This window comes from Manis javanica, chromosome 3 (genome assembly GCF_040802235.1).
Source record: "Manis javanica isolate MJ-LG chromosome 3, MJ_LKY, whole genome shotgun sequence".
NCBI classification, from domain to species: domain Eukaryota; kingdom Metazoa; phylum Chordata; class Mammalia; order Pholidota; family Manidae; genus Manis; species Manis javanica.
Window position 1 is genome coordinate 192111137 of NC_133158.1, and position 60948 is coordinate 192172084.

At 36.7% G+C, this 60948-nt stretch overlaps 1 protein-coding gene across 3 annotated transcripts; it reads right to left on the reverse strand.

Moving 5' to 3' along the window:
• Positions 1-9124: 9124 nt before the first annotated feature.
• On the reverse strand, positions 9125-54435 carry GUCY1B1 (guanylate cyclase 1 soluble subunit beta 1). 3 transcript variants are annotated; one of them, XM_036999153.2, is made up of 14 exons: positions 52759-54435; positions 52104-52177; positions 35577-35677; positions 34028-34146; positions 23308-23350; positions 21651-21881; positions 20370-20486; positions 19272-19405; positions 16594-16791; positions 13785-14022; positions 12620-12760; positions 11942-12096; positions 11489-11615; positions 9125-10401 (listed from the first exon to the last, which is right to left on the reverse strand). In XM_036999153.2, the coding sequence occupies exons 3-14, from the start codon at positions 35625-35627 to the stop codon at positions 10378-10380; spliced, it is 1578 nt and encodes a 525-aa protein (XP_036855048.1). In that variant the 5' UTR covers positions 35628-35677; positions 52104-52177; positions 52759-54435; the 3' UTR covers positions 9125-10377. The 3 variants fall into 3 exon arrangements, with proteins under 3 accessions (XP_036855048.1, XP_017534047.1, XP_017534048.1); XM_017678558.3 differs by having other exon boundaries at positions 23153-23350; positions 52759-54433; XM_017678559.3 differs by lacking the exon at positions 52759-54435 and adding an exon at positions 52375-52514.
• Between the last annotated feature and the right edge of the window lie 6513 nt (positions 54436-60948).

Below are 60948 nucleotides of genomic sequence, written 5' to 3' on the forward strand. Positions count from 1 at the left end.
TTTATGCTTAAAAATGAGGATATGAAATCATTAAACAGATATGTGCTGAAACAAAATGGCACTCTGCAAAAAGCTTTGGACTGTAGACACACTTAACTCTCAAATCTTTCCTGCCACCAATTGTGTCTGAGCTACTAGCTTCTTTTCACAGGCCACTAGGCTTTCTTGTCAGATACTAAGTTTGAGGTCTGCATACTTCCTGAGACTGATATTTTCCTTTTTCAGGCCCTGCCTTCACCTCGCCTTAGATGCCAGGATACAAACCCCTTCCTCCTCCTGGTGGACCTCCCTGACCACTCCTTTTCAGAGTCCCAATCATCTAGGAGCAGAGGAATCTGCAGCTGTCTCAGCCTGTGCCTTACATTGTATGATTTTTACACAAATAATTTAAATACCTTGGGTTAGGTTCTCTGCACTAATACATTTGAAACTCTGTGTAATCACAATGTTAGGTTTTGTGCTGGGGTTGCCCTGAATTTTATGACTATATTATATGCATGGGTTTAAATAAATCATATGGAAATTTATCGACGCAATGCAGAAAGCACAGAAGGGCAAGTATTTACGGACTTTTTAAATTTAATTTTTAGTTGATAAAAAGCATTTTCCCCAGCTTTATTGAGATATGAATGACAAATAAAAACCACATCTATTTGAGGTGTGCAATGTGATGTTTTGATATATGTATATGTTGTGACATCATTACCATAATCAAGCTATTAACATATGTATCACTTCACATATTTACCTTTTGTGTGTGTGTGGTAAGGACACATGAGGTTTATCATCTTAGCAAATTTTAGGTATATGATACATCATTGTTATTAACTATAGTCACCATGCTATGCTATACTTGAGGTCTCCAGAACTTATTCTTATAAAACTGAAAGTTTATGCCTGTTAACCAACATTTCCGCATTTCCTCCAGCTCCTGTCCCCTGGTAACCACCTTTCTACTGGTTCTGTTAGGTCAGCTACATGTAAGTGGGAGATCATGCTTATTTGGGGGGCTTATTTTACTCAATACCCTCAAAGTCCATCCACATTGTTACCAATGGCAGATTTCCTTTTTTTAAAGGTTGAATAATATTCCACTTGATAGTTACATCACATTTCCCTATTTATTCTTAAGGGACACTTAGGTTGCTTCCATGTCTTTGTTATGGATTTCTTTTTTTAAAGGGAAATGTTTTTAAGTTAATACAAATTGGCAATAAATTTCATTAGTAGTAATAATATTAAAAAACCTGTATGCATCCCTGTATGGCCCCGGAAGATGGCTGGTTAGCCAGAGACGGGTAAGATTCCTCAAGGGAGGAACAACCTAAGACAGGCACAGTCACAGGGGGGCCATCAGGTGAGAAATTGGGGGTCAACAGAGGTGAGGCTTAGAACCCCAACCCCCTTTTTTGAGAGAAATCTTCTGCATCCGTGGGTGTTTTATTGCCCTTGTCTAGCTTGGATTAACACATACTCTACAGGCACACACCTGATCATCTACATTTGCTCTCTTACAACACTAAACTATGCTTTCTATCTTTATCTTGCATCTACCTACCACTTCAGCATTTTATTTTAAAAAAATAAGGTAGAAATGTGGGATTCACATATAAATCAAGTATAAAAATCAAATGAATAATCATATCTGACTTGATTGTTTATAGTTCATGATGTGTGATCAAAACCGAAAGTTTCTGTGACATGACTGCCCTTGCCCTGTTCACCATGTCAGATCTTATTCACTATGTAAGAACTTGTTCACCATGTAAGAACTTATTCATTATGCTTCAGAAGATTGGAGACTGTTTAGAGTTAGGCTTAGGGTTGATTAATGATTGTGCATTGAGTCCCCTATACAGAATTTTATTGTTGTAAACAACCATTTGATCAATAAATATGAGAGGTGCCCTCTCAAAAATTTAAAAAAAAAAACCTATATGCAACATTCCCTGACACTGCCTGTCTTCAATTTTTAAAAGGTTATTTTCTATTCAACAGGACTGCTTGAAACAGAGGTATGTGTTTTCCATTTTTTGAGAGAATCAAAAATGCAACTCTTTATTAAGGAATTTTAACTTAGGTAACATAGGCAAATATTGAACCAATTTTTAATACTATAAACATTACTACTTAATAACACATAAACACTAATATTCTTGTTCACTAATCTGTATCTAGTCATTCTGATTTCAGCTTGGAGACAAGGTTCTTCACCAGGTGTTTGCTTTGGGCTTGTTTATTCCATAAAAATTAGGTTTTTTTAAATCCCTCAGTTGATCTAATTAACATTCCTTGACTCTGAAAAAGTTAAGACTTTAGATTTTCTAAGTATTCCTGAGAGGGCCAGGCTAAAGTCATAGCATCACCAAAGTGGAATTTTTACCAAAGAAATGATGGAATTTAGGAGCAAGAATTAGCTTTTGGTATCATATTGTCCAGCTCCTCTTTTGCAGATTAGGAAACTGAATCCAAAAATGTTAAATGATTTGTCAAGTCCATAGGGCTGGTCTTGAGGGAACCAAATTTAGGTTCTTGACCCTTTGTTCAATATTTTCTGTTTTGGTTTGACTTTTTAATCTACCCTATACTATTTCCTCTCTCCAGTGTGGTAGGAGTAAGTAGCAAGGAAGAATCATTTAAATGTTTTTGTCTTAATGCAAAATAAGGGGTTTTCTAATTTCTTCCTTGTAAATAAACAGCACTTTTATTTGTATTTGATACCTTTAAACATGAGCTAAATGAAACTTAAGTTTGCCGAGAGTAATTCTGTATAAAACCATAGCTTCTATTACAAATTGCCTGTTTTAGCAAATTTACTTAATTCCTACAGAATTAGCAGGGAATATGTCTAATACCTCTGAAATGTCAGAACAAGAAAAATGTGACATTTCATGCTACACAAATGGCCACAATAGGATAAAAATAATTATTTTTATGACATTCCTTTGGACTTAGTGGAGGGTGAAAGGAATGAATTCAAGGTTGCACACAGGAAGTGACAGTTTTGAGCCAAGATGGTGAACTGCACTTGAGAAAAAACCTAATGTCCTTTCCCATTCTGTTCCAGACAGATTCTAAACAGGATTCTTTGCTGCCCTCTAGAGGTTTTAAGAGCCATTTAGTGAGGACGGCAAAAAGAGAAACATAATTAGGCATAAGCAGACTAGTTATTTTTTCCCCTTTAAGAATTCTGCACCCATTTACAATGTGGGGTTCTTTTTCCCACACCAAAAATCAATTATCAGTACACCAGTTGGGTGTCTTACGATTCAACTACATCTGACACTATGCACCTGGAGATAGAATCAGGGTCCACAGGACTCAGTCCTGCAAGACTGCAGCCCACCTCATTGGCTGATTTCAAGTCCAGGATGTCACCTGTGCTTCTGACTTAAGATTCCCACACTGCCGATTTGGGGTCTATTAATTTGCTAGAATGTCATATAAACTCAGAGAAACATTTTACTTACTAGATCACCAGTTTATTATAAAAGGATATAGGAATAGCCAGATGTAAGAGATGAATAGGACAAGGTGTGGGGGGAGGTGAGATTTCCACATTCTCTCCCAGTGCACCACTCTCCCTCTGTCTCCGCACGTGCACCAGTCCAGAAGCTCCCCAAACCCTGTCATTTGGGATTCTTCGGTGGCTCCGTTACAAAGCTGTAATTGATTAAGGGCCATTGGTGATTGGTCCCAACTCCATCTCCAGAAGTCTGAGGTCAGGAGTGGGTCTCAAAGTCCCAGTCCTTCAGTCATAGGGTTTGCTCATCAGGCAAGCAGCCCCCATCCTTGGGTATTTCCCAAAGATACTTCATTAACCTAACAAAAGACACCTTTGTCACTCAGGGAATTCCAAGGGTTTTAGGAGCTCTGTGCCAGAAGTGGGGATAAAGATCGAATATATATTATTATAAATCACAACGTCACACCTTTCAATGACAAAGAAAACAGAACATGTCATTTGGTGAGCCATCACACATTTAAAGCAAATTAAATGATGTATTAATTCTGAAATGTATTTGTATGTGTGTGTATGAGTGTGTGCGTGTAGAAACAGTATTCTACTGCAAAAGTTTAAAAACATGTATATGTATCTTCAAACTGACAAACTGTTATCCTTTCATAACATTTGGTTCTAATTTGTTCAGTAGTCTGCAAAGTTAAAATGCATTCAGTGGTTTTCCTTGTTGACCCACTAGTCTTCTCAAGACTTGTGCTGTCCATGAATTAGCTTTAACAGTATGTTTCTGAGGATTCACATATCTGCATTTCTTAGATTATCTTTCTAATATTTCTGAAAGGGCAAGCCTATATTTCTGCTTAAAGCCAGTAACACAATGTTTGGAAACTCAAAACTAGGCTGGCCCAACTTGAAACAAAATAATGGTCTATTCTCTTTACACACATATTGTCACCTGGAGAGAATAATTATATCTTTTAGATACATTCACAAGAATTTCAAGCTCATTTATACATCTAGTACTATTCTTACTATCTTTTCTCCTAAACGCAGTTACTCTTCTCTGTCCTCCATCCAATGTAACAGTACCATCATTACCCACCAATCAGAGCAGAGCCCCAGGCTCCTACCTTCTCATCTCCTCGAGCTCTGATGCACTTTGAACTTTGATCTCTCCTCAGTCTTCTGTCCTTTCATCACTTTAAAGCAGGCTCATACACAAACCATGTGTGGCCCTAAATTCCCTTCTCAGTCCAGGTTCTTCTCACTTTCAATCAGCCCCTACACCAATGACACCACGATTTCCTCCAAGCACATATTGACTGTCACTTTATAAAGTATTTTTGTCTCATCTCTTTTTTCAATCTCATTTCTTACTCCCTTCATATCTGGTTTCTAGCCCCATCACTTGAAAAGACTGCTTTCTTGATTCTTTAGTCAACAAATCATTAATGCCCATTTTGTGGCAGGTTCAAGGGATAAATCTAGAGAAAATGGAACCCTTCAGCCTTAAGAAACCCAAAGCCTAGTAAGGAAGCTGATATATAAGCAGATAATGTGCTCACCGGCGTAAGTATGTGGAACAGTGAGGTAAGGAAGAACTACATTTGCCTGGGAAATGTGCAATGAGACGATACTGAACTGAGTCCCAGAGAGAATAGGAAGAGTCTGCCAGCAGAGTAAGGAAGGGTACAGGGCATTTCAGAGCAGAGTAAAATTCCACGGGTAGGAATTAACAGATGAGGTTCGTAAAGGTGACAGTTTTGTACGCCTTACTGAGATGTGGAGACAATGAATGCCAGGTTAAGTGATTTTAGGCAGGAAAATAATTTGGATTTGTGAAACATCACTCAGTCAGGAATCAAGGAGCGTGGAATGGAGAGGGGAAACATGGGAAGTAGAAAAATTTATAAGGAGTAATCTTATAATTGTTCAGGTTAGAGATGGTGAGTGCCTGAAGTAGAATAGATTTTTTAAAATAGTCAAGATGTAAAAACCAGAAGTAAGCTCTTCACATGTAGGGGTGCTTTGTTCTTTGATGCATCTCAAACACCGAGAACAGTGCCTGCCACAAGTAGATGTTTGATAAATATATGATGGATTCTGGAACTCTACAGTGCCACAGTAGTTTTTTAATCTTCATGAATCTCCTGTAAAACAGGCATGACAAATAAAATTGCAAGCTGAAAACCCACAGATGAGATGCCTAAACCAAAACTAAAATCATTTAATTGTTATTTTATACATACCTCAAATCTATAGATTGGGAACTGCTGAGAGCTAAAATCATCGGGTGGTACAGCTATCTATGTAGGAAGAAATAGTGCTGAGAACTAATGGTGCTGATAACAGGAGAATCCAGACACCACAAACACATACCAGAAAGCTCAGTGGACCAATGTGAGTCTGTGGCAACCAAAACCGGGACATCATTCTATAGAAAAAGCAGTACAGAAAGCAGTTGAGTCTGTGTAAGGAGACTAGAGTGAAGTCTGAAGACGATAGGTCTATGATATCTGGAAATAACCAACAAGTTCTCCTTTCCAGGATAAATACCTAACCATAAAATAAGTTGCTAGGAATAGAATCTATACTGATCAGGACACAACAACTAGAAAAAAAAAAGAAATTAAAAACACATGATTAAACAAATCTTGGAATAAAAGAATACCTAGTAAAATCAGAGTATTCCTAAAAAAGTGGTAGCTAAAATATGATATATCAAAATGTTTTCAAATGCTTTTATCAGAGGGAATTTTGTAATATTCAATTCTTAAAATAAGCATATAACTCAAAAAGATGGACAAAGAAAAACTAAATTAGAAAAGAAGAAAGGAAAAATAATAATTAAAACAGAAATGAAAAAGTTGGAAAATAGAAAATAGTTAAACTAATTAACCAACCCAGGAACCAGTTCTATTGAAACATGAAATGACGAATCAGCAGGTTTAAGCTAAAAACGGGAAAACACTGGGGGGAAATCTTCAAAAGTGAGAAAAATTTTTGTATGTTATACAGGTTTGTATTGTGTGTCTATTAAATACATTTAAAAATCTGAATGAAATGGATAATTTTCTTTTTAAAAAAGCTTACTAATGTTAACTCTAATAAAGTTAAAAAGTCTAAAGAGATAATTACCAAGAAATTATATAGAAGAAACATAGAAAGAAGAAATATAGAAAATAATTAAAGAGCTTTTACACACACACACACACACACACAAATCTAATCCAGACAATTTCATAGGGACTTTTTTTCCAAACTTTTAAAGATCAGATAATGAAAATGTTAACCTATTCCAGAAAAATTTTAGGCAAATGTTAGACATCAAAATATATAAAACTACAGACTAGTCTTTCTCATAAAAAAGAATGCAAAAATCTTACGTGAGATGTTAACAGACAAAATACAATAGCTTATTAAAAAATAAAACATACTCTTAGGTTAGGATGTTGATGAAATAAATCATACAAAGTGGAGAAATTAAATTTTGCACAAAGCTGCAACAGCTATTACCATGATTATTAATAGTAATAGATTCAACAACTGAGAACATTAAAGGAAATGAGGGAGGAATCTTGAGGAACATCAACACTTAAGAAGCTGGTAGAGAACAAAGTTGGGGGACTCCTATTTCTCAATTTCAAAACTTCCTACAAAGCTACATAAACCAGACTATGCAGTAGTATCAAAAGACTGGATTTAAATCAATGGAAGATAATTGAAAGCAGAATTTATGGTTAACTGATTTTCAAGAAGGGTGCTAAGACAATTCAATGAGTGATGAATAGTCTCTTCACAAACAATGCTAGGACAACTGGACATCTGCAAGCAGAAGAATGAATTTGGACCCGTAGGGCCACCATATATAAAGACTAACTCAAAACACATCAAATACCTAAATGTAAGAGCCTAAAAACTATAAAACATTAAGTGTAAATATTTGTCACATTGGATTAGGCAATGGTTTCTTAGATATGATATCTGAAACATAAGCAGCAAAAGAAAAAATAGAGAAATTGGGACTTCATCAAAATTAAAAACCTTTGAGTTTCAAAGTAAACTACCAAGAAAGTCAAACAAAAAAACACATAGATGAGGTGAAAGTATTTGCAAATTGTTTATCTGATGAGTCTAGTATCCAGAATTTAAGAACTCTTACAACTGCACAATTAAAAATTAAATAAACAAATTGAAAATGGGTGAAATATGACTAGGCATTTCTCCAAAGAAGACATATAACTGCCCAGTCATTGCATGAAAAGATGTTTAATGTAATTAGTCATTAGGGAAATACAAATCAAAACCACAATGAGGTGCTACTTCATACCCACCAGGATGGCTACTTTCAGGAAAGATGGACATATAATATCAAGTACTGGCAAGGATGTTGAAAAATCACCACCTTCACACATTGCTGGTAAAAAAGGAAAATGGTGCAACCACTTGGGAAAACAGTTCAGCAGTGCCTCCCAAAGTGAAACAAAGAGTTCCATAGGACGCAGAAGTTGAACTTTAAGCTATACATGCAAGAGAAGTGAAAACATATATGCATACAAAATCTTGCCAGGGATGCCCATAGCAGCATTATTCATACAGCCAAAAAGTAGAAACAACCCAAATTCTATCAATTTATAAATGGATAAACAAAACATGGTAAATGTACATAAAAAGTATTATTTAGCCATAACAAGTAATGAAATACTGACTAAATGCTACCACATGGATGAACTCTGAAAACATTATGCTAAGTGAAAGAAGCCGGATAGAAAGACCACATATTGTATGATTTCATTTATATGAAATGCCTAAAATAGGCAAACCCTCAGACAGAAACTAGGTTAGTGGTTTCCAGGGCCTGAGGGAAGCAGTTAATTGGGAGTGACTGTTAATGGTTACAGGGTGTCTTTTTGGGGTAATGAAAATATTCTGGGATTAGTAGTAGCAGTGGGTGTATGTCTGTTCCCTGTACAATTCCTTTAAATTTTCTTTATGTTTTAAAATTCTTACAAAAAGTGTTGAGAAATAATTTCACAGAAACAATTACAAGAGAATAAAAACAAACCCACAAAGTAGTCATCAGCACCAATGTAACAGAGAGACTGATTAGTGCTCACTGCATTTAGAAATTAGCAAAATAACTTTAGGCAAAGCAAATGCCATGAACAAAACATATCCTGCATGTGAGGATTAAATAAACTAGAGACAAGAAGCATAGGCCACTAGAAGAGACGCCAATCTTTACTTCCATTGCAGTAATTCATCTTTGAACTAGACCATCAAAAAACCCAACTGCCTCCTCCTATTTCCACCCCATCCAGTCCTCTTGTCTCTCTTTTTCTAAGTATTTATTCTGTATCTTGAGAATGGTTTATCACTACAAATACCACATATTTTGACTTTTTTATACATGTTTTTCACCCCGAAAAGACAGTCAGTTGACTGATGTCATTTCATATTGACCTGAGCATCCACCCCCTCCAGGTCTAGTCTTGCTTCTGGCACTTTGTTGATACTAAAGAAAAACAGCATTTGAGAATATGCCCATCTAACATGGGCCATTCAACTTTGTAACACCTGTGACTCAAAGTCAGTTTAACGCTTCTGACAGGTAAGACTATAAAATGTATTCACAAAAATAACATTAATAACAATGACCAATAAAAACATTAATAACATTTTTATTGAAATAAAAATTTGTCTAGAGACAAGTGGAAACAATAATTTATTGCAGATTCTCTTCTACATTAACATGGATCATTTATACATATATATCAATGTGCTGATATGAAATACTAAATTTAAAGACAAACATTTTTACACAAAAGTAGTTGCACTGTATTTTATAAAGATAAGATATTAATAAATTATCAGAGATATTTAAGAACAACAGGACAATCATTCCTATAGAAATGCATTCTACGTAAAATTAAAGTAACTTTTCTGAACATGATACCCTGGATATAATCACATTCTCCTAAGCTAAGAAAAAGCAGCTAATTTCTGGAAATAAAAGGCCAGGAATGGCTCTGACTAATGGGAGCATTCCAGCAGGGTTTCCAGCTTTATTCTTGGATGTGGTCAGAGCCTCCAACATTTATCCCAAGCTAATGTGACAGCTCATAGTGAACCAACACAGCTCTCTGTAACAGCTGTGTGTGGTTAATGATATTTGGCACAAGGAATACAATACAAATGATAGCATTTTAGAGGAACTGTAGTTGTCCCATGATTTGAATAAGCAACCAAATGTTTCAATAACAGAAAAGTATATTGCATATTTCTGAAAGGAAATGAGCATAATCCGAAATAGTCCCTATCTTCTTAGCATGGTCTATTAATACTTACTTTGGGAGTCGGAAAATAAATTGCATTTTTTCCCTAAAACTCAGAGTTCATTCCTTTAGAAAATGATACACACCAACATGGTATAAACTTTGTTATATGTTATAATCATTAAAATACTCATATATATATATATATATATATATATATATATATATATATATATATTATATATATACCTATGGAGCAATAAACAGATTTGGTAAACCATGGCATACCTATGCATGGCCAAATACTGTTCAGTTTCATTTAATTAAATTCAACAAATATTGATTGGGTGCCTACTACTTGCAAATTACCACGTTAGGTAATGCTTGTAGCAGATTTTAAGACAAATGAAGCGCATATCATCCACATCTAAAACCAAACTTCAGATAATACATCACACTTTGAAACTAATTGGAAGCAGAGCCAAAGTTGAATAATGAATCAAGAAAGGTACACCCAGAGAAAGGCTTGGGCTAACCGAAAAGGACAAAGCAAAACCTATATCCATAGGGAGTAACTGCTCCCTGGTGTGACCTGTGTCAGGGGCGCCCTGCTGTCCTCCTCATCCCACAGGCCGAGATTCAGCTCTCGTCCTGCTTGGTTTCCTTCAGAAAGTGGGATAAACAGGGGATTAATTGTCACTAATATTAAAGCTTGCAGTACCCCTTAAAACATCTTTATTTTTATGAAAGTATGAGCTGCATTTACTTCTACAGTTTTTCTAAGTCATTTTGTGACCATAATCCGGGAAAAAACAGGGCCACCCAACTAAGATGTGCAACATTGGAGCTATAGTTTAATTTATCAGTAAGTATGCCAACACCACGAGTAAATTTTTTAAAGTAAGAACAGCAGAAAGAAGATTAAGATACATTTTCTGAAACGTCATCCCATTCCTTTTAGGACTTACGCACTAAAAGCATTTTTTAGAGAATGTATATAAACAGAAAAAGAAATATGATCACATAGTCTCACCACTGCAACAAACCAGTACATCAACAGGGGAACAAAGGATGAGACCTGCTTCTGACACAGCACAGCATGAGCAGGGAAAGGCTGGTTCTGACCCCGGTGTGCCCCAGGGCCGAGGTCCAACTCTGGCACATGGCTTCGGGCTGAGAACAAGCCTATGCTGGTATGAGCCTAAAGCTTCCCTATAAAATCACTGAAATTCTGGAAAATTATGAATTCCTCTTCTCTCTAGGAAAATACGGGAGGGACTAGGATGTCAAAAGGTCTCCAAATACTCCACAGGGAGCTGGCTTGGCCCTTAGAAGGATCTGAAGCTTCGTGGTGAAGCCTCTGTGAACTGCACGCCTGACTTGGCCATGACGGTGATCTCACAACAGCTTAGGGAGCTGAGGGAAGAGACGAGGGGCTCCCGCACAGCCCACTCACCTCAGTCGTTTCTGAACCAGATCACAGAGGAACAGAAACATGTCTTCTTCATCTAGTGTTTTTGGTTTTCATTTCATTAGAGGACAAAAGCTGGTAACCATTAAATATCCCCTAAGTGTTTATTGTTCTAACCGGCTCATTAGTGTTTCAGTATTTCCGCTGCTTTACTTAAGAGTTCATTTCTATAAGCAGGAATTCTTTTCAAATGAAACATACTTTCAGCAATTATGATGTCACTCCCTATATTTATACTCTGTCTTAAAAAAAAGGGAATTATGCTCTGATGCGTCATACCTCGGTTCCTGTGTTCCTCCTGGACAGAAACCAAACTTGCATCGGCTCTTTTTTGCCCTTCATGGACACTGGGCCTCTGTGTTCCAGATGGAATTGTGGATCTGAATTTTCTGGTGTCATAAGACATCTAAAAGGCAGGGGACAGGGAACAGGAAGAGGGGTATGGAGTATGGTTGCACGGAGAAAGGGACATGTACCAAAGGTATAAATCAAGACAGTGAGTATTTAAAGGTAACTCAAGGTTTTAGTAGCAATAATTATCTCTGGAATTCCTAAGAAGGTATGGAATCACTAAAAGTGGAAATAATGACATGACATTCTCAAAAAAAACCCAACAATCCTTAAAGTAGAGGCGATACTGCTTAAAGGTAACATCATCACTAGGAGAGTAATACCACACGCAAAGGGACATTTTTCTTGCAAATCAGTAAATACCAAGACGTGTTCTCTTACCTGTACGTATATTCAGACACATTTATTTTTCCCTTTTCTCCTGTGGTTTCTGTTCTGCTTGTGAGGTTGACAGTATTTCCAAAAAGACAATATCGAGGCATCCTCTGTCCTATGACACCAGTAACTACCTCTCCAGTGTGTATCCCTATTGTGATCTGCAGAAATCAAAGCTTTGTTTCAATAACTTCAATCACTAACACGCTAATTTGTGCTTACTTTATTTTGTATAAAAATGTAGTTATCATATAAAACATCATAAGAATTCTCTAGAAGAACTCCAAGTATATTACAGAAAAAATAAAAAACCTTGGAAAATCTGTCCTCCAAGAGAAACATTCTTTTTCTAAAGTCTGAAGACTTCGAAGATGTGAATCTGGCAACTTAGATGAGATTGGAGAGACAGGAAAGAGACTGTAAAAAATAAATCAAAAGGGATAGGAGGTTTTATCTCATCTTCACAGCTTCAGTACAGAGAACAGACTAGGTAATTTCAAACAGGTGGACCGATTTCCCATCCTTATGAAAAAAACAATACAGTGAGTCAATAAAATATTACAGCCTGTGTTGTCAAGATGTCCTTCTTTGTACATAATTAATGATTTCCTGGTCAAGAAAATGAATCAGTTTTGTCCACAAAGGTCTACAACTGCTATTACAATATCTATTTTATTTACTAACCTGAACAGATTCACCATCTACTTGAACCTGGCCAGCAATTTCCATCATGTCCAAGGCCAGGTGGCAAATGGATCGTGCATGGTGGACACACGGCTCTGGTAAGCCACTCACCGTCATGTACTTATCACCAACAGTCTCCACCTAACAGAGCACAGACATTTAGATGTTTGTTAGTTGGCATAAACATGATTGTTTCATTGGACACCCTTATATGAAAAGTGCTTTTCCAAGGCTATTAGTAACTTTAAGCTTTTTTCCCCTTTGATTCTCTTTAAATCCGAATACGTTCAACTCCAACAGAGGCAACCTTCTAATTATTTGATATGTACATGGCACTTTAGGGCTTTGATCAGATGCAGGCGCAGACACGGCATTATTTTTCTTACAGCAGTTCCTGGTGTCTCACCTGGACACCCATATAACTCAGTAAAACAATTCACTACCTTGTTTCCCCCTAAAACAGTGATGGTCTGATGGCATGTTCAATGATTTATTATGCAGTTCAATGATTTATTATGATCACTAACATTTATTGTATGATATGCTCACCAAGTGTTACATTGTACCTTAGAAAATGAATATAAAATGGTCCTTGTGGCACTTATACTGCTCCAGTTACCTAAGAGATGGTGTAGATTAACATTCTTGCCTTTATGAAGCAATATTCCACTGACTGCATTTTTTCCAGTACTACATGCATTTCTAATTGAAACAAGTGGCAGAAATGCCTTATAAATGTTTCTCTTCTAGTTGATATTATCTAAAGCAAATCTGAGTCTGCAGTAACCTTCTCATGGCCTAGGACTTCCTTACCGTGCAGTGCATTTATATTCGTAAAGATGTCTCCTGCAAAGCACTAAAATGAATGTTATGTTTATGTTACATGCAGCTAACAACCTGTTCAGACTTACTGATGTAAATGCAAATATGCTGCTGAACATTTCATTTTAGCTAGAGAATGATCTGCTCCATTTGTTTCAGTTACAAGGAATAGTAAGGTTTAAAACCAGATTATTGAAGAAAATGGTAAATAGTGGATACATGAGGCTGAGTGTCCCAAGGCTGCAGGACTATAGCCAGGGAGCTGGGATCGCAATGCCTCTGGAAGTCAGGATCTGAAAATTCAGACTGAATAGAACTGCGTGAGGATAAGATCTGAACTTGCCTTGTAAACAAACGGATTTTTCCGGGAATCAGTCAGTGTGTCAAATCTGGTGTAGAGGTCATTGAGAAGGTTGACGATCTTCATGGCCCCCTCTCCGGATGCGTGCTTGCTGCAGAAAGCGTTGAAGCCTACAATACCACTGAAGAGGATGGTCACGTTGTCGTATCTCTTGGCAGGCACTGGACGCTTGTGTCTCAGCTCATTGGCCACAGATGGAGGAAGAACAGAATATAACAACCTGTTCAGCGGGATCAGGAAAAAAAAACCGTAGTAAGAAGTGCTGGGAAAAGCTTTTGTGCTTCCCCTGCCCCCTTCAGAGAGCTTCAATGTCGCTGGCACTGTAAAGACGTGGATTCTAATAAGACACCCCTTATTAACCATGTTTGTAAGTATAGACAATGTAAATAATTTGTTTTAATCATATACAACATCCCCAAATCCAAACCAATTCAAACCAAGTCAAAATATGCCAAACAGACAAAACAAGACCGGCAACGGCAAGTCGGAGCTGTCCTTTGTAGTCCTGCATTCTGACACTGCCATGGTGAGTGGCAGCAGAAAGCTGTCATCACCAGCACTTAAAACACTGTATGTGTAGCACAATACCAGGAGCACATATCTCTCGGGAATAAGACCTTAATCTTGACTTTGTAAAGAAATATTAAAAGAAGCTGATTTCTCTCCAGTCTCAGCATGCCTTACTCTTCTGTGGAAGGAATCCAATAAAATGGGTGGAAATTGGTCTAGACAAGAAAGGTTTTATTTCTGTAGGCTACACTGAGACAGTGGCCATAGGGATGGTTCTGAGGGGACGGGTGTGGCAAGCACAACAGAGGAGGGGTGACAGGCTCATGGGGGGAGAATCAGAAACGTGGCAGACTTTTCTCCCCACTGTCCAAAGACGCCGCCAGTCTTCCTTGCTGTGTTCACCAGATCACAGAGGCTGCCGGCCACTCCCCTCGTCCTAGCCAGATCTCTACAAAAGACTTAACGATGCCATTTGGGATGGATGTCCTCAAAGCTTTGTGTAGGCATCTTTCGCATTACTGCACAGACACTGCTGGGAACATCCGTTACTGTCAGGCAACGACTTCCAGGCCATCTTCCAAGTTGCCTGGCTGGGGACATCTCTTTCCCATTACAGGCAGCACTGGAGCTCAGCCCAGATTCCAGCCCACCTGAAGAATCTCCTCCCTCCACGGGCTCTTGGCATGAGGACTCAGAATAGCCAATGATGCCACCTTCCCTTTTTCTTTTGTAGAGCGAGAGCGCATGCTGGCTAAGTTAAATGTGCAAAATGGAGCTAAGGGCTCATTATTTTTCCTAGTTTTAGTAGAATTTCTCCAGTCTTTTATTTGTAACTTTTGAACACAGACCATTTTATAAAATATTTTTAAGCTATATTTGCATATTAAACATGAACAGCAGAACTCACTTTCAAAGAAAATGAATACTAAATGGTTTATAATTAAATCACCTTGTAAACCAAATAATCTACAAAATATGAAACCTAGGTTTCCTTATATAACAGCCAAAGCAAGGTACTGAGTAACTCAAACTTATAAACCCCTATCACTTTGAACTTTAGTCCTAAGTACTATCCTACAAGCTCTGTTAAAATGAATTATTTTTCATGGATTAAGATATACCACATACTATTAAAAACATAGTTTGAGTTGTTATGAATTTGAGCTGCCTGCTCCATATACTTTCTGAAATGTGAAAAATATCTGGATAGCTTAGAATCACGAGGAAAGTGGAGTGTTCTTAAAGAAACTAAACACAGCTTTCAGCTTCGTTATATGTTATATGAAGGCCAAGAATCTCCTCCTTCACTTGTCTTAAGAAGCTATGGATAAACACAGACATTTAAATGGCATTGTTGATTTTATCCATGCTATTAATAAATAATTCAAGATGTGTTTCTGTGTGGACACAGCATCCACCTGGGCAACTACACATGTATCAGTGCAAGAAAAGTATAGAAAGTGATGCTATTACGAGTGTCCTGAGCGTTCAAGTAGTGAAATAATTCTTAGGGGAGTAAGGAAATTCAATTCAATTCTCCAACAAGATAGTTTGTATAAACGTTACAAATGAACACAAAAGACCTGGGGTAAAATCTTTTATGAATGTTACTTATTTAGTGCTTTTCATTAATATATGCAAGCCAGGCCAAGTGGTATACAGGATGTGAATTTGTTTAAACAAATTTAACAAGTATGAAAACAAAGTATTATCTTTAATGTTACTTCCTCAATATTTCATAATTTAATCCACTATCCATAGAAAAACAATAGTTTTACATTTTGATGTTTGTTAACACATATCATTACAGATGACATTACAATCTGTCAGATTCCTATTTGCCAAACCCTAAATAATTCAGAGTCCAAAACAAAGAAATCTTTTAAAATGCAATGGCCAATTCTAAGCTGAGTGTGATCCTCAGCCCCTGGCCAGCCCCCATCACATAGAGGATGCTCAGTGCATCTCTCCTAGGAAGGAAGGAATAAACGGATGGTTGGAGTTTAAATACACACTTGAATTATTCTAACAGTTGTCAGAGAAATGTCTTGGCATATTTTCTTTCAAGCTGGTTTGTAAAAATTGAAACCCTATTCCCAACTACCATTAAGACTGATTTATTTCTGTGTGCAGAACTTCTTTTTAAATGATGTGGAAGATTTTATTTACTGCTTCAGGGCTGCAATAGGTTTGCTGCCTTTTTAGCCTGGTTCCCAATCCTAACTACAGTAGAGTCACAGTATCCCTTGCCTTTCCTTAACCACAGAGTTAGCATTCTTACGTATCCGTCTTTTTCTTTTCATCTTCCAGAGCTCTTAAGGTGAGCTGCAGCCTGTCTGTGAGGATTTCCAGTTCTTGGGTCAGTTTGTACTCCTCTCTGAATTGTTCTCCCAAAAGAACGAGATCCCGCGTGGCATCGTGCAGAGGGATGTCACTCAGATACAGCCCTCTCCTTGTCAGGTCATCCAGGTTCATCACACTGTTAGGCAGAGAAATGAGTGACATCAGGCTCTCCTTGTCCACGTGACAACACCGGCACTGGTGTCCTCGAGGAGGATCACCTGCCCTCTCCTAAAAACGCTCAGGCTACAGACAAAAACTTGAGTATTGCATGAAGAACAGGATTTCTTACTTTTAGATACCTAAAAATCTGTCAAAGAACAGTGAACTGGAAATGCATTTTTGCAAATGGCACAATTTAGGCCATCAGCCTAAATTGAAGGATACTGCAGAAATTGCCCTTTGAAATCTGCTCCAGTATTTAGTGCAAGGTTGTTATTTATTGTTATTACATTTTCCCTCATTAGCAAGAGATGAAGAAAAATTTGTCTTCACTCTCTTGACTAGGGATAATAGTGCTTCTTTTGAGAAACTAGCTCATTTTTGCCTTATGGATTTTTTTGCTTTTATAACTGGTTGCTTTTCCCTTTTAGATACAATGATTGAAAGTTTACAAACAGATTTATGAACCATCTTCAACATGTATTTTACGTATTTATGACTTTCTGACATGCATTTTATGTGCTATTCTTAATTCTGGTTCTAATTTCTTCCATCACTCTTATTTCTTGGACTAACTTTTCTCATTTACTTGAAACATTGTTTAATTGGTCCAGTGAAGATCTGGTATGTGACAAGTTGGCTGCTTTCTAAAAATTTATTCTTTGGTTAAAACGTCTTCATGTTATATTATTGGTTTGAATTCTCTAAATGAAAAGTAATTACTGCTGGGCATGCACAATAATAACTTCTCTAAGATGACATAATTGAGTTTTGATTTTACTGAAAAATTCTGGATTAATAAAACAATCTCTCTGTAATACATTCTCAGCAGAAATGTCCATAAATCAAAGCAAAAAATTAGCATGCCAATATAGAAAAATAAAGTGATCAGAGAGTTTACTGATGAAGCACATGGTCTCTTTACATTTTGTTAAGATAGATCTGTAAGTTAAAGCTCACTTGAGGAACAGACCTATCTGAACGAGGCCCTCCTCTGTTATACAAGACATGCCAATGAGCCAGAGGAAAAAAAGATTATAAGCTCTCAATAAAAATGGTTAAAAATGCTCATAAGAGTTAAAAAAAACTTAAATTATAAGTCTCATTTTCCTAAAAATTTATGATTTTCATGAACTATAAATTTTTTTCTATATTTAAACCTAATCATCCTGGAATTATTTATTTTACAAGTAAAACTTCTTTTAATTTTAATCTCCCCTTTCATTTAATGTTTGCAAAAATCTTTCTACACTCATGGGACAGGTACCACATGACAATCTGTGAATGTGTCACCACATGACCAATTTTTGTATATGATTATTAACAACAGATTTCAAATCTTCTGTTTCTGTTTCCAAAGAAACCTTTATTTCCAAAGGCAGAAATGTGAGAAGCTGTCATTCTATTGAAGCTCAACTTGGAAAGAGAAAGAAAAAAAGGAGAACTTATGGGCAGCAAATGATGAAGATACAGTTAGAATGATATAGGTTATTAATAAAAAAAACATAGAGTTTATATGCCCAAGATTTTGTCTCTTATTTTCATGATATATATTCTCAGGAAAAATATGATCACTAGTGTTATATAGTCTTTAACACTGTATTATTATTAAAAGAAGTTGTTACAAAGTTCATTAGATTTTTCAGATATTTTAAAGCAGTATCTTTAAAGTAAAAGTAATCATGGCAGACTTCAAATTTTTAGACAATAAGCTCACCAAACGATGCTTTCTTGAGAGTGTTACTGAGTAATATGCATAAATTTTGGTTATAGAAAGTTGTAAATACACAAACTATCACATAAAACAAGTTCCACAATTATCTTTTTTCTCCTGCTCTAGAGTAAACTTAGATGTATTTTTCTTATTCTCCATTGTCATCCATCTTTTAGTTAAATACTTTGTCAAATTAGGAAAACACCAAACTACAGTTTTACTTCCCTCTGATGTTTATTACAGATAGAATGATTTACATAAATTTCAATTTAATAGTATATTTTGAACAGTGTATCCCAATTAAAGTAGCTAAGTATTTTCAATATAAAACAGTTCAAATCCAGAAAGAACTGGAAAAGTAATTTCTTAGTGCCGAATATGCCCATGTATTTACTCCACCATATTAAATGCTTTACAGAATTTCTTTTCTACATGACACCTCTTTGGAAGACACAAAGCTATAGAATTAGCTCTTAGGAGATTACGTGTCCCGGGTTCAAACAGCATAAACATTTAGCAAATTGATTAAGACATGGCAACTAAAACAGAATACATGATTTCTTTTGAGTTTATTATAAATGGTAGATTAAATGATCCTTGTTACAGAGAAGTGTATACCAAGGGTTATAAAATCTAATTACACTTCAGAATAGGTAGGCATAATTGAACAAAGTGTTATTAAATTCCTTTGTTAGCTAAAGATGGGTACTTATAGCCATTATAATTAATCTAAAAATCATTACCTTGGTGAACACAGAAAAAGTATGCTATCTGCTTCAGGTAAGTAGATCATCTGACCCTTGAGACGTAAGCAGCTGATCTCAGTCCCAGTCAGTTCATCTTCACATTCCAATTTCTCTACATCCAACAATCCTTCCTTGAAAAGGCAAGACATAACCATTAACAGTGCCTCTCTCCCTGCCTAAGAATTAAGCAAAAAGAAGAACACACACACCTCATTTCCCACCACCATAAGGGAGAACAGGGCATCAGTTAGAAGAGGAGGGCATCTCACCAGAGTTCTGCCAGGTAATAACAAAAGTGGCTACCTTAAATACTGCAGTAAAGTGAACTGACTATTTCCTTTGAACCCAAAAAGACAGTAGCTGTGCCACTGTTCACATATTTATTCAAAGCTTCTGTGAACCTTATTTCTGGATGTCCCAGTAAGACCACAGCATATTAACACCAGGCTCTTGCAGTGAATAAGTCAAGCCTCTCCACTGCCCACGCCTCTCCATTCACTGCCCACGCCTGCACATACAGAGACACTGGAAGTGGTTATCTCCAAATATGTCAAGTGTGGGTAGGTGAGACCGTTGGGAGGGCAGGAGGAAGGATGAAAGGTATACTCTAGGATCCTTCTGCTTGATCAATCCCAGGAACAGAAACCAGAAGATCTGGGTACTACCTAAATTATCAACTGAATGAATGTTTTATCACTTTTATTTTCCCATAAAAATGGCACCAAGAATAACAGACAATTTAAGGAAGAATAAATCAGTGGCTTGGGGTAAAATTTTAATAAAGTCCTTATCAGTTCTTCTGATTTCTAAAATGGAACATTATAGATGTATGGGGAGTAAAACATGTGGGTTTTATTATGTGAAACTAGGCTGTCCCACAAAGTGTTCTCAAAATTTACTTCTGATTGGCTGGTAAGAGGGCTGAAAATCAGTAATATTGTCTTTGAAATAGGACTCCCTTTGAGGTTTCATTCAGACCTCTCTACACCTTCTTCATATCATAGGTGTTATAATAGCTGTTTTTTTCCTCCAGAACACTTCTCATTTATAACATGCCTTACTTGCTCACACTTAATGAAATAATATCTTGATTACCTTGCTTCTCAATACAAAAACCGTATTGATGTGTGAAAGGATCCCATGGAAACTAATGTCAATATGAGGACGAACCAGAGAGAAGACAGACAAAAGGCTGCAATTCCCAGGCTGGAGCTAACGTGCAGATGAAAAGAATGCTTCATTAGTCAAAATAATTTTTATGAATCAATATTAGGTAAAACAACTCAATAATATTTAAAAATAGAAAATCGTAATTATTTTGTAAGAAAGTTGCCTCAACTATATACTCTGTCTTAACCAAGTCAACTGAATGGTTAAATGGGCATCAAGCAAATTGCATAAACATAAGACCTAATATGGATTCTGATATATGCTCATATAAATAAGAGAAGCATTTTTAAAGAATGCAAATTTATCGAATGCCTATAGCTTATAATGACATTTGAATATCACAACCACCAGCAAACACAGTTTATGAAGAGATGGCCAGTAATAAAAATAAGCAAGTATTGATTGCTTACAATGGACCAAGCATTGGACTAAATGTTCTTCATTAGATCTCTGTCTTCTATAATGATGGGAAGAGGCACGGAGAGGCAAGCAACACACTTAAGGTCTTATGAGGGAGAGCAGAGCTAGCAAGAGAGCCTGGGCTGTACATTTTCCTACTTCCATATTTCCAGGTTTATGAAAGATCCCATTTGGGCTAATCCTAGATTTTTAAATCTCTTTAACTATAAGGAAAAAATACCTCTAGACACATGCCATGTCCAACTCCAAAGTTACTAGATGAGAGATAAGAGTAAGTAGAAAGGATTTAACAACTGGTTCTGAATAATGCAAGTCAAATGTAGGTTCTCAGCATCACCCCTCTGATGCCTTTCCTATGAAACCCATGATAATCTCTATCATTTTTTCTTTTAATGTTTCTTTAAAATTCCCTTCTTCTCCCTGAAAATATCAATGACTGATTTTGAAAGCTGTTTTCAGATAGTAGATATACAGTGAATATTAATTCAATGAATGAATAAATGAAAGATGATTTTTATTAGAAAGATACCCATTTTCTCATTAAAACAAGTTTATAATTTCCCCATAAATTTCCCACTGCCCTGTGATTAAAATAGAAAACAATGAATAGCTGTCCTAGGGACAGTGTGCCTAAATTTAGCTCCTATTTAAACGACTCATGTGATATATGTGCTGCACATTACCTGAAATATAGTCAAAGGATTGAGTGAATGAGTGGCCACAGGTAACAACAGCATCTATATGGCTCTTTGTCTCAGGCCCCCAAAAAGTGTGATGTCATTTTACCTGGGGAAGCACTCGGTATATGGCATTGCCACACTGTGTGACCACCAGGTGCCGGTCAAATATTATGTGAAAAGGAAAAGCTTTGCAGAAAGTATATGGACTGATGCGTGACTCCTGGGTACCATTTTCTTCAAATCTGTCAAGATCTTCATAAAAATCCTCTTCTTTTGACTCTTTTTCTTCAATTAAAAATTGAGTATGATCACATTCTTCGTTTCTTTGTTGAATAACCTGGATAGGAAAGGCGGGAAATGGTGTTAACTGTCTGCATTTCAATTTAGTTAAAATACTTAAATACCTAAGAAACTGGTTATGGGAAACTGCATTTAGAGAGTTAATTTAAAAAAAATGAATTTATGTAAATATTCTACATGTCTAAAATAGAAAACTATTTCTAGACACTGATTTATGAAATTGGAAGGCTGAATAATTATTCACAGTAAAATTGAAAATCTGGTATCTGTCCTCTATTAGCCAATTCAGGCTCTTTGGTGGAAATGGGAGAAAAGCACCCTCCTGTCTTGGTGGCCTCAGCCCCTCACCAGGTACAGTGAATGACCTACAAATTAGACAAAGTGGCACTATTTAATATGATTTAAAAAATGACATTTACAAACAGAGGGAAATGAAATGATAGACATACACATTTAAAATGACATACATGCATTGCCATTTTATTTCCATAAATTGGCAAGTATATAAAACAACACCATACTTAAAGTTTGGGCTGCTCACACGTGTTAGAATGGAACTCTGATATCTAAGATGCACCCATAAAGAAAGAACACTGAAACAGAGAATTTCTTCCTACTTTTCTCAAATTTTGGGCCACTGAAAAACAGATCTTGAGGCTAAACATGCCAAGCTCACAGAAAGCGGCTGGCTGGGAGACGATATGGGTCAGAAATACAGAAAAACACTGGTTCTCTTTATTTTACAGCTACTGTATCAGTACCCTGATATTATCACTCAAAACTAAGAGCGTGTATCATCAATAGCAACACAATTTTCCAATTATAAGACCTGGCTTCTTTTATCAAGTAATCTATTTTTTAAAAAAAGAATAAAACTTTAAGTTCACAAAGTGAGACATTCCAACTGTATTTCAAGAAAAGACAAAAAAGTCTACAAGGAAAAAAATGATCAGTGAAGCAATATCTAATTTCATGTTACCATAGGTTTTTTCTAAGGCCACAGCTTAGCCAGTCACACATCCTCCTGCTTCCCAGCTGGTGCATGTTCACAGGGAATGCAAACTAAATTTCATGTTGCCTTAAGCAACGTATAATTAGAAAAATCTGCTGCCACAAGGAAAAAATACCCTTCATAATGCATTCCAAGGCCAAATATAGAAGACTGCTAGTGTTGTCACTGTTATGGCTTATATATGCTTCTCATGAGGTCCACTATCAGAGATAAAACTAAAGGCAAATGCACAGAGTATCTTCTTCGTGTTCAACATGTCATCTGAATTCAGAAGTGTGTCCATCACTGATCATTACCTTCATATCTATTTCAGTGCCATGTATTTGTTGAGCTACCGTTTTGATGATTCCAATGACAATATCCTGAAGTCCTTCTCTCTCCGAATAGTAGTGCAGAATGAGGCCTTTGCCCTTTTCTGCATCAGTGCATCTAAAGGAAGGTGCGCGCATACCTGGGTAGATAGTAGCAAGGTGGTCGTGCAGGGCATCGAGGTTCTGCAACAAAGAGGAAGTGGGATGAAAAAATAATGCTTCCATATTGGCAACTGACTTCAAAAAAGCAAGGCTCAAATCTGAGCTTACTGGACAAATTGGCTGAGCAAACATTCACCCAGCACGTCCTTCCGTTGGTGCACGATGATATCTTTAAGGCAAGAACCACAGAGAACTTGAAACTGAAGTAGTATAATTAAGAAAAACATCTGTGACTATTAATAGTTAATATATATTAAGAAACGATAAACAAGTGGGATGTAAAAAGAATCCTGATGCAGATAAAAGAAACACAGTTGTGGGCTAAAGCAAATATATGCATATTTACAGGTGTCTGGGCAGCTGTAAATGAATAGTATGATAAACAATACGGAATGTCCCAAGTGATCACATATTATCCTCTGTTTAGACTACAACCCAGAAAGTGAATTGTTAATCTAAAAATTATATCAGAGTTATAAGCATAGTAAAATATAAACATATTACTTTGTGAGATAATATTTTAGAAATTAAAGTAGTATAATTCCTTTATACCCATCAGTGGCCTCCAATCAAGGCAGAGCTTTATGGCTGACCTGTGAAATAATTACCTTTGGAACTGAAGTCATAGAAAACTAATAAATTTCCACAAAAATACTTTCCACTCCTGCAGCCTTGTCATTAATGTAGAATATGCCAAATTTCCCACTATCCTGTATTACTCACTAAGATACGAAGCTGACTTGTCCAAAGATCAGCAGAAGGAATGGTGCGAAGTATACTTTTTACTTTGTCCCACATGGCTTTTCAAGTTACAGTTTATAATATGTTCAGTGAGTGTGAGTGTGTGTGTGTGTGTGTGTGTGTGTGTGTGTGTGTTGCACATATTAGGATATACACATAGCACGTGGCGGTGTAGGCATTAATAGTAAGGTGGCTGCAGAATCAAGCCGACTTGGATTTAAATCCTGACACTGTCATTTTGTAGCAATGTAGCCAGTTTTCCCAACTTTTCTAAGATTTGATTTCTTCTAGCAAAATGAGGATAACTTCAGTAATGTATACAAAGCACTTAACATATTCCAGGTGTAGGAGGCAAAAATAATGTGCCCCAAAGACTTCCACACCATAATCCTTTCAGACATGGTACCTCCCATGGCAAAAGAGATTTTGCAGATGTGATTCAGGTTATCCATGTTGAGTTCAATTGCCAACTCCAAGATTATGCTGGATTTCCCAAAGAGCCCCACAAATCGTATGAGTGACTGCGCCCTTCAAACCCAAGAACCTTGCCTGGCTATAGTGAGAGAGAGGTGCAATAATGACAGTCAGAAAGATGGTAACATGAGAAGGAAATGCTGCCTGGTCCTGAGATGTAGGAGACAATGTGCAAGGTCCGGAGAGAGGTCTCTAGGACCTTAGGGCAGCCCCACTTGACAAACAGCAAGGAAACTGGGCCCTCAGTCCTGTAACAGCATGGAATTAAACTGTCAACACCCAATGAACAAAAGAAACAATATCCCTGAGTGACTACAAAAGGAACAGAGCCCTGCTGGCACCCTGATTATAGTCCAATGGGACCTGTAATGGATGTGACCTACAATACTATAGAATCATACGTTTGTATTGTCTTAAGCACTTAAGTTTGTGGTAATTTGTTATGATAGCAATAAAAACTTATACATCAAGCAAACAATTATCAATAACTAGTGATTATTGCTAAACATATTAAGGAGACAAAGCAGTCTCAGAATTCCATGGCATAAAAGAAGGCATTAAAAAAGAAGTTGCTAAGGATAAGCCAGAATTGAACTATGGTCCTAAATATCTCAAAGAAGACAATTTAAGGAAGCAAAAATACCCACTAAGGAAGAAACTGGAGTGAGTATGAGGTGACTCCATGGGGGTTCATATTCAAGATTTACTCCACCAGGGTACATATGGCGCTATGGTTTAGTTTTCTGCCCCCTCCTTTCATTCATTCATTCATCCTATAATTTCATATGCATTGTATGTGGAGCAGGCTGGGAGCAGGGTAGGGGGTTGGATACAAATCTGCATGTCATAGACCCTGAATTTAAGCAGCTCATGGTTCATACCACAAATGAATGTGCACAGTGGTGTGTGATGCAAAATTAGGGAGTAAAGAGTGGGGTCTTAAGACTCCAAAGTGAAGATGAGCATTAGGGCATGAAGGCTGACATTCTGCTTCAGATGATGTTTCCATAGGCACCTCAATTAGGTGAATCTGGATTGCTTTTTAATTGCCTTCATGCACAGTGCTTTTGTTTTCTTCCCCAAAATTACACCTGTCATATTCACATCCGTCTAGTTCTTGATGAAAACATCTGTTCACCCTGATTGCCTCTAGATGCTGCTATTGCCATGTAAAAGGAATCCAATATGGCAGGCACTAAGTTTTGGGCAGTTTATACAAATTGCAAGCTACTGAAGGCCTAAAACTATTCTACTTGGCTGAGTGGAACAAAGGGTTCTTCCTATGAAAGGCTCTCCTCATGGAAATCCTGACCTGAGAAGGGAAGATATGAAGACTGCTCTTAACCCTCCCAGATTTTTTACACAGCTACTGATGTTGCAAAAAATGTTGTGAGAGAAAATCTGGTAAGAAAAAAAATCACCAAAAAAGTTTTATACTTATATCCATTTTCCCACAAAGTCAAAATTGAGCTTGTTCTGAGGAAATTTCCTAATGTAATCAGGCCCAGATACTGTTGTGACTCATTTCACGGAAAAAAAGTTGAGTCAAACAATAACTTGAAATATGTATTGTAATAATTTAAAACGTTTTCCTTTATAAAATACTTAAATATATCATGTCAGTGTTCCTACACTCACTTTCATATTCATCTATTCTCACCTTGTGTCATATTGTATTATCAACATATTGCTGTAGTGGCTAAACAGATGGCATGAGGCAATAATAATTGGCACCACTTACATTAGCAACCCCATTGATATTACCAAAGGCCAGGGACAGCCAGGATGATCCAAGAACACTATGCCATAAGTTACACAAAGATAGGCACTACACCCTAAAAGTAGAGCCATGTTATTTTAAATAAAAGTATTGATAATACTAAGGTATTAAAATTGATAAAGTATTACTTCAATGTATCACTGCAAAGCAAATGGAACGCCAAAACACACTGTTAGAACATTCATCTTTTCAATCTTTGTGGTAACCAACTCTCCAGAGATTTTGTTTTATTGAATTTATAGTTAATTAAATAGACAAGTAAAGTATTTTCCAGAAGCTTAAAAGATTTAACACCACTTAACGTAACATTGATTTTCTTTAGATGGTATGTAACATAAAAAATACTCTTGGGATTTCTTTAGTTACAGTTTTCCTTTTTTAACTTTTTTTCTTTCACTTGGTTATATTTTCTCAAAATTAAAGTGATTACCACAGCCAGTCTATTATGAGAAATGGAATTCATGATTAAAAATTAAATTATTTTCATTTGAAGACACTTGTATTGCTAGCAATGTGTCTTCTTCATAGAGTATAATTGTTTAGAGCAAACTCAAAGGCCACAAACTAAAAAGACTATCATAAAAGCCAAGAGAAAACTTTGTTCATATTTTATACCATATATACAAAGCTAATTATTCACACACATGGCCATAACAATGTATCTTAATATGAAATTAAAGTTTCATATTAAAAATGGCATTTTGTTTTATTTATATCCATGGAAGCAGATATACCCAGAAAAGAGCTAAATGGCCAATTACAAAGCTGAATATACATAAAAGAGACATAGAAAAATAATGTGGACACATATATTTCAACACAGTAGATTCCCAGGAAACAATAAAGCAAACCACAAATAGGCTTTTACTTCATTCAGCTTCGCTTTATAACGTTAGAAAACAAGAAAGGCATGGAGAGCAGTTCCATCCAACTCTTTTGCCTCAAGATGCCAAAAGGTTAGTTTGAGGTTTTCTATTCATTTGTTCGTGTTCTGATATCATTGTCCTGTTTTTTTGACAAGCAAAATTACTTTTTTCTACTCAGGAATTTTGCCAAATGTTAAATTCAGTTCATCTCGTCACCTAGCATTTATCATTTACATAAGAAAAATTAGCGCTGGCAGCCTGGGAAACTGTCCTGGAGTTCTAGACTTTGTACATGCCACCGATTTAGAAAACAGAGAGAATTTATTATTCCTTTGAGAAATATTGTGAAATTTCATATTTTCAAAGATCGTAGAATGTTTCAAACTAAGCACAGATTTTCTCTTTGTAATATGCACAGCAAAAATAAGCTCATGCATAATTACAAAGGCAAAGTTTCCAGGAATTAACTACCTCATTTCCTTATTTGCAGAGCATCTAATTAAAAATTCCTAAATGATCCATTTAAATGGGTGGAGAAATACCTTGCATTAAAAGTTTGCAAAATTTTTCAGTCTCCAAGAATCCTTATCCTACTGGATAAGAAGGGAGTTCTCTCCATTATCCAAGAGCATTGCAGAAGTTTAGGTAGGGAAGATATCTCCAAAATCAGTCATTGCAAACCTCTCCCTTTTTTAAAGGAAGGAGGACGAAACAAAGCATTTCCTTTTTATTTCTTTTTTAATTACAGATCGTTATCATTCCATTCTCCCCAGATAAATACTTTCATTAAAGAAAAAAAGGAGTCATAAAATTAGCTCTGTAAAATATTTCTTATTCTACTTTTCAATTCATATTTTTTAAAAACCCTATTTATAACTACATTTGACAATCAATGTTTTGTAAAATTGTGGAAATATATATGTCATTCAAAGAGAAAACAGTCTTATAATTCTAAAATACTTATCTTTCTTCCAAGCCCTCACTTGTCAATTTTAAAATTGCAGTTACAGAAACTGGCATTTTCGATGTTGAGAAAACAGTTCCTTTTGAAATTCATGAGTTAAAAATAAAATGAATGGTGCATTTTTTTCTAAGAAGTATTATAAATAATTTAGGGAAGTATTAGAATTTCACAGCTGTTAGGAAAATCCTCATATTTCCCAAAATAACACTTTGCACAAACATTTAAGAATTTTAGATCCATCATCAATCCCAGATTGCTTCTGGTGGGCTGGCCAAATCACAATGTTCTGTTTTAGAAGCCAAAACCTGGAGCCAAAACAAATTAAAGAAAATCCCATTGCAGACCAAACAGGCGTGGGTAGCCGTACTCCCATGTACGTGAATTGAGTGAATAAGTAAAACTGCCATCATACCAAAATGAGTGGAAGGAGCTGGTGTTTCCAGTGAACTATGACATAATATCTATTTGATTATTCAACTGCAATTCCTATGCATATTTAAATAGGCTCATAATTTAAATCCTGACTTGTCTCTAAGATTGCTCATTTATTTTTCAGTAGTCAAACTGGCTGCCTTTCATACTCCTTTAAATTTCATTTTACCTCTGTGAAATTTTGGGGGCGGTAAAGTAACATAATGCAATAACAATATACCTCTGAAAATGAATTGGTAGCCCTGCTGTAGAATGACTTGGGTCCTATTCTCAGAGGCCATGCCATGTGTTATCTCGTCAGACATGGCTTACTCACAGCTTTTGACTGACCCATACATATGTGTCCAAGTGTACACATTCATGCTAACAGACATAAAAAAAGACAGAGAAATCAAAACACAGAGTTCTGTTCCAATTATCTGTTGCTGCATATCTAGCACCCCAAAACTTAGTGGCTTAAAACAATAATTTAGTATTATCTCTCATGGTTCTGTGGGGTGTCTGGACTCAGGAAGTTCTTGGGTTGGAGATGAAAGTCAGGGCTGGAGCCATTAGAATGTTCTACCAGGCTGTTTTCCCAATATGGATCACTCAGATGGCTCACAGTTGTTGATGACCCTTTGCTGGGAGATCAGCTGGAGCTGCTGTCTGAGGGCTGACACATGACCTCTTCATGTGCCTTGGGCTTCTTATTTCACGTAGCTGATATCCTAGAGGAGCGGCTGAAGAGCAACTGTTCCAAGACACTCAGGTGGAAACTTCAAGACTTATTACAAACAAGCAATAAGAAGTATCAGAATGTTACTTTTGCCATATTCCATTTGCCTAATAATCACTAAAGCTACCCCAGACTCAAGGGAAGGGAAATTCCACTTCTTGATGGGGGAGAGGTAATACGAGAAGAGCCTGTGAGATGGGAGATATCAGTGCAATGAATTTTGGAAAATACAATCCCCAACAATGCAATAGGACATTGGCAAGTAGAGATGAGCATGGATTAAGGTAGAAATACCATGATATTGGACATTCTTTACTAGCTGCTTTTTATGGAGCTTTCAAATCCTGTATACTGTCTTCAGTGTTTTAATAAATACACCAGAAGCTTCAGACAGAAATTACTACGGCAGCATACATTTCATTCCTAATTTAAGAATAAGAAAGGGGCAGAATAGAGAAAAAGTTCTTGAAATACAATCTTATTTAATATCTTACAAAATATACATACCTGACAAAATATGGATATCTTATGGATATCTTACAAAATATCCAGATAAAATGTACAAAATCCAAAAATAAAAGTAAAAAATTCTCCCTATTTTTCTCTCTTTTTGATCAATCATGTTTTTACTTACTCAATCAACTAAAAAATAACAACAAATTCCAAGGATCATCTAATTTTATCAATAGTCCACAAACTGATGGTTTCACAGGAAATTGAAGAAAAATTAATCCCAAACTGTATAATACCTAGGGAAAAATAATGTTTCTAAAAAAGTATCCTCTAAAAATGTTTCTTATATTCTATTACTGCATCCATTTAGAGTTTTTAGCTATTTTTGTTAGTCTTGAGGTAGATTCAAAATAAGCATCATGAAAACTTTATAAATTAAATTTAGAAGCACACTGGTAATTGAATAAGAAGGTCATGAATTTGATACTGGCAGCAAAGCCTTTGAAAGGAGGACTGTCCATTATTAAAACTGTGTACATTTAAATTGTTAAATTATTTAAATCAACATCAAAAGAAATGATAAAATCATGTGAGGAACCAATATTTTCTCTGGAACTAAACTACAGATCATATATATATACACACACAGATATATATACATATACATATATATACATGTATATATAGACAGTGTGTCCTTGAATATAAAATTTCTATAAAGGAACAAGAACAGAAGCATTCTTTTGATAAAATAGCCGAGGCCAAATTTTTTTAATTGCATGTATTTAAGAATTAACTAATTCTAACATTTAAAGACTCTACTGACTGCCGATTATATGCTGTGCCTGGCACTCATATGTTTAAAAATTATTTCAAGAAACACAAAAATATACATGTATATTTAATACAGAGCTATTCTTAGTAATACACCCAACTGAAAGGCTGGGGAGAGACAGCACCTGGGAAAGTCCTCCTTGGAGTCCCGCTGAGGGTCAGGGCTGCCCTGCCTGAGGCATGCTGGGCCCGTCTCCCATGTTGTGATGTCAGTAGCTACTTTATTGTTACCTGAGGGCTTCACATGGAAATATTCGGATGAACATTTAAAAAGTTTTGATAGATACAAATACTACTAGAACTTGTAAATTAATAAACAGGAAAAGGAAATTCACCTAGTGTATGTGTATTCTTCTGTTGTCGCTCTGTAATTCCTCTCTAAGTAAACTTATACAGTCTCACGCAAAATGGGTTTTTGTTATCCTTAATAAAAGAATTAATCTTGTGCTATTGGTGTATTTGCTTCCTATTTTTTACAAATAGCAAATCCTCTTTCAAAAAAAAAAGATATTCATTCATCTTCAGATACACAGATTATATCTATGGAGATACTATCATTAAGAGATTATACATGGTTTCTGGCCTCATGAAGTTTACATTTCAGCCCAATAAACAGGAAATGAAAATACAGTATGAGAACTACTATGGCTGGGAAATAGTGTACCATGAGAACAGTAGAAACACCGATTTACCTTGACTTAGGTAAGGTGGGGATTGGAAGGAGTAGAGTTTCTTTCCAGGAGAAAGAGGTAGTATGTCCAGCAGGATGGACAGGATTTACTTAGGGAAGAAGGATCAGTAACAGAGCTGCAGACAAAGGGAAGACCAGGGACAAAGCTCAGGGATTTTAGAGGAAGTTCTGTTTGTCTGTGCTAGGGGAGAGGAAGGGGCAGGATGGACAGGGAAGATAAACTGTCCTCGATCTGTTAAATTACTTCTTACATTTTCCAATATGCAATTGTGAATCACTGAAGCAAGAAAATGATATGATGAGATGCATCTGCATTTCAGAAAAATTCACTAAAGATACAGAATGGAGAAGCCATTGGAGAAGTCACTGAGGAGGAGCAGAGAAACCAACCAAAATCTAGGAAAGGCAGATTCCCACAGAAGTGTGGGGGAAACAAAGAAAAATGGTAGAATTCGCAAAATGCAGTGTTTAGGGAATAGACTCTAAGAATTTGAAAACTGATTAAAATCAGGGTATGAAAGAGAAAGAAAAGTTTCTTTAAAATCTCTTCCAAATGAAGCCCAGTTTGTCTTACTCTTTGGTGAAGGGTTGAAGTCTACCCTGAAGAATGTTTTATTGATTTACATAAAAACAAATTTTAATCTTTACATGTGACCTAGGATCTTGAAACAATTTATGAAAATCAATTATTTTATAACAGCTTATATAGAAAAAAGTCTAATTCTATGTAATTAGCCTAATCATAATATAAATATCTACTTTCAAGAAAAGCAGTATTTCAATACATTCAATTTGCTGTTAAGATATGCAATTTCAAAACCTGGAAAAAAAAAGAATTAGACAAAAATGTAAAATACTGATGAAAAATTTACAGTATTCTACCTCTCTAGTTTCTTCACTTTTCACACTTACACCAAAAGAAAAATAAAGTTACACGTAATTAAAGAACATTAACGTAAAGCTGCCTATTGACTTTGAAGAAACAGAACTTAGAACTGTTTAAAATAATGTTGTCTAGTGAATATAAAAAGCAATAAAAGCCACTAAAGCAAGCCACAGATACTAGACACATAGATGTTAAATTTTCTAGTAACCATGTTAGAAAAGCACAAACAGGTGAAATTAATGCTGTGTGTTTTATAAAATGCAGTACATCCAAAATATTAACATTTCAACATGTTAACAATATAAAATATGTGTGAACTATTTTATATTCTTTTTGCACTGTCTTTGAAATCTGGTGTGTAATTTACACATAGAGTTTAGTGGCCACATGTGGCTAGTGGCTATTCTAATAGGTAGCTGAGCTCTAGAACATAGAGAAATACACCAAAAAGGCTGCTTGCTCTCTTACTGTGCCATTACAAATTTAGCAGATGTTCATAAAAAGGTTAAAAAAGTAAAAATCGAACAATTTGTAAAACCATTTGGATTGTTGTTTTGTTATGTAGAGGTGGCCACTGAGAGAGAAGGTTTAAATTAAGACAGCAATTAAAAGTTGAAATCTTGCTGATAATGTGACAGAAGTCAACAAAAGTATTAAAAAAAGTAAGATGTATTCAAAAATACAAAACCCCCAGATATCTTTAAATATAAAACTTTAATACATTTAAAATAATTTACTTAAGTACAGCCTGTTAAAGTTTAATTCAAATATCTAGTGGTAGCTATATCATTTGGAAGTGGCAGCTTTTTTTGATACCAGTAGTTTGATAAATCCATGGCAGGGGATTGCAAACCAGTTCCCATCTAGATTTAATGCTGTTTTAAGTTTATAAGAAAAATGTCACTATGTAAACAACAGACATTTTGATTAAACACTGAAGTTCTTATTTTGGCTGTTGAATCAATAATGCAGCTGGATTGAAAGTAGTTTACATTCCGTCAAAACTGGGCTTCGGTTCAGCTAGTATTGCACTGACATCATTTTCCAGCAAGATCTGGCTGCTTTCAGCAGCCAACTTAGAAATTTTCTTTACAAACAGCCACATAATTTTCAATGTTAACACATTTCAAGAAGAGGGTCTCACAAGTGCCTGAGCTTAAAATAGGATAGTCGATCCAAAAATAGTCTCTCAACTAATGTGCAATTTACTAGTAATAACTTTTAAGGTAATTTTAACAGGAATAGAATACAAAGGCCTTTGGAGCCATTATTTCTTTTACTTCTCTTGAAAATGACTTCGGAAGGTCTCCTATTTTTCTTTTTATAGTAGATTAATTAGTATGTAACTCACAGTATGTTCTCAAATTTATTTTGGTGGCAGAGCACCTGAAAGCTAGGGGGCTTTCTCCTAAACAATGAGCCCAGCGGGGAAAGAACATAATAGAAACTGCACGTCTATTTAATTCTGGTATACAAACTCACAATGCCTTAAAGAGAAAGTAAGGCCATGTTACATATCTAAACATATAACCACAACTACCAGCACTATAAACTATTAAAAAAAAAAAGACAATTGAAGAGATCACAATAGGCCATGTTGAGGCTCTCAGAGATCATTAATCCACAACTTGTATATTCATTGTCAGCAACCAACAGTTACAGAAAAAATACAAAGCAAAGTGATAAAATGTACTCAGGACCATCCAATAACTACTACTGTATGTGAATTACAAAAAGTCACTATGATTCCATTTCAGCACCAACACAGTCTCATCAAGTTAGTGGGATAAATGTAGTCTAAAGTCTATGCTTAAGAACCACAATCACAACTTCAATCTACAAAACCTCAAATTGCTTACCTGTAGAAATTCTCTGACATTAGATCCCAGGACGCGCAAGATTGTATCATAACCAGATTCTTGACAAAAGACAAAAAACATCTTCCCAAACATTTGGAGGATTTCTCCAGCATTGAGATCTATTTTACAGATTTGAGAGAAGAGCAATAAAATACATTAAAGCTAGAATATTATTAGTGGGAAGAATGAAGAAGAGTGTACAATAAAAAACATTTTAAGTATCCTCAATTTTTGTGCAGAGTGGACATAGACAACCAGAAAAAACTCTGGCCAGGACAATACAAAAACATCTAAGAAGACAACATTTTAGCATGCTAACAGTGTAAATTTGTACTTACAAACAAAACAATAAGTTTCTCAGTTTCCATGACAAACTACTTAATTTTGAGCTTTTTGAAACATACAATATATTATCTATTTTCTTCTGAAAAATACAGTAAAACCTTGAAAATCATCAAGAATGCATGTAACAATGTCTTAGTACAAAAAATGCTTTTCATTATATATATGTATATTTAATAAGTTTGCATATAGTATGTGTCGTAATATGTGCTTTTTAAATATTCAACAATTAATGTTTCATAAAATGTTTAATTATCTGTAATACCGATTTTAATTGCTATCTTATTCAACAAAAGGATTCAATAATTTGTTTAACCAATCCCCTCTTACTGAAAATGTAGGCTTTTTCAATTTTTGATGAAAACATACATAAATCTTAATGCAAGTAAATCTAATAATTTCTTTAGGAAAAATTCCTGCAGAGTTTGAACATTTTTTAAAAGACTTTGATGATGATTTCCCTTTTAAGTCTACTTTTGACTATACTTGATACTTAATTTTTACAAATTACCAAATTTACATGAAAAAGTTATTTCGTATTTGTTTCAATTTTGATTGCCAATGAAACTGGATATTTTTCTTACTATTAACAATATACCATTCTGTTTTTATTATTCTTGCATTCTGCACCAGATAGTATTCCTCTTCTAGTTCTATTTGGCAAAGCTAAAAAGCTTCCTTCCATCATATCCAAACTGTAGCCTAGTTACAAATTAAGCACCATGAGAATAAATACTACTTTGAGAACAACTTCTTTCCCATGAAGCTTTTTTTGAACTTTGTGTTCTTTGCATGAGCTTTGTCTCATGCAGATCTGTTTCCTGTTTGTTTTACCACTAGCTAATAAAGCTTGTGACTGCAAAAAGAATTGGATAACATATTCTGCTTACCATACTTTTATAATTATTACATTATTGACAACATAACTGAAGTTATTATTATATTAAGTATCAATAAGTTATTTTCTCCTTCCCCAACAAATGACTTTCTGTGGGATGGGGCAGAGAGCACCTCCATTCTCTAAAAGGCTTTTAAAAAGAAAAGTAAGACTCAGAATAGCCTAAGCCTAACATTACTATGTGAGTATCCTCCCCACCAAGGTTGTTCAGAGCACAGCTTACATAACTGTACAGTATGATCTCAATATGCTTTCCTTTGGGCTTCAAGGTGTAACTTAGGCAAAGAAGGAAATTCACATTCAACTTACTGAGGACTTTACTGGCAGCAGCAACCAAATCGTAAGTTTTAGAATCATCATATATTATTCTGACGAGAAACTGTCCTTCTTCATCTAACTGTGCCTCTTTTCTAGAAGACAAAAACAAGAGACAGATGGAGGAATAAGTTGAAATAAAAGAAGAGCTACTATATCCACAATGATTGGATAAACAATGGCTTTATATCTGAAATAGGATTTGTTTCAGCAAGTTTGTTTAAATCAGTGTCAAGTACCTAAAAGTCTAGTGATTAAGTAGAAATTATTTCATATCCCTTTCCCCAATTTAAAATGGTATATGTAAGTATATTTTAGCAAGACTAACATTTATATAGTACTCTAATGCCCAGTAAAATAACTGAGATTAAATATAATCAAGAAGTAACTTTTGGTTTAACAAACAGTCTGCAAATGTTCGTTGAGGGCCTTTATGTGCCAGGCATTGTTCTAGGCATTTAAGGATAGAACTTTTGGCAAAATAAACAAAAATACCTGACTTCTTGGAACATATGTATTCTAGAAGGGGAGACAGACAAGGCATTAAACTAGTAAGTGACATATATAACAGTGGTTTGGAGAAAAATAAAGCCAGTTAGGGAATAACTAAAGAGGGTAGGGAATGCATGTACACAGCCGGGAAGCCTTACTGAGAGGCTGGCAACTGAGTAAAGACTGAATAAGCTCTGGAAGTGAGTCATGGGCAGTCTGGGGAAGTGTGTTCTGGGCAGAGGGAAGAGCATGTGCAAAGGCTCAGGGAAGCAGCAGGGGTGTTGGAGGAAGAGCAGAGGCCAGTGTGGCTGGCACACAGTGGGGGGCACAGGAGCTGTAAGGAGGGGCCTGCTGGGCATTGAGATGACTCTGGCATTTACTTGCAAAAGATGGATGGTTTTGGCACTTGTGACATGGGCAGTGACACCAACTGGCATAGGTTAAAGGGATCAATCCCGCTGTTGCACTGAATGGACCAAAAGGACCCAGGACAGAGCCAGGAGACTAGTTAGGAGGCTACTGACAACACTCAGGTGAGAAGTGCTGGTGAGCTGATTCACAGTCAGAACAGGGGAGAGGTGGTCTGAATCCAGATGTGAAGGCAGATCTAACACGATTTGCTGATGGATTGATACAGATCGTGAGCAAAGGAAAGGACCACGGATGACACTGCGGTTCTGGCCTGAGCATTGGGAAGGATGTTGCCACCAGTAGGGGAAAGATACGTTGAAGGTGGACTGTGGGTAAGTTCAACAGCTCTGTTTTAAACATCTGAAGTTTGAGATGGCAAATGGACTGACAAAATCTTCCAATATATCCAGAGTTTATTAAATGTAGTAGCTCAAAATATACACAGCATTAAATCAAAGGAAATTATAGTTATCACTTTTAACAGTTATCACGATAATAGACAGACTGTAACGATTTTGATTATTTTTCTCAAACAAGTGCCCAAAGAGGAGGGGAAATCCATTTTCAAAATATTGCCAACTGTAAAAGAGAACTGACAAGATCCCAGATATCTTTTCCAATGTTAAATTCACAAAAATATGTGGATATCAGTCTCTGACTTGATTCAATCCAATTCATCTAACTCCCTGCGCCCTGCTAGAATATAAGAGAAACTGGCCCTTAAGGTGAACTTTAAACACGGTAACTCGAAGAGCTCCTTACACAGCTACTGCCATGGCTATACTGAACCCGTGTCTGTTCAAGGGAAAAACTCCAAATGGTAGTATGTTTTAGGTCTAGATGGGGTGTAGATACTCTTAAAATACACCATTATTTGCCTGCTGTTACACATAATAGCACCTGTGAGAAAAACAGCATTTCAGTCAGCATGGAGATCTGAATTGCAGAGCCCATAACTACTAGATGAACAAACTTGGACAAATCTCATAAAGCACATGAGCATTAAAACCCCTCTTTTATAAAATGAGAGCAATAATATAACCTGCCTTCCAAAATTGTAAAGCAATAAAGAGTACAAAAATATGTTCTAAACTGCTGAAACATATATATTACCAATGATCATACTACTTCCTATGTCAACATATTTAAAAAATCAGAGCGATATATATGATGTGAAATTCTTCTCCCTTTTGCTGAACACACACAGCTATTAAATGAAAGGAATTCATCTTCAAAACCTCAAGTCTTTTTAATACCAAAAGTCAAAGAAATATCCCAAAGTTATCAAGGTGCAATGTACAAACACTGCCATGTTTTGATAAATGCTATTATATATCCTACAAATTCTAATTTCTGATACTATAACAATACAAAGCAAAGGAAAGAAGAAACTTAAAAAAAATCCTCCACTACCCTGAGATAACTATTGCTACTTTATATTCAAGTTGTTTATGCTTGAATATATTTGTGTATCAACACACAGCAGATCACATGCTTTTCACTTAATATTTGATGAACTTCTTTTCATGTTAATAAATATATTTCTCTACCTTGACTGCAGAAGATTGCACTGTATGGACATATTGAAGTTTCAGTAGATATTTGGATGGCTTGTTTTTCACAAGTAATAAACAGGGTTGTGATGAGGATGAGTATCTTTGTAGCAAATAATTTTATTTCTAAACAGAATTCCTAGAAATGGAATTGCTGATTTAAGGGATATAAATAGCCTGATTTTTCTCATTTTGTCACTAACATTTTCTTGGGAAACAGCATTGGTCTACAGATTGGAATTTTGAAACCTCTGCTTAAGGGCATTCTAATAAAATATAAAGTTTAATTAAATATATAATGAAATATAAATTAATTACTGCTCTCACTGTGTCCTACTCTCTTTCTTCCAACTGGGATAAATCAAATGACATAAATTTCTGTAATAAACTCAGTTTCTCAGAAACACTCACCAATTCATAACAACTGTTAAATAAAATGAAGTACAAACAGAATATACACTCCCTCTGCATAAAAGAGGAATGGCCATTTCCCTAGAAATTCCCCAGCCCTTAGTCAATGCATTCCTTCTTTCCTTTCTCTCCTTTTAATAAAATAAGCTTCCTTATCTTGGAAGCTTTACTTCCTGTAAAGACCAGCCCCACATGCTCACTGGAAAGAGGCTGAAATATAAATTAAACAGTAGTACATGGAAGGAAATAATCATCTTTTCCTAAAAATTTCACACTGAATTCTAATGAATTATTTGAAGATTTAGGATTCCTTCTTTACATGAGGAACTTTGGATCCCTCTTTAATTATTCTTCCCACCCCACCCCACCCCACCCCCATGGGGAAGGCACTTTTCTAAGTACTTTTAACATATCAATGAACAAAACAGATAAATATCCCTGACCTCATACAGCTTACATTTTAGCTGGCAGAAACAAACTATAAGTAATAAACATAAAATAAACACAAATTTTATAATCTATTATGGGGCAATAAATGCTACAAAAGAAAGCAGATCAGTTTAAAGGGATGAAAATAGGGATGTGGGAGGAAAGGGCAGGACACAAAATTAAATACAGTGATCATGGAGAAATTAACATTTGGGAACAGACTTCAGAAGGCAAAATTTACCTCTAGGACTTACTCTTTCTCGACCCATTTCCCTTTTTCTGTAGCCCTTTCTTCATTTTCTTCCCTTTTCAGAGGAAAAGCCAATTTTGATATGACAAAGACTTTAGGGGGTGTTGGTTTAATATATTAAACTGAACAGGAGAATTTACAGTACAAACATAGTAATATCCAAAGTGATTCATTTCAGGCAATGTGGTCGTTGAAACTAGTAAAAATATTAAGTCAAAAAAGCTCTCCCGGTGTCTCTCAATCTCTATACTACTTTTATTGTAACTTCTAGGCAGATTTATATTTGTTTGGACTGCATGCTGTCATATATTGTAGCCTCCAGAGAGCAGAGACATGTGATAACAATCTCTCAGATGCATGCTTAAGATATATTTGAGGGAATCTTTAGGGGCCTCCCTTCCAACATTATACTGTTCCTTCTCTACTTAGTTTTAGAAATATTTTTCACCAGCTATCTGAAATCACAGAGGGTGGCCAGCAAATGTAAGAAAGGCTGGAAAGTAAGCTAATATTCACACTAAATAAATATTTACATGATTCAGGTAATATTACCTTATCATTCTTCATCCCCCACTTTGCCATCTCATAACTTTCAAGCTTTTTTTTAAAGCCAAGTAAAACTTTGTTAACAGTGAATCAAATATATAGCTATAACATTTCCAACAGTATTTCAGATTTATTTTCTTGATCTGTGTAGTGTCTTTAGTGCTTACATTACGCAAATTCAGCCATGTACTCTAACCAAATTTTCTAGACTTGCTCATTTTTCTGAGAATACATTTCGTAGGCATCAACTTTGTTTAAATTTTTGCATTACCACAAAGCAATTATGTAATTCCTTATTACTTATATTTAGTTCACATGTGAAGAAAACCATAGGATTCTCTGAGAAACATAATTTAAAATTTTCCCCCAAAGAGAAAATTTGGACATACTTTTTTTACTTAAATCATTTTCAGATGACAACAAATATCATATGAAGCCACAGGTACGTGGGACTGAACTGTATTCAACAGTGTGCTCATCTATCAAAGTGCAACCAACAGAACTGCTATCATCATATATCCTGGTCTGTGTTATTAGATTCTGTTGCTTCCTATTATTATTATTTTACATTCTTTAGATAACCCTAAACAAAAATAGTCTTCCACTATTTCCAAACAGTATTGCTTACAGTAGTTGTGTAATCTTGCCTATATACGCAATAAGTGAATTTGGGTTATTTCTTAACTTTATTTCTGCCAATGAAAAACTATTTAAACTAGTAAATGGATTCAGAAAAGTTACAAGATACAAAATTAATGCCCATAAATCTCTTGCATTCCTATATACTCACAATGAACTGGCAGACAGAGAACTCAGGAAAACAATTCCATTTACAATTGCATCAAAAAGAATAAACCTAACCAAGGAGGTGAAATATGTGTACTCTGAAAACTGTACGACACTGATGAGAGAGATAAAGGAAGACACAAATAAATGGAAAGCTATCCCATGCTCCTTGGAAGGAAGAATTAATATTGTGAATATTGCTATCTTGCCTAAAATAATTTACAGATTCAATGCAATCCTTATCAAAATACCAAGAGCATTTTTCAAGGAACTAGAGTAAATAATCCTAAAATTTATATGTGACCAAAAAAGACCCAAACAGTCAAAACCATCCTGAGAATGAAGAACAAACCTGGGGGAATTATACTCCCTGTCTTTGAACTATACTACAAAGCTACAGTAATCAAAACAGTATGGTACTGGCAAAAAAAAAAAAACAGACCCATGGATCAATGGAGCAGAAAAAAGAGCCCAGATATAAACCTATACATATATGATCAATTAATATATGATAAAGAAGCAATGAATACACAATAGGAAAAAGAAAGTCCCTTCAATAACTAGTGTTGGGAAAACTGGACAGCTAGCTACATACAACAGAATGAAACTGGATCACTGTCTAACTCCATACACAAAAGTAAACTCAAAATGGATTAAAGACCTAAGTGTGGGACATGAAACTACAAAACTCTTAGAAACAAACATCTCTTGAACATAAGCATGAGCAATTTTTTTTTAACACATCTCTCTGGGCAAGGGAAACAAAAGCAAAAATGAACAAGTGAAACTACATCAAACTGAAAAGCTTCTGTACAACAAAGGATACCATCAAGAAAACAAAAAGGCATCCTACAGTATGGAACAATATATTTATAAACAATTTATCCAACAAGGGGTTAACATCCAAAATACATAAAGAAGTCATACAACTCAACACCAGTATAATCCAAACACTCTGTATAAGAAATGGGCAGAAGACCTAAACAGACACTTCTCCAAAGAAGACATACAAATAATGAACAGGCACATAAAAGGCCACCCCACATCACTAGTCATCAGGAAAATGCAAATCAAAACCACAATAAGATATCACTTCACACCAGTCAGATGGCCACTATCCAAAATATAAGAAATAATAAGTGGAGAAAAGGGAATCCTCCTACACTATTGGTGGGAATGTAAGTTGGTCTAGCCACTATAGAAAGCAGTATGGAGGTTCCTCAAAAAAATGAACATAGAAATACCATATGACCCAGTAACCCCACTCCTAGGAATTTACATGAAAAAAACAAAATACCTGATTTGAAAAAATATATATGCACCCCTATGTTTATTGTCACATTACCTACAATAGCCAAGATATGAAAGCAACCAAAGTGTCCATCAATAGATGAATGAAGAAAGAAGAGGTGGTACATATACACAATGGAATATTATTCAGCCATAAAAAAAGAAATAAATCCTGCCATTTGTGACAACATGGAAGGACCTAGATGGTATTATGCTAAGTGAAATTAGCCAGGCAGAGAAAGACAAATACCATATGATTTCACTTATATGTGGAACCTAAAAGCAAAACAAAACACAATGAGCAAAACAGCAGTAGACTCAGAGACACTGAGAAGTGACTGGTGGTTATGATGTGGGAGGGGCTCAGGTGAGTGGTAGGGTGGGTGAGGGGGATAAAGAGGCACAAAAACTCACTTATAATATAAGTTGGTCATGGGGACTGAAGTGCAGTGTGCAGAATATAGTCAAACGGCTCTGTAACATCTTCCTATGGTGACAGCTAATAACTACACTAGATGGAGTGAGGATTTAATAATGTGTGTACCTATTGAATCACTGTGTTATATATTTCAATATCCTGTTGTCTGTCAACTATACTTCAATAAAAATATATATAAATAAAAAATAAATAGATAAATTTTATTTCTTGGTGTATTACTCAGTGAAAGCAATCAGCACACACTAAAAAATATTTAGAGAATGTTTAATTTTAAAGGGGTTTAAATGAGGTTGGATGAGGTAAAAGTGCACTTTTCTTTGGCTATCAAGTAAATCTAGATAAAGAGAAACTCACTTGGTTCATCCATATCATAAATCACGAGCATTCATCACACAGTGTGCAAAGGCACCAGCAGAGCGAATCCCCTGCACAACTGAACTAAGCTTGGGCCAGGTCACCTCTCGGGGTTTCAGTGTCCTGGTCTGTAAAATACAGCACTTACCTGGAGTTGTGCTGGTTGGCAGAATTAATCCTTTTAAAGGGCTAAAACAGTGCTTCCCACACACCTGACACCCAATACATCTAACTAGAAATAGTCTAGTAGTTGAAGCGGATGAAGGGGGAAGGGTAAAAGGAAGAGAGGGAGAAGAATGACAACAAAATCTCAGAAATTTTCATTCAGCATCAAAATAATTTAAATAAAGGTGCACGTAGTTGATTAGCTAGTGCAATTTATTAATTCAAATGGCCAAAACCAAGTAAGTTCTATCTCACCTAAGAGCTTTAAAAATAAAGACCAAACTCTCACCTAGGAACAAAATAAAATAATCATATTCTATGTATTTGTAGCCATAATAAGAGTTTAAAAATTGAGTAGGTATACATGAAGCTTTTCCTAATAGTAGTTACTTTCTTACTTACTTTTTGAAATGGTTATTTGTTGGAATTTGAGCTGATAATTCATTTACGTTAATTACCTTTCCCCAAAAAGGTAGGAGGTATTTTCATTATCATGTTGTGCAGTTTTGTGGTTTTGGCTTTTAGTTTTTTTTTTTAAATCACTGGTGCCTAACCCAAGTGCGTGGAACACAGCATGCACTCAATAAGTGTGTGCATATTTTAAAAGAAATGAATAAATTAATTAAATATATTTCCTCCACGTGTTTCCAAACTCCCTACTGAAAATCAAATAATCAAACATTACCGGCAAAAGTCCACAGTTTGTTTACAAACTTAGCAATGTTTTTTTGTTATGTTTTAAAACTAGGCATACAATTTGTTAGAAATATCCAGGCAGCATTTTTCCATACTAACTCCATACTTAGGCAGATATTCCTTAACTACAAAATGTGAATGTACAAAACTGAATTCATATTCTGAAACAGCTCTTACACCCTTTTCAAGTAAGCTTAGTATACTACAAGGACTGCTGACTATTAGGTAAAGGAGTTTCCATGGAGGTAGGAAGAGATGTCTTCTGAAATGGAAGAGCTTCTTGAAAATGGAGTCTCAAAATAAGATCTGGTCTCAGGCAGAAAAGATCAGCACATATCAAGCAAGCAACCTGACCAATGACAACTTGAAGGAGTACTGATTCTTTAAAAACCTTTATCAGAGCACATGCTGTATGAAGAGATAATATGTAGATGTTGTCTGATAATAAGTCCTATTGTGGTCCATTTTAGTGAGCTGTAAGGACATCATAAATGCTGGATTGTGGCCAACCATTACTAAAATCAAAATTTCTCACTATATAATGCATAGATAGCTAGATAATAGAGAGAGAGAGAGAGAGAGAGAGAGAGAGAGAGAGAGAGAGAGAGGAGATAGATAATGATAGATAGATGATAGATAGATAGATAGATAGATAGATAGATAGATAGATAGATAGATAGATATAGATACAGATATATAAAATATCTAAAACCTAAAAATTTTGAGTTGCTTTTTTCTGAGTGGTTGTGAGGTATTAATGGCCTCAATTTTCAAAAACCCAAACAAATGATTTCCCATAAGTCTGAACCCCTAAAGGAGAGACTCTAGGTTGAGGGGACAGACAGCTTCCTGTTTAGACCCTTTCAGTAGGTAAAGGTCAGTCCCTTCAAGTCAATGTGTTCACTCATCCAAATACTCTAAACACTAATAGGAAATACTCTCACGAGCACTTGGAATTTAGGCAAAGTAACATCACTCGATATATAATTGCATTTTTTTCTGACTGTGTCCAGCTTGCCGTGACAGAGTCCTGTTAGCAACTGCCTGAATCCTGAAGATGTATCCACAAACATTTTGTATCAGCCATTTTCAGTAGCTTCATCAGACAAATGAATCCACTTAGATTCTTGGGCATGACTTCGCCCTGAACTTGCCCATGAGCATGAGTCACAGCTCTTCTGAAAATAAGTAAGTTTCTCAAAACTTCTGAGGCTCTGATTTTCTTTATTAGATGTGCTGGTTAGTGAATAAAACCTTTAAAAATACGATAGCCCAAATCACTCGGTTAAGTGCTTGAAAAGTCCAGGAAAACAAAAACAAAAAAGGGCAGTGCTAACACACGTGTGCCGCCCATGTCCATGCTAAATTGGTTGTCTTCGGAAAGGAGGAGGCCAGAGGTCCTTCTCTTTGGGGAAAAGCACATTATATGACCATTATAAGTCTACAATGTCCAAATCCCTGCTCTGATGATTAATAGCTGAGTGGGTCTTAGGCAGGATTTTAAAGCTTGAAGCTTCAGTTCCTCTTTTTATAAAATAATAATAAACGAACAACTCTTTTTTCTATGGTGGATTGTGAGGATTAGGTGAGATAAAGAGTATAAAGCATTTGGGACTGTGATTGAGGAACCATATGGTGAGTGTCCTATATATATGAGTTGTTATATATTCAAATCCGAATGACATGGTAAGCATTCTCTCCTGGTTTTAAAACTTAATTTCAGTATTGCAAACATTTATCTACAGACTATGGCATCGATTTTTAAACAGCAACGCATATACCTGCCTTTTAGATACTCGCTAAAGGATTCTCATCCTGAATCCAATCAGCAACTCCCTTTCGGTGCACGACATTGGCAATCCAACGACTGTGTTTTTAAATCTTTCATTTTATCCATATATGAAGAGAGATGACACAAAAGAACTCTGACCCTCCCAAAATGAGATGCTATAATATACTGCTATATATTCCGCCTTTGCTAATATATGTCAAGTTCAACAGAGCTTATATTTTATTAAATAGTAGTTGAAGAGGTCATCATTCTGACTTAAAAATCCTGGTTACAGAAAAAAAAAAGAAATCGGTGAATATGTACATGCTCTATTCTCTGGAAAGTAAAAATGTGACAGATAATTTTTTCAGGGAGAGAGAAAGAATACTCTACTAGGCTCTTTTTTTCTTAGGCACTAGATATAAAGGTTAGAATCTAGTGAGACAAGAAACCGATCATGTAATAGAAATACATAATTACAAACTCATGCTACGAAGGAGAAGTACAGTTTTAGAGATGAGAGAAGGCTTCCCTTAAGAAGTAACATTTGTTTTTCCACCTCAAAGCTGAGACATACTTTCATTTAAGGAGGCTGGGGAGATGGGAGAGAGAAAAGGAGGCCCTTCTAAGCCCAGGCGTCACCCTGACCCACACATAGTTCAGCGTAGTTCAGGAAGTGAGAACTGGCGCATGAGGCTAGAGTGCTGAGAGCAAGGGGGGCATGTGGACCAAGAGTCCCTATCTCTGGATGATCTAAAGATTGACTGCAAAATAATTTCAATCAAAATTATCCGTCACATTTTTAATATTTCATGATTCAACAAGGAATGGCAAGTAGATCAGAATACGCAGTAGAATCAAAGCCACAGTAACAAAGAGATACAAATAAGTACTTCAGAACGTTTACCTTTTACCTGGAATAGAAACCTCTTTAACCTCAGTATCTTTTGATACAGAAAAAGGTGCTCCATTCTGCTAGACATGATAACACCACTTTCCCACATTTCCTCTTTAATGAACAAAGAGGCAAAACAAGTAAATGCAAAGAGCTGCAAGTATTCATGCCTTCTGAGTTACCACCCGCCAGACTGCACCAGTTATATGGACCTGTAAGTGTTTTCCTGATGATGTCTGCAGAGTATCGACCCACAATTATCACTTGCCAGCACACTGAAGAGAAACATTTGCTTGAGTCTCTCCTTCTGGAGGAAGGCAAGAGAGTCGAAAGGACGTTGTTCCTTGCAAACAGCAGCACTGTCTATTAATGTTCGCCATAACTTGTCTGGGTATGATAAGAGGAAAAACACCGATTTTCTAATTTCTCCTCTAGTGGTCACGTTAATATGTAAAGCTCCTTCTCAGACACACCTAATTAAGTAATGTGTTCCCACGATTTTTTTTAATTCTCAAACACTTCAGAATGCAAGGAAAACAAAGGCCCAGCTTGCTTTCTGGGGATACTTCAGATCATGAAAAAGCCCCAAGAAATTATTATAATCTGGCTACGGAAAGGGCTTAATGGCAGATACGTGAATGGGTTTACACTTGGGCATCTACTTCCACCTGCAAGAACAAATACTAGTAAGCTTATCAACCAACGTAGTGTGCCTTCCTCTATCTTTCAGGCTAACTGGCAGATCTTTCTACAGATAAAGGTCCTGATCCTAACAATTATCTACTTTAATTTTCTTAAGAAACTATATATATTTTTTTGTTTATCTGTACTGAGGAAGTTTCTGGTATGAAAATTAATATGGTTTCATTTTGTAAGTTCCCATTTTTACTTTAAAAGAAGCAATAAGCCTGGCACCAGAACAGCTTGGTTGGAGTTTTGACCCTTCAGCTTCCTGTATATAATCCCCAGGACAGGACAGTCATTTAACCTCTTGGAAACTCAGCTTTATCATTTAAAACAAACAAACAAACAAACATACGCTTCATTTTCAAATAGGAAATAGGGATTGGAGGTGGGAGGGCTAGAAGAACATAATCTAAGATTGATTCCAAAGGAGAATTTAAGCAGAAAAACAGCATATATATAATATAAGTATAGTACACATGTTCCAAGACCCCCAGTGGAAATCTGAACAATGGTTAGTATCTACATATACTACATTTTTTCCTATGAATACATACCTATGATAAAGTTTAATTTATAAAGTAGCTACAGTAAGAGATTAACTAATAATAAAACAGAACAGTTATAGCAATATACTGTAATAAAACTTATATGAATGTGTTTGCCCTTTCATTACATCTTATTGTACTGCACTCATTCCTCTTGTAATAACGTGAGATGTAAAGGCCTATGTGATGAGATGGAGTGGGGTGAACGACACAGCTGATAGAAGCTTTAGGCTACTGCTGACCTTCTGACTACACATCAGAAGGAGGAGCATCTACTTCCAGACCACAGGGGACCTTAGGTGACTGAAATCCCAGAAAAGGGGGGACTACTGGAAGTCACCCCATAATCTACAGACTAGAGAGGAGTAGGACAAGTCAGACACTGAGAACCTAGCAAGGGGGCTGTTAGAATAGCACAAAGGAAAGTGCCAAGAGCAGAAGGAAAGCAAAAGAGGAAAATCTAACAGACAATTCGAATTCAAAAAATTAGAACCAGCTGCACGGATAAAAGAGAACAAAGAGTGAAAATGACAGTGAAGTCACTACTTATCCTTGAGTGACAAGGGGATATTTAGACTGGTCCAGTAGGTAGACTGCAATGAGCTACTGTTATTTAAAGAAGAAACTTCCTATCTTTCAGGTGAGCTGAGGAAGAGGAAAGTTGAAAAACTTTGGTTCTAGAGTAAAATTAATAGCTACCATTTATGACGCAGTTAATTTTCAAGAACCGTGTTAAGCACTTTATAGACATCATTCAGCATGTTACAACAATGGTATGAAGTAGGTATTGTTTTTCCTTACACAGTTGAGGCTTGGAAAGTTTAGGTAACTGAAAAAGTCACATAACTAGCATATGGCAAAGCATTTGCTTAGATGAACCATAATGATTAATTTGTGATTAGCAAATTCAACTAGATACATTAATTATAAAAAGTTAAGATCAGAATACACCATTCCACAGGCAATGTTTCCATGTTTGAGTTAAGAACAGAAAAAAAATAATAAGACAAAAATATCCTGATTTCTCTAGACTTTATCTGCTGGTAAGGAGTGTATTACTCACTTTTCTATCATTTGTGCTTAACACACTAGACTATGGCTCATTAAAAATCTTACGAGAATGAAAGAAGGAATTAATGAATGAAAACGTATGTTGCCCTACTACAAATAAATCAGATAAAACCATACTAAACACATGTATCCTTTACTTGGTGAAGATGATTGACAGCCTTCTGGAGAAACCTGCTCCAACATTTATCAACATAGTGTCACTACATCACTTTCAAATCTCATACCAAAATTTTGATCCAAATGTTTACCTCAGATCTTTTCGTAAAACAGGAAAAGGATTAATAAGCAATACCCTGTGTAGTAGTTTGGAATTTCAAATCTATTTTAAATGTGTTCCTTGGCCTATTCAACTCTAAAAAAAATTATTAGTTTTCAGGAATGTGTCTTTGTTTTTAATAGACTTTTAATCATCTTAAAGTTTTTCAGTTTTTCAAATCCATCTTTATGTCCCAGTGAAATTGGAAAATCTAAAATCAAACCCAGTAATATGATGCAATGATTCATTTTGCCAGGGCTAATGGAAGGATAACAGAGATGGCAAATCAAGTATTTAGGTTCATTCCTAATATAAATCCTGACTTCATGATTTCTTCTGAAATGATGATTGATTTTTCTCATCACTTAGGAACCATGGCTTCTACACAGGACCATCTGAAAACTGAAAGGAAACCAACAAAAGAAGTAGCCTCAGAGGTCTATTTTGCTTTTTCACATGTATTTATATTACCTAAGAGTTCAGTAAACTACAGCCTGTCGAAGGTCAAACTACAGACCATCCAGGTGGTGGGTCGAATCCAGCCCACCACCTATTTGGTCTGGTCCAGAGCAAAGAATGCTTTTTAAATTTTCAGGTGGTTACACTTAAATAGTCACATAGGTACCTACATAATACCTTCAGTATTGACTCTTGATGCACAGTACCCACACTTGGGACTTTTAAGAGAAAGTTTGCCCACTCTTGGTCTAGATTATTTTTCTTTTCCTTAAAAGGGGGAATTTAAAGCTTTTGTGAAATGGTTATACTATTGGTAAGAGTGTAAGTGGACACTGAGTTTACAGTGAGGCATTTCTGCCTCTTATCCACTTAGAATTTTCTGTTCGGAATCTGTTATTTAGGGTTTTGTGATTAAACGTTTGGCAACCTTTCTATGGAAGGATGTATGGCCATTTCCTACTAAAGCAAAAAAGTATTATGTAAAATTGTATAAACATTCATTTAGATAGTTTCTCAAAGACCAAAAAGGAGAAGTTTCATACTTGAGACAAATTAAAAAATCAGATGCATTGTTTATCATAATAAGTTAAAACAGAAAGCATCCTGCACCACTGTCTGCAGTGATTGATGCTCCTTTGAGTAGAGAGTGAGGTCAGAAGAGATCAGAATCTCTAAAAAGGAGCATTTTAAACTTAGACTTCCCCAATTTCTCTTCTCCGGATCCCAAGAAGTGAGAGACTCTCTCTTCTGCGCTAACAAATGCTCTTCTAAGGAGTGTGTAGTAATCCCTGAGGGTACTGACTGGGTTGGAAACCAATGAGCTGCGCTCATTGCCTCAACACAGAAAGCGGAAGAATGTTCTCCAATCCAGATTCTAAACTGTACCCAAGACAAGCTGGGCTCCACCAAGTAGGATGCTTAGACAAAAAATGAAAATCAACACCTGGACTACAAAAGCTCTTTTAACTAAGAGTGTCCCTCTTCTAGGGTCATATAATCCTTGAGGTAATTTTATAAGAAAAAGACCTATTTGTTTCATATTACCAGGAAAAAAAAGTGTTTTGAATGATTTAAATTACTATGATTTGTCTCATTTTACCAGGAAAAAAAATGTTTTTAGTGACTTAAATTATTAGCACTTGAACAGTTTAAGAATACTATTGAAAACTATTTTAAAAAATCAGTAAGGTATTGATATTTAATTAAAAAGTAATAAGTTGTTTTTAAAGTATAATGCAATAATTTTCTTAGCGTATTTTGGCAAAGTTAAGTTCTCCCATCAGTGGAATTTGTATATTTTTAGATATTCTGAGCTTCTCTAGGGAAAATACAGACAATACAAATTGTTTGATAATTTAATTACTAAAAATTTTCTATAAATTTCCCTATGAAGCATAATTGTTCATCTCTGTATGTAACAGTGATCTAAATTGATAATGGGTGGGGCATCTATTCTAAATCTGGCTAAAATACATAATGATACTTTATCATCCTATTTTATTGTTCTCAAAATCCTAAATATATTCATTTTCATAGCATATATTCCAGGAAATTTGGGAATCTCTATCTTATGAATGAAGTGGGGGGTATGCATGATGCTTTCATAAATTCACAAAGAACACATCTTAAAAATATTCCTATACTTAAATTATACTGTTTAAAAGCATGTTTTTGATGTCTTCCTTCCCTGTAAATCCGCCAGGCAAAACAGGAATTACTAATAAGGTGGACAGAAAACTCAAATCCCAAAGTAAGCTTTAGTGCCTTGATTCTCATTTGATTCAACCACATATTGACAAATCTTCACTTCTCTTTATAATATGTAGCTGTGCTCTGTGGATAACAAAGATGGCTTATGGAACATGAACCAATGCTTGATGGCACACACTCAAAGGAAGAAAAAGTGCATTCTACTAATAGTTAACCCTGGCCATTTCCATGGAAACATATTTATAAGAAGTCACTATCATGAGGCTGTGCGACAAGGCCTGTTAGAACTGACTGCTAGTAACGCATTTAGGAAAACATAGGATGAAAGCATCAACTATCTAATATCACAAAACGAAATCAGGGAGTACAGGAAATGAGAGTAAATGATGACAGTGTGCCTACCCAGGTAACCATTCCCTCACCCCCATTAAAAGTGACACTGTTGTTCTAATATGAATATCCCTATATATGGTTTTGATGTAGCTAGTTGGTGGTGATCATCTATACAAGCTAAGTGCAAATTTCACCAGAGTGGGAGAGAAAAAATGAGAACTTTGTTAGACTGAAATATTCAACATGCCCACAGAGATGACCCAACAGGTCTAAACTCAGTGGTATTTCTGTTCAAATCCAGAGTACTGGAATCCCAGTTCTAGAATAAAATTAAGATGCCTTCTTAAAATTGACAGCATCAGAACAGTGGAAACTGAAAGTAAAAAAAAAAAAAAGTGGTTGGGGGGAATGGAAGAGAAAATATTCCAGTCTCACTGTATTTCAGATGAGTAATAAATGCACTTGATTCACAGTAGCCAAGAAATTAAGAGAAGTGAGTTTTAGCATACCGACAAGCCTTAATCATTTTATGCGTCTGCAAAGTGTGTAAATTACGAAGGAGCCATGGTTTTTCTGCCTGAGAGCTTGAACCCGGCTAGGCCCTTGCGGCCCACCACCTCCCCGCCCCCCTCGGCCCCTCCGCGTGGGAGTCGCCGGGCCTGCAGAGCCTGGGAGCAGCCAGGCGCTGGCAGAGCGTTCCCACGCTCGGGCCGGGTCGGGAGGCCGCGGTGACCCCAGGGGTCCTTCCCCACGCTCTCGCGCTCCCAACTCCGCCCCGGCCGCCCCTCCTCTCCGGGTCCCTGCTCCGGAGCGTGGGAGCGCAGCTGCAGCAGCGAGCGGCGGGCGGAGGCATCTGGGAGGATGCGTTCCCGCGATCCGGCCAGCAAGGCGCGGGGAGAGCGCCGGGGGCCGCCCAGGGACCCCACTCGCGGCACCAGCGCGGGGCCCGAGCTGCAGGAGCCGGTCACTTACTTGATGTCCTCCCACACCTCCGGGCCGTAATTGCGGATCACCAGCAGCTCCAGGGCGTGATTCACGAAGCCGTACTGTGGGGACAGGAGGAAACCACGGCGTCAGGGACCAGCTGGGTGGAAGGGGGCTTTAGGGCGCGCTTGTTCGCTCCATTCTGGGTAGTAGGTGCTAGAGAAGGGCACCCCAGGGACCCAACCTCCGCCCGTATGATGGGCAGATCCTCTCCGTCACCGTCCGCCCCACCGCCACGCCACCTTCTCACCCCGCTCACCTGTCACCGCTCCGAAGCAGACTGGGCATCCTGGGAAGGGTGGCGGAGTGGCCGCGACCCCCGCGCCTCCCCCGCTGCCGGTGGGGCCGGCCTGAGCCGGGAAGCCCCCGCGCCTAAGCCGCACGTCCCCTTTCCGAGCCTGGGAAGTCGCGGCGCGCTGCGGCGAGGCGTCACCCCCACTAGGAAGCAAGGATACCGACCATCCCCGCAGCGAGCCCCGGCGTTCCCGCCTCCCCGGCTGCAAACTGAGGGGCTGCTCCAGCCACCCCCGGTAAGCGCCTCGGTCCCCGTGCCAAGCTCTCGAGGCGCGGACGATTCCCCGGGGCAGTCAGGCCCAGCCCGGCGCGCGGGAGGCTCCGGCCTGACCCGGCCGAGAGCACTCACCATGGTGTCTCCGCCCGGAGTAGGGGAGGCTGCCCCCACGCAGAGGCACGACTGAAGGGACCCGGGCGCGGCGGCAGCGGCGGCAGAGCCACAGGATCGCGGCTGCAGCGCAGAGGGGGAACGGACGGAGCGGCCTCCGCCGGTCCTGATTGCCACCTCTTCTCAGCCAATGGGGAGTCGAGCCGCGGGGGGCTGGCTACTGCCTCCTAGCTTTCAACCAATCAGCGACAGAGGAGGGAATTCGGATACTCTCAGTGCTGCTGTGCTCCAGTGCCTTCCCGCCCCCGCCCCGCTGACAAGGCTTTCATTTGAGGCCACAACAATGACGACCGAGAAGGCCCAGCCATGCTCCTTACACGAATTCTGGGGCAGAGAGAATGCAGCTGTTGTGATCCCACTGAACATATTTTTGTAGGAAGGTCTGCCATCAGGAGTAGCAAAAAGTGTGCGTGTGTGTGTGTGTATTTTGCAAGGACAAAAGCTTGCAAAGGCTACAAGGAGTACAACCTCGTGGTGAGCACCTTCATGTGTATTGTCATCTTGCAGATAAACATTTCCTTTGTGGCTTGATTCCTCAACAGTTTTTAGCAAGCTGAAAAGCTGATAGTGCTGAGCTTAACACATTTTAGTTAAGTCAGTGAGGGTAGTTGAGTGAAGCTAAAATTTTCAGTAAGTTTGGTGAACATCATGTCACAACCAGTTGAGCCCTACAAGATCTGAGTTGTGTTCTGCGCTTGATCCTGGTAGGACGCTGGACTCTATACCAAAACCGGTAGTCATGAGTCCAGAGAGTTTGTAACTGTCCAGAACTGGCTTCTGGTGCTCTTTTTCGGAGGTAACTGATGGACAAGAGAAAGCCCAGTATAAAATGAGTTTAATTAAACTGTCCCCAAGCCTACATTCCACCAAGCACTTAGATTAGTAAATGCTCTGAGCCTCTCCACAGGGAGGAAATGAGAGTAACAGGAACTATCCATTGATTAAAATTCTGTGCCTGGGATGCCTAGATAGGGTTGACTAGTGTTAGGTCAAAAGGGAGGAAGAGAAAGCAAGCGTTGCCTCTTAGTCACTAGTCTCAAGCGGACCTGAGAAGCCAGGATGGGATTCTACAATGGGAATAGTTTGCTGTGAGAACAACTGCAATATGGTTAAACTGCAAAAAAAAAAAATATGTCAGTACAATAAAACTGCTTTGGCATCAGTTCCCAGAGACCTGTATTGAAGTATAATTGATAAAGAAATAATTGCATGTGGAAAAAATGAAACAAGTAACTTATAAAAATGCTAATTTTTATCAACATTGGAATAATTAGTCTTTCAAACCATGGAGCACTTTATACAATTTATTAAAATATTAAACCATCATTTAATATTACATATTGCTTTTTAACCATTAAAATAGTCCACTACCCTATACAACCATGAAAGAACTAGATACATAACGATACAGGAAGTTATATTATTAAATAAACAAATGACACATGATGCAATCACCCTCAATCTTTTAATGGTTGTATAGAATAAGGCGCTACTAGAATAGTAACACATACACATTGCTATAAGCATAACCTTCTGGGAATATGCATAGGAAAGTTTTGATATACCTTTTGTCTATCGTTAAAACGAGTGACTGTAAGAACAAAGCTTTTACATTTTGTATTATGCACCCTCTGAACCTTTATTTTTTTCCTATGTATACATAATAAAATTTTAACTTTTATTAAAAGACTTTTTATCACATCTTGACCTGTCTTTTGAACAGCAGCAGGCTCAAGCTATGTCTCAGTCTAGAGTAAGCTGGCGTCCTCTACCTTAGACTTCCTATTAGTAAAAGATAGAAAGTTGCTCTGGAGTGATGAAATGAGGAAAGCTCATCTAGAGAAACATGAGAGGAAATGAAGGCTGAGCATCCTGTCGACCTTGTTTTCTCCCTCTGACGTTCAAACTCACTGTCCTTTCTGTCCAGTAACATTTTCGCTTTTATTGCCCTTTTGCCCAATACCTACTTGCATTTGTAAATACAGAAAACTGTTTTATCCCCTAATTGTCTTATGTTAACTAGGAATCTAAAGGAAGTTCTGTTCATTAAACCTTTGCAGACTTTTGTTTGGTCCAGAAGATACAACAAAGTATATGATGTTCAGGGAGAGGAGGGTGCCCGCCAGCCTTGGAGGAGCTCAAAATGGGGTCATTATGCTTCTGAAAGCACCCTATCCATTATCGCCACTGCTGATAAAGGAGCACAGGAGTAGAGTCACAAGTGGACTATTTCATATTCTTGAAAACAGTATATTGCCCTTTCCTCATATGTCTTAAGCTGTGAAGAATAGGTTGAAGAGGAAAAGAGGAGTTTAGAGAATGACTTAGCCAGCCCTAAAGTCAACACTATTTGAAGATCAGTTCAGTGTATGAAAAATAAATAAATAAAAAGGCATTATGTAGCTTTCAGGAATGTCAGCTGAAATGACTCACATTTTCAGCTAATAAAAGTAAATTAGTTGAGTAAGTTAATTATTAAGTGTATTATTAATCATTGTTTTCAAGGCTTTTCCAGTGATGTGAAAATAACAAATCTTAGGTTGGGGAATAAAGAGGAACACATTTTTGGGGGTGTTCTCAGCTCTGTGCATGCTTTTTAAAAAGCTTTTTGGTTTGTTTGGTTTTTTTGCCAATTTTTTCTACCATGGAACCAGCGCTTCTATTTTGGATCATTTTGTGGAGCAGCATGTTCTTTAATTTCAACAATTCCTAATACAATGATTAGCTTTATACTCATATGCTTCTTTAAACTGAGTGGCTCAAAGCCTGATTATTGTTTCTCCATGAAGCTTCTGGTACTAGTGTTGGAAAGGCACACAATAATCACACCTCTTATTGTGATTTTTGCTACTACAGTTGCACTCAATACTTAAAACAAGGAATGCATATGAGTAAAGCAAAAAGTGAATTCTAAATGACATGTAATATGATGTGGTTTTGGACCAGTGGAAAAAAAGACGTTCAATAATCCATATTCTTAAAGAGATGAAATTCAGATTTACTTTTAAGTTTGGTCATATGAAAAAAGTATTATGTAATATTTTTTGAAATTACTCTTTCTATACCAAATTCTTTTGAATGTTTATCTTGCCAACAGAATTTATAAACAAACGAAACATGCAGTTACACACACACATACATACCCACATGTAGATACATGTTCAAGCATATATATCTATACTCTTGAACTCTGAAAGTAAATAGAAAAATTAAAAGAATTAAGAGGGATGCTTGGTATTGCTGTCATAATAATTAGAAGCATTAAGGAAAATCAACCCATCACCTATATTTATACTGGAATATATGTAATTATATAAAGTGTGTTTTATTTCTGAGAAGCTTCTGAAAACTGGAGTCAGCTCTAATGTTATGCTTTCAGAGTCTAACTGATTAAAATAAAAACTAAGCGGTTTTACCTTGGCCACAGTCCACATTTACACATGACTGGGAGACACTATCAGACTTTATTATAAGGGAAGATCTATAATAACTGTGTCAAAGATTCATCTGCTTTGAGAAGTGAAAGATACCTTAAAAGTTACTTAGTAAAACTCTCTTTTTCTATGTCAGGAAACCTCTTATGCACTTTGCTTTGTTGGGGAACAATGAAAAATTAAAATCTTAGCCAAAAAGTAATGATTAGTAAAGTAATAAAATTATGTCCTCAGAAGCCCTGGAATATTTTAAGACTGCCATGAAATTAGAGCTAAATGTACTTTCCTAGAGTCTCACCCAGTGGTAGTTGGAATCTAGCACTTGAGCTACATGCGTCTATTTCAAAACAATCCACTGCTCTTAAAAGCCTCTAGATAATTACATTAAAGTGTTGCTCTTTTCTAGTAGGTGTTCAATTATAAACTGAGTAATGCTAATCCAAAGGAAATAGGGGAGAATAACAGCCAGGAATCCAATTGTTTGGTTACTTCTCTTTTTATATTTTCTTGACTGAAGAGCAAGGAGCTAAGCTAGCAATGGGGAGAGCATAGTGTAGTGTAGTAAGTTAAGTGCACATATTCTTTAGTCAGACAAACTGTTTTTCACCATTTAGCAGAGGGGTAATACTGGACAAGTGACTTGATTTCTTTGAGCTACAGTTCCATCACTTATAAAATGAGAAAAATAACAGGTCAATACATTCCACTGTTGAGAAAATTAAAAATATTACCTACCTCACGGGTTTATTGTGAACAATATATGGTTTTATGCAACTGTGATGATTAAACATGAGTGGCACCCATTAAGTACTCAGAAACTATGAGCTAGCAGTACTTGTGAAGTTGTGGCTGTTCTGTTTTTGGAATCAATCTTTAATGTGACTAAGCCCTTGTGTCCTCCTTACAGAAATGCAGGTCTGACTACAGTGCTTAGTGAAAAGAGTTGAAACACGACAATTCAAAGATCTAAATCAGCCTTGTCAGTTATTTACTGAGTAAGTTAACCCGAGTCTTGAATCCCCCATTTTATAATGGTGACCACACTGTCTGGTCCAATTTTCTAAACTAAGGTACTGGGAAGGACCCACCACAGAGACAACATGTTCAAAAACTTCTCATACATTTTTAAGGTGTAAGGAATTCATCAGTGAATGAGCCAAGACATTTCGTAGGAAGCGCTGAGTGACATGTGACAGTCCGAGAGTCTCTTGGTTACATATACCTTTCACATTCAGATTGCTTTTTTGTTAAAAATAAAATCCAAACCTAACCTGATGATACAATCATATGATGTATTTTCTAACAAATGTAACATGAGTAAGAGTAATGAAAAAGAAATTGTCCATTAATCTATTCACAAAGAGCATGAGCTTCTTTTCTGAATGGTTGCTTTATTAGCAGCATAAAAATGTGAAGTTGCCCTGTGTCAATATGATAAAATCTTACTCATTTTTGTTGACATTTGAAGCAAAACAATTGTGTTGAATGTAATCACTAATGCATTTACAAAACATGCATATTTAATGTCATTTAGAATACATTTTGATGGTTCTTCATTATTTCTGGTGTCCCTGCATGACAAAGAACACCAAACTGAAATCCAGACACAGAAAGACCTAAACTGGTCTAATGAGACCCAAAAAGCTGTTAATAATGCTTCCCTTGAGAAGCATCACTAACCCATTGAAAAGATTATTGAGTCAAATAAGATTTGCTCTACAGGAATGATTCCAATGTTATTTAGTTAGAAAAAAAATTCCTTCCCTCCAAATAACCTTTGCGGTTTACCAAGTACTTTCACATAGATTATCTCCTTGTCTATGAGGGGGATGTTTGGTCATTTTAGATGTGAGTACCTGAGACCCAGGGAATGAGAGACTCACATAAAGAAAGGGTATGATGGACTCTTTGACCCAGTTACAGATCATTGATTCCAAAACCATCGTGCTTTCTTTATGATATTATTCTTTTCTTTTATGTGTCTGGAGAAATCAACAGCTGGTGTTTGTTTATTATAATGCCTAATAGAGTAGAAAGAAATCAAAAGAGAGGTTACCTGAGTGTGAGTGTGCTATGTAAATTGGGGGATTCAAATGATTTCCCTCAATTTCATTTTTCTTGTCTATAAAACAAAGACATATATATGAACACACTTCATATAAAGTACAGTTTAATGCACACTGGATCTGTTATCCTTATTATGTGATTCTTAGAATTATTTGAGCATTGAATATTCTTTATGTAAGAAAATACCACAAAGGAGATAAGAGAATGGGATTTATAAGACTTTTAATTTGACTTTATTGTGGACAAATTACTGAACTCTGAACCTCTGAATGTAAGGTAATTGTGGAGATGAAATATGATAATATATGCAAATGACATATTACATTGCTTGACACATAATAAATGCTCATCAAATGTGAACTTCAAATCCATTTAAGAAATGTGGTTTATAAAAATATAAATAATCCATGTTCACATGTACTATGTTTGTGTTAAGATAACACTTATATTCCATGGTGGTGTTGTGGAGAATACAGCTATGGTTTCCTGATCCCTTTATTTATTTTCACTCCAGCCCCGCAGGTAGGAGCTAAAGTCAGCAGGATAAAACATCTCTAAATTTGTTCTGTTCCGTTATCCGAAGTGAATGAAAATCAAACAACCCAGGGGTATTTTTTAGGTTTTATCTGCCAAAATAATGTGAATTCACTTTATTGAATTGTTCTTATTTTCCTTCTTTGTACTCTGTTGCTTTCATTTTCATCTCTGCCAAGAAACCAATTAAAAAAACCACACACACACACACACACACACACACACACACAAATAAATGGCCATAATTTCCACATCTACTCAGACCTACTCTTTGGTCCACTATGGAAATCTGTGGTTTCTCCAGACTGACCTCGGTAAGCGTGATTTTAGTGAAGCCAAGAGTTTTCTCACATGAAAAAAAAAATGGCACAATAAACTGTGAACTAAGTTAGGAAGTCCTGGGCTGTGATGTAGGTCTTCCCACGTATGTAACATTAGGCATGCTGTGATATGCAGAGGAATGCCCTTCCCTTCCTCCCCACTCCCCTCCCCAAGATGTCCGTGTCCTAACTCCCAGAACCTGTGAATATGCTACCTTACATGGCAAAAGGGACTTTGTACATGTGGCTAAGTCCAAGGTATTGATAGGGAGAGAGTATGGTGCATTTTCTGAATGGGTCCAATGTAATCACAAAGGTCCTTATAAGAGAGAAGCAGGGATGCAAAGTCAGAGAAGATGTGACAGAGGCAGAGATGGGAGTAATGGGAGGAAAAATCCCTGAGCCAAGGAATGCAGGTGGCCTCTGGGTACTGGACGAGGCGAGGAAACAGACTCTTCTCAAGAACCTCTTGAAGGAATGCAGCCCTGCCACCTCCTCGATTTTAGGACTTCTGACCTCCAGAGCTGTAGGGGAATAAGTCTGGGTTGTTTGCAACCCCCGGGTCTCTGGTAGTTTGTTAAAGCATCAACAGGAAATTCACAGCGTCCTTGGTGTCTTTTCTGAACCAAATGCTAAGGTTTCTTAGAGACTTTCTTAGGGACTGAGAATCCACATGTTGAAGCCCTACCTAATCCCCAAAGTGATGGCATTAGGAGGTGCTAGGGCCTTTGGGAGGTATGGTCATAAGGGTAAGGATGCTAGAGGATTAGGGTAGGGATGGGATTAGTGTCCTTCTAAGAAAGGAAAGAGCCCAGGCACCTGAGGATGCAGTGGGAAGGCAGCCGTCTAAAGCCTGGGAGATGTCCTGCTCGTACTTAAGCAAGACCAATCTGCCAGCAACATGATCTTGGACTTCCCAGTCCACAGAACCATGAAAAATAAATATCTGTTGTGTAAGCCATCCAGTCTCTGGTATTTTCCTATAACAGCGCAAGATGACTACAGATCTGTAAATTACATTTATACACTAGTCTTTCAGAGATGTCAGTAATAATAGAAATACTCCCACTCTGTTCCACACATGTCCTGCTTTACTATATGCATCGGCCCCTTGTTCCCCTGTTGACCATGTTGTGTTTCACCGACAACATGATCAGACTGATAGAGCATCTACCCAATGCAGGGCTGAAGACTCGCCTTCTGTGGGTAACCACGGCCTTCTTTGAAAGAAGGATCTTTCCCCAAGATTGATTGTTAAGAGAAACTGTTTGTTTTTCTGTCAGAGTTTCACATTGCAAAGAACAGAAATTAGCTGTGGCGATTTAAACAGAAAAGACACTTCGGAATATTGGACAATTCTGAAAATCATGAGGAAGACTGGCAAAATAATGAGAAAACCATAAATTATGTGTAATTCTATTCATTTCCTCCATGAAAAGTGGTCCAAAAGATATGAATTTGAGTCAGTTACATTATATATATGAAATTAAGTATGAAGATCTGGCAGGAGTGGGGTGTGACTTTTTACAAGGAGATAGCATTATTTAATGTATTTTGATTTGGGGAGTTAAAAAGCATCTTTGCTCTTATACTGATAGGTACATTACAAGGTGTAAAGTTCTCTCACTAGAAACCCTCCTTTCCTCCACCATCAAGATATTTTGTCTGTATCTCAATACTTTTAATTCTTCCTTTTTTTTGTTTATTGCATTTGAGCATCAGGAATATGGAGAGGGAAGCAGTTCATCTTGAAAGCTGAGAATGAGGTTTGAGAAAAAGCCAACACTGAAACTAGA

Excerpts from the sequence above, each read along its gene's own strand:
- GUCY1B1 (XM_017678558.3), bottom strand. Across the intron at positions 35,678-52,103 it reads GAGGTGTGGGAGGACATCAA|AAAAGAGGCACAGTTAGATG; the intron begins GTAAGTGACCGG and ends TTTGTCTTCTAG. Across the intron at positions 14,023-16,593 it reads GAAAAGAAAAAGACGGATAC|GTTGTTATATTCTGTTCTTC; the intron begins GTAAGAATGCTA and ends CCCGCTGAACAG.